Consider the following 54488-nt stretch of genomic DNA (forward strand, 5'->3'; position numbering starts at 1 on the left):
TCTGCGTAGAGCTGTATTGCAACCACATTTCTACTCAACCTTTAGGGTGTAACTGCAGAGTAGAAAAAAACTGCAGAGTAGAAGCTGTCGTTCTACCAGCTTGGGTAGGAAATTCTACTTTCTTTCTTTCTATTTTTCCTTTTTTTTTTTTTTTTTTTGCTTAGAGCAAACGTTAGAGAGTGGAGCACGGGGAAAAGACGACGACTCTTATACCCGCGAAGGAGAAGGCGCGCGTGGATTGGCCCGAAGCGGTAGAAGTACTCTCGTTCTACTAGCTTGGGTAGGAAATTATGCCTTTTTTTTTTTTCTTAGAATGTAGTGGTAATTCCGCGTACCGCCATGTTAAGCGCTGACTCCCTATTCAGGTTCAGGTTCAGGTTCGCCTAATCCCTTTTACAACAGGGCAGACATCCATAAAAAGAGTCACAGGCGAGTCTCCAAGCTCTCATAAGAGGAGCGAGGAATTTGAGTCAATGCTGGGGGTTCGTCTTGCGGAGGCGCCACTTGATGGCTCTGGCTTCGGTTGGCTCTAAAACTCTGCGATAGGAGCTTTCTTCTCACGTTTCGGTCTCTTGTGCACGCCGCACGCATGTACGCGGCGCACAAACTCACCCCGGCGATAAGAGTTCTAGTAGAACGCTGTGTCCCACGAAATGCAAATGGTTGTTTAGCCATATGATAAAAACAACGGGACCGGTACTCCGTCCGCTCAAGCAAGCAAACTTGACGCCAGAGGCGCGCGATCCAAGCAAAGTTTACGCACGCAACTCGTTTCGACGCGTGCGCAGTGTACGCGCGCTACTTTCTTGCACACGCAAAGCTACCAGTTTACGCTAGTTTACACTCTCGCAGCGTTCGCGGCGATGTTCGGGCGTTGGATTCACATCCTGAAGGGTCATTCACAGCGTCAAAATTCGTTTACCGTCCGTGTCACGTATTTCGTAGTGCTAGTATACATTTCGAGACTTATGAATGATGCTTATCCAGATAAAAGACACAACGTCCGCAGAATGCTATCTAATCTTTAAGCCAAACGATAAAACACTGGGCAAGAACAGCCGGGACAAGCCTGATCCATCTGATGCGCGCAAATTACGTTTGTGTATATCTGAATTTTGATTAGTGTGTATGTCTTGACTATATGGTTTTACTTTACGATTTGTTATTTGTTACAATCATGTCACTTTTCGACATCGCTTCTCTCTCAGGGCGACTTTTGAAGAAAGCAATAAACACAACAGTTAAGCCTTGTGACGACTTCTACGGGCACGTGTGCGGAACGTGGATCGAGAACTCAACAAATTTGCCGGGTGGCGCGAAATATCAGAATGCTCAAGAGTCGTTTTGGAAACAGCTAAAAGGTGAGACGCACTTTTATTTATTACATGAATGCCCCTGCGGTAATGTAGGAAAAGTGATATTCGTCTTCCATTTTGTGTTCCCGATCTTACGAGATGCTTCTCTTGAAGGACTGTTGGAAGATGTGCAAGATAGTCACAAGGAGAAGCCGAAGTATTTGAAGAAGGCTACTCAAGCGTACCAAATTTGCTTGAAGGGAGGTATGTTCTGATCTGAGGTGTATTCATAATCACATATGTGTCAGTTGCGTCACGTGGTTCATATTCGGTGATGCGCATGTGTAATAACAAAAGACGTTGGGCTAATTGGTATACATACGCCAATATGGAATGCGCACAAAAGACAAGGACAAACGATGGGGACAACTCCGGCGCAACTCACAACTCAGTTTAATGCTCAGTTGCGTGTTTGTTCTTGGTCACATTAAACTGAGTTGTGAGTTGCGCCATCATTCGTCCTTGTCTTTTGTGCATATTCCATAACGGCTCATGTGTACTGGGTCACCATATGATCCATGCAGATTCGTACGTATTTTAGTATTACCTTTGTAATACTGTATTTTGACTACTTTTTCAAGCATTTAGTATGTTCAGAAGCGAAATGGCACTGACAAGCTGGTGGTGCATGACTGTGAAGTGATACCCGAGACCGAGTAACACCCGAGTAAAGCAATACCTGTCTCGGATATTACTTCACAGTAATTTAGTATCTTACTAGTTATTTTTCTAGTTGGTATTTTGTACTTTATCTATTATTTCTGTATTTCTTACTCGATACTTTAATTATTTTGTCAATTGCCTTCTGCACTGCTGCGAGCCTTCTCGCAGACTTTTACAGTTTTTTCTTTCTTCTTCTTGTCCATTTTGTCTTTGAGTGATATAAGGACACGGTGCGGTAGCGTTCAGTTAGGTTGGGTCTTCGAGCAGTCTGCATTCTCATATTGCAGCATGGAGCCTACCAATAAGCAGTCGTTTCTACGTCCTTCGCGACATCTCAGTTTAAGTCCTGAAACGACAGTAAGACACCCACGGGTCTTATTTATCACCGATAGCGCTTAAATATCTTAAACATATCTTAAACATCTTTTGAAGTATGTGATAATCTATTTGAAATACTTTTGTTTTCAAGTATTTTAACTGTATGTCATGTATTTTATGACAGACGGCTCTCAGTATTTGGTATCTTATTTTAAATGCCATTTGTGCGGAATTTTGTACATGTCTGGATACAGCCAGGATATGTGAACAACATCCTTTAACCCACTCAGCATCCTCCTTCAGTTCTACTGCGTAGGCATAGCCTCCCTGCACTATGTCGACGCAAACTGTGAAGTCGAAAAAGAATCCTCATTGCTCAAGCATTGTCCCTTCCAGTGGTTGTATCGCGTCTTTGTGTATAGTCATCATCATACAATGATGCTATAGAACTGCAGGGACTCATATTTTACACATTCTTTGTTTTCGGAAACTGTCTAGAAATCGCTGTTAAGGTGGTGTTAAAAATATGCGAATTACATTCGGACGGAGTGATAGAGATAGTTAAACTTGCTTTTATATACATAATATTGTTTTTTTTAATTACGTGTTAGCGCCGCGAAGCAACTGTGGCTATGAGCGGCGTACAGGCGTGGACAGGTGGAGAGAGGACAGCAGGGAGGAGTGGGTTAATATGCGTCCTGGGCCGACATTTGTTTGGGAAGCTTTCGGAAAACCAAGGGGAAACTTCAGGCACACAGCCAGTGACAGAATTCTAACCCGTGTGACCTCCCAGCGTGGAAAGCGATAATCCTAACCACTATGCCACGGGAGCTGGTCATAATGTTAAAACATATTACGCTTTCTTTTTCCCTTTAACCCTCGCATTATTGCATGCAGCCGTAGGAGAAGCCCAAAAAGACGAGCTTAAAGAATTGCTATCGGGCATGGGCATTGAGGAATGGCCCATTACATCCGAGGACGATATTTCCCAACCTTGGGACGATCTGTTCGTCAAAGCTCACAACCAGTTCGGATTGACGGCGGTAATGAAAATACAAGTGGAACCTGACCGAAAGAATTCAACATTACATGCTATTACGGTAAGTTAAAAAAATGGCGTTCGCATGCATGTAACGTTGCAAGCAACCTTCTGTTTCTCTCTCTCTCTCTCTCTCTCTCTCTTGTGTCTTTCCTGCTACACCTGCTGTCATCTTAAAAGAGTTTGAAATGTAATTTGCTTACTTATGCCCAACGAATTTGCGCTGTACGCAATTAGTGTCCTTCATTGCATTAGATACGACAGGAGAAAATAAAAAGAAGAATGGAGAAACGACAAAAACTAAAGCTCTCGAGGGCGTCCCACTGTTTGGTGGCAACTGCCTGACGCGTCATTCAGGCAGTCCGTGCGAATCTCCAGCATTTTGTAACACCGGTGCCACAAGATTTCGAGCGTCTTACAACTGCACCGTTGACTTTTATATCTATTCATAGTACACAGATCATAAAAGGTATTTTCGGATACAAAATAAATGGTCAATATTACAAATTTAGAATGCACGGATTTTTTGGAAACAAGAGACTTAATTCGCCATTCGTTCTGCGAGATGTAAAAAAGATCGAATTTTAAAAATGAAATACCGCCGTTGCAATGCTTTACTTACCTAGGCTCAAAGATTCACGTTGCTTCATTACGTCTCAATACGCTCTATTTATTTGCTATGAGGGTGCGAAGATCAATGTCTGTATTCTTCGTGCATCTGTTGCAGCTAAGAGCACCAAGTTTCGGGTTTGGCGACTACATTTGGCACCTTTCCCGGGAGGAGCAACGACAGCTGTGGACAAAATACAGGGAATACATAAGGAACTTCATGAAAAAGTATGAGCCATCTCTCGAGGAAAATCAAATCAACACGACAGTGGAGGACATTGTCAAATTCGAGAAGCTACTTTTTCAGGTACGTTTGCTGATATCGGTCCCTGATATTCCTTCTTAGTATTGCAACAGAACCGCAATCTCAGCAGTATCGATAGCAAATAATGGCGTAGCTTAGAACATTAGACAAAAATTTATCAAAGGGGCAGGGATGTGACATTTAACGTGGCTCCAAGCCATGTTTCATTCGTCAAGCAAGCAACCACTCATCAGCCACGTCACCAGGTGTGTATTGTCATCACGTAAAGAGAACTACCTATGGATGTAGCCCGTCTCCGAAAGAGAGAGAGAGAGATGTATTGTATTACAAACCCTAGAATGGGACATGCGCAATGTTTGCATACATCAAGCTTAGAAAAATAGCACTGCTCTCGCCTTCAAACCGAAGAGCAGGCACTAACTGCTTCGTCTCCTTCCCCGGCGAACTTTAAACAACCTGAAAGAAAAATGTATTGGGATCAAAGTGGAGGACTAACCAGAAGCGCTGCCTCCCTATAACGGCGCAAACGACGATACTGACTACGCCTGCTCACGCCGTCTGCATCGACAGTCGATGTGGCGACGACATGACGTCAGCAATGGACCTTTTGCACAACGCTTCTGCGCATGCCCAGTGACCCTGACGGCGCCGAAGAAGGTTCCCTACATATTCAATAGATGGCGCCAATATGGCGCCGGCTGTAGGGTGCCTCGATGCCTGTGCTATACTTGCGCCCTCTTTGCAAAGGGGGCGCAAGTATCGAGGCACCCTAGCCGGCTGTGCTTTGGCACGCGCCGATCGTGTTTCGCTGGACAGCCGCTAGGATACGAGGCGAATGTGAAAAAGGTCCATTCCCTGGGGGTGATCATGCGACTCGTGGTCACCACATGCTTGTCATGTAGACGGGAATTTCCCGGCGTCCTTTCCTCTTTGCTTCTTTCGTCTCAGCCATGTGTTGTCAGCTCACGGGCTTGAACCTGCTTCCTCTGCGCCAGTCTACATCACCAGCACGGTGATCACGAGTCACACGACCACCCCCACGGGATTGCTCACGTCACGAGGTTGACTCCTCGAAAAAAAGAAAAGGCACCAGCGGTGGGATTGCAACGGCACCCTCTGATTGCCGGTCAGAGATGCAATAGTGTTTGTGGGAAGGTCGTATTGATCATGTGTGTGTGTACAATGTTTCATTTCTGATGCATTACTTTACATGTATCATGTCTTTTCTTCCCCCGCTCAGGCATTTGCTCCTTACTGGAACGACGTAGACGGCCCCAAGGTAAAGAAGCCTGTGAGTATTACTCAATGTCACTATAATATAACGCGACAGGCCTATAGAGTAAGAATGACAAAGAAAGAACGGCGTTTTATTTTAGAATGACAAGCCAAAAACAATCAACCACAAAAAAAGCACTTGTATTTTAAACAGGCTCAGGTCTGCAGCTGAGCAAGTGGTTGATGATGATGATGGTAGAAGAAAAATTATGAAGATGTAAGCCTGCTCACCGCGGGACAAGCTATCCCATATCTAGCGAGTGGTGTTCCCCAATATTATGTGCACGTGCGTACTATGCGCAAAGCGCTACATGCAAAATTCCATCAAGGGGAACCAGAGTATTGTCAGAAACGTCACCGTTTCCGTTTGGACAGGTGTGTGCTAATGTAAAACACCCCTAGTTACCCAGCATGCGCTACACTTACGACTGTTCGCTTTCACGGTGTGTTCGGGGAATTTCTTGTGCGTTATTAGAACTTGATTATAGGGCTTACTGTGAATGTGCAGTGCACTGCTAAGCAGGCTTATCCATCCATGGAACGAAAGTACAAGGCATACAAAAATTAACATCTGTACGCTGTTTTCGTATTATACCACCACCACCATCACCATTACCACCACCATTACCACCAGAAGTGGGGCAGAGTATCGCCCCTGGTGATGAAACTCCCGAGTCATCATCTCGTAATAAAGTTGTCGTTCTTATTCGTATTATATCACCACAGGGAAAAAAGAAGAAGTCTTCTGTTAAGCAAAAACGGAGCGTGCGGTCTGACCCTCCAAAAACGGTTGGAGAACTTCAAGGGAAAATCCCACAAGTAAGCATATGACCCACTTTATTCCTGGCTCGAACTGAATGTGTCCGTCGTAGAAAAATGCAGAGTAAGCATTATTTCATAACTTCATCTGTATTCGATGAGTGGTGAAAAGAGTAAGTACTTGCAGAGACTGAATATACAGACACAACGAATATAAATTGTGGTGTGCGGAACAATAAATGGTGTGCGTAAAGTTTGCAAACTTCGCACTAGAATTTTCCCATTCAAAATCCCATTCTCCGCGTTGTACACGTTTTCTTTCTTTTCTCCTTATTTTTTTTCTGGTCATGGCAACAGCTTGAGCATAATGTACACAAAAAGTATGACTCATTATTGGTAGGCTTCCGCCACGTGCAGGAAAGAGGTCATCTGTATCATTTTGTATCGGATCCTGTATCACTACTTTCTAAATGGGCGACTAATTATGTAAGTATCAAAAAGCGAAAGCCAGAATAGCGTCTCCCTAACCCAGGCCCCGGTTCTCATTTTAAACGGCATTTAACACGGCTCGCTACCTTTCAACTTTCTTTGATAACCTAATGTTATAATTCACTACGACACACGTTTTTCCTCAATGCAGGTGCCATGGCTAGAAATTTTGACAAAGATATTTACCACTGCCAATGTGACCGTGAGCAAAAAGAGCAACCTGGTACTTGATGATTCCTTGTACTACAGTAGATTTCACGAAGTCTTGAACACCACGAAACGGTACGCTTCCTCAAGTATACAGTGTTTCCTATCGTTATATTTCAGCATTGGTTTGAATCTGTTGTAGTGTAGCACATCTAACAGAAGGTCTACATAGCGGCGAGGCTCTATACTATGGCCTTCGCCTTCTTAATTTCGTGTTCTTGAACGTTGGCTACATTGGGTGTTTCACCTAAAGTGATAAAACATTTTAACCGGCGACGTGCTCTCTGGAAGAATGTGGGACTTTCAGCAATAAACCCCTACCTAAGAAACGTCATCATGGCGTTGGTAGACAGAATGAAACCGAAACAGATCGGAAGGAGGGGAGAGCTGGGTTCTACGAATGGCCACTTGTTCGCTGCCCCCTATTGAAAGAAGAGTCGGACCGAAGGTCGCCTCCCTTTCAGGGATCATCGTAATCCCCTCAAACCGTGGTTTTCGGGCGCGACCTTGTTCGTTCCATAGCTTCGTGCATAGTTCAACTCTGCCAAACCGTTGGCGCTGTCGAACACTATGACGTCATTTGTTTAAAAACAGGGAGAGGTCTATTACGTTCTGGAAACTTTTGCCGCCATGTACGAAGGCTTTAGACAATTTTTAAATGAAGAAAATTTGTGTTTTCAATTGATCTTTGAAAATTGCCTAGTGAACCCCGCTTTTTATTTTTTACAGAAATATGAAATCCTCCACGTATAACCACAGACCGAAGAAAAACTATTATCCGAGAAAGACTTCATGTTTCTGTAAAAAAAAAAAAAGGAGGTTCGATTGGCAATTTTCACAGTTCAATAGACAAAGTTAAAGTACCCGCAATTAAAAAATGTCCAAAGCCTTCCTCAATGGCGGCAAAAGTTTCGAGATGGTAACTGCCGAAAGTCCCACAATCCTCCGTCGAGTACGTGACCGGTTAGAATTTTTATCGCTTTAGCTGGAACACCCTGTATACAAGAGTCATTACAATATTGGAAATGTGAATGGGACGAACGCTGTCTCTGTATGTACCACTCGAATAAGCGCTGCAATAGCGCTACTTGCAGAATGGTATTGTTTACGATCGTTTTGAATGTCAGTTATTATACTTTATGTATCATTAATATTTCAAACTCTTCGGTGGTGGCAGTCTGGCCGAATGAAGCTTTCTGGCAGGTGTCGCCATGATGTTGACTCTTCTTGTTCTTTTTCTCTTCAGCTCCGTCATAAGCAACTATTTTGGCTGGCGAACACTTCAAGAAATTGCTCCTCTCCTGAACGCTGACTACGAAAATTATACGCTCGAATTTCAAGCGGTGGCGAAACAGAGCTCAGTGGGAGGACAACGGTGGAAGAAGTGCATTAATATGTTGGCTGGACGAAATGGAATTGCAAAGCATCTTATGGGACGCCTCCACGTAGATAAATATCTCTCAAAGGACGCAAAGCAAACGGTAATAATGTGAAGAATTAGTTTAGAGAGCTGAAGATCAGTTGATATGTCTATATTGGAAACCCACGCTGTTTCACAAGTGATTATTTGTATCGTTGCCAAAAGCGATATGTTTTGGGATCTCAAAACATCGCATACGTCTAATAGGTACGTTTCGCAAAACCGAAGTAGCTCTACACTCTTAGAAATGAACTTCACTGCATACCACGCTTCTAGCCAACCATCATCTCGAATGATATCGTTATCAGCAGTGATCTGTTGACAACGGGAGGCGTACGTCTTTTTTGTGACGCTTATGCTGATCATAATTGTCACAGAAAAGGCGTACGCCTCCAGTTTTCAACAAATCAGGGCAGATAACGATATCATTCGAGATTATGGTTGGCTAGGAGCGTGCTGTACGGTGAAGTTCATTTTTAAGAGTGTATGTAGCAAGTCACCATTCACGAGGAACTCTGCCAGGAAATAAGCATCTGTCTCTGATTGCTATGGCGAGGTTGAGACAGAGGAGAGAGAGGATGGATCTGTGAATCTTCAGAGTATTTCAACCCGCATGGCCATACGCAGAGAATAACTTCCTATTACCGACGGGCAGAATAAATAGAAAATAAAGTCATGAAAGCGCGGATACAGCTCCATAAAACGATATGAGGCAGTATTAATGTAATCAACAAATCTATTTGAAGGAAGGAGTTGCCTCAGGACAGAAGCCGCCGATATTTCCAACAGAGACTGTTCTTCTTCTGGGCACCGTCCTCATCATTTGCATGGTATTTAAAGGGTTAGGTGTGACGTGTTTAAAGGTTCATGCGAATTGTGGGTCAACAGCCCGGAGGGAAGAAAGGTTCCGTACGGGGTTTTACGGCCGGAGTGAATGGCTGCTTTGTTAGAGTGTGGAGGGGATTATGTGAACGTAGTGTATCAATCTATTTGAAGATTTGTGTTGACAGTAACACCCGTTGACCAAAATACTAATCGTTCGTTGCGTAAGAACACCAAGCGTTTGCAGCTTTCCACAGTTTTATACCTGGTTTAATGGTGTTCTTTTTCTTTTCTCTCTCTCTTTTATAGGTTGTAGCAGCATCAAAGAAAATACTGGAATCTTATGAAAAAGAAATTGATGGAAACGGTTGGTTGAGTTCCGATACAAAACGGGAAGTACTGAAAAAGGTGCGTACTATTTTCAGACCCTGAGTGTACACTGCACATACACTGGTATTACAAAATTATCAATACACAACTTTTATGTCGCTTACAGGTGAACAAGATGGTACCCAAAATCGCTTACGAAGACCAATTGAAAGACAACAAATACATGGAAAAGCTGTACGAATCGGTATGGAGATTATGCTACTTCAACGGCTGACATTGGTTCAAAAGTGAGAGAAGTAGAAGTAGCAGAAAAACAACAGAATGCAGCATATTGACATTGTTGGTTTCGAAATAGTAAATGATGGGAATCGAAATGAGTAAACTGGATGGCAACGTCATTGAGACACCTACGCGCTTCACCTTTGAAGATTAGCTGGATCGTGCACTTTTTTTTTTCTTTCTCTGTTTTTTTTTTCTTTTCTTTTTTTTTTTGTTAACTACATAAACTATGGGGTCCCCGCCCCTGTCGATGACGGGACTGATTGTGGAGAAGTAACTGTAGCTAGTTATTACCAGCTATAGGTAGTTGTTATCGAAGGCCTACTGCTGCGGCATCTCAGTTTGTTTATCAAATTACGTATAATCTGTTTCCTAGACTGGCGACATCAAGCAAGGCATGAAGCTGACTGAAATCATCAAAAGATTTAGACATAACAACGTGGTAACCAACCTGAAGTTGTTAGATCAATCATACGAAAGGTCCAAGGATTTGTAAGTACACTTGACATGCACCGTCGGTGAATGGTTCTAGATTGACGGCACTGTACCGAAATATGCCTACAATGTGTATATCAGAAATCACCCTCCGCAATCGCAATGTCAAGTGCCAATTAACATTAGGGATAAACTGTCTCGTTAAAAGTGCAGTAAAAGATACCCCCATAGTTTTATTTTTTCCACAAGAAATAACGAGCGTTCTTGTAGAAAAATAATGACCGTAGCTGACCTGTAGCGCGCGAGAGAGACGCCTATGGTCTGTAAGCACACCCTCTAGACACCCGTCAACGCATTCAGAAGGCCCGAACTCTCTCATGTGCACTTGCTATGCTGCTCTTACGTCACTAAGTTTCTCTTACGTCATGGCAGCACCTCGGTGTTTCAGTGTTTTTGTAAATTGAATCGTGCAGACAATGTCCAGAACTTGCTACATAATCGCTCCTGATCTCGTGTAATAGTATCTAGTAACATAAGCGAAATACTTCTTTCAATATAACTTCTACTCATTTTTCAAGATACTTTGAAGCTACTTCTCGGTGTGTGACAGGGAGGTTGAGCGAAACAGTCTCTTTTGTAGCGGCAATGAGTTTAAAGAATATTAAATACTGTATATTAAATACTTCCCAAGACAGGGTATTTACTACTCCACTCTGTTACGATTTTTGCGTGGTGCTCAGTCACTTAACTTAAATACTTTTTGTGAGTATCTTGTAGAAGCCTGGTTGAGCGTCCGCACAGTACCAGGACTTAGCAGACGACACCGTCTTTTCCTGTCGTCTGCTACGCAAAGCAACAGAAAGCAGTGGCGTTTTGTGCATTTTCCGCTGGAGTAATCTCCGGAATGTCGTCCCTGTCTATACACAGATATATTGATCCTAAATGTCATATTCCTGGGTAGTGACTAAGTGGTCCACGAAACCATCACCCCATAAAAGCACACTGTCATGAAAACAACTAATTTTTCCCTTTGCCGTTACCGCTTTTGCTTCAATATATCCAATGCCTGATACAAATTACCTCTTACAGTGACTACGTGCATCCAGCCATCGTGGATGGGTACTACATCTACACGGACAATGCCTTTTGTAAGTATAAACCACGACCTACTAGATTGTAACGACCATGTCGTGGGCACCCCTTCCCAGCGCCGCATTTTTGGAAGCTAGCGGTGGCGCTTCTCATCGTCCCAGTTATTGCTTCCTCAACTTCTACAATACTTTGCGCTTCAGCTTACCTTAGTATTTCTGTACAAGCGGTGGACGTTCCACAGATGTTTTATTCTGAGGTTGATTATCATCATCATTCTACGCGTTTTCATGGGAGCTATCGTTGTCGTCTGCTACGGTAGTCGTACATACGCTTCTGCGCGTTCAGAATTCAAATTTCCATCGTCCAATCGTGGCGTGCCGATGAGTAGCGCCCCTGGCGGATCGTGCGGACGGGCTCCTCATAGGGGTTGCTGATTGTGACATGGTCGTTATAATCTAGTAGGTCGTCGTATAAACATGACATAAAGATGTGAACGAAACAATAAATTCCACCAGTTCCACCTCATGCGTTGCACAAAAATGTGCATGGTAAATGCAAACCTCTTGCTTTTAAGACATGCGATAGCATTTGGTTCAGCTAACATAGTTTTATTTGTTCATTTATTTTTAACCTAGGAATGGTTACGAGACAAAAGTTGCGCTGAACAAATAAGATGGTCTCGTTTCGAGTATATTCAAATCTTTACGTGTTCATCCTTTCTCAACACGGTGTTACCGGTTTTCTGTTCTACCATCTTTCACCGCTATGATCCACAGCGAACATTACTCTTGATGTTAATAGTGACTCCCTCACCATCCTTAATGAGCATACCGCACAATGTCGTTTAATTTCAGATTACCTATCCGGAGCCCTCCAGTTTCCATTCTACGCCGATGACGTTCCAAAGTAAGTACAGCAGTTACGCACAACGGGAATGCAGTACGGCTCAAATTTTCCTATTCAGGAAACTGAATGGTACGACGAAAAATGGAGACGTTGGCAACGCGCTACCGGTGATATTAGTAGTCTGGTATTTGACCGTCATGGTCAAATACCATACCTGAAGGGCTATTATATTCCTGTGTCCTTTAGTGTCACCTTCAGTGACTGACACTTGCACTTCTGAATGGCGAACATATGAATAGTGAATAGCGAACTTGCGAGTAGAGTACCTGAGTACGGTAGTTTTCAGGGGGGATTTATGTTAGGAGTAGCAGAACAAATCGGGGGACCAGTTAAAATTCTCCCCTTTTTCTCCTTACAAACAAAGAAACAGATAAACCAGTGTACTGATGTTCCTTCCATGAGGGTTAGGAAAGGTCCTCCTGTACAAGCAGCTAGAAAATTTGGGGGGGTTAGCCAGTCTATAGACGATCTTGAAAGCCGCTGTTTCACAGCGTAGCATATGCCGATAATAATCTCTTCCATACAGGGAAGTGCTTATGGGACTTCTGGGTTGGAACATGGCATCAAAAATACAAAGTGGATTAGACCTTATGGGTGCGTACTCGATCAGTTGCTTCGAATTATTGATGACTATATGCGACAAATATCGCTGCGAAGCAAATGAAGGCCGACAATTATCTGTTTGCAGGTGGTACGTTTGAAGCAGATGGTCTCATTCGCAGGGAAAGTTTCTGGTCAAATAAATCGACCAAAGCGCACAACAACAAGATGACCTGCTTTTCGAACCAGTACGGGAATATTACCGATGCCCAGCGAGGCACATCCGTAAGTGCATAAACGATTCTGGAGCTCGCTAATCTTCCGCGGAAGCGTGAAATTTTTAATTGTAATATCTCTGCTTCATTCTTCCGAAAAAAGAAGTGTAAAATGGTAGTATTTCCCTGTGGTGGCCAGTAGTTAACTATAGTTAAACTACTAGTTAAACTACCTGATAGTAGTTAAAAAGTAGTTAACTACTTGCAGAAATGTAGTGGCAAATACTAGTTGAACTACAATTTCGAGTAGTTTACTACAGTAGTTAGGTTACCGCCGGCGCCAACTACTTCCGATTTAGCCGCAAGCTTTACGGCACGACTGTGCTTCCGACTTTTACCTTGAGCTACTTGTTTGATGAGAACGGAGGTGCAGAGCAATTGTCCCGTGCATGTGTACTAAATCTTCACTTTTATCACTCCTTGTGATTCATATTTAGGTCTCCAAGAACACTATAGAATGGGATTGGTGTTGATGGACAACGTTAAGTAGTTAGAGATGTAGTTAAAATACGTTGCAGTAGTTAAGGAAGTAGTTTTAACTACCTCCCCTGAAAAGTAGGTGAACTACTAGTTAAACTACTCCATCACGAAGTAGTTAGTAGTTATAGTTAAACTACTGTAGAAGGCCATTACTGGTATTTCCTCATGTTATCACCTTATCCGTACGTCACCTTCGTTGCTCATGACCACAAGGGGTGTAACTGCCCTCGTTATCACCTTTATGGTATAGGGTGATAAAAATCTTCAGGTCTTGTTACTGTATGCAATTAACACAAATGTTGCGTCTCTTCACGCGTCCTCGATGGTTCGCGGGTTCGAACCGGGTCGAGGTCTGTGGCAAATTGGCGTAAGGGCACAATTTGCTCAGACACCGCCGTCTTGGACGCCGCGAGAGACGTTAAATGTGTTGTGCCGTGCGTCGAGATGTCGGCGCACGTGACAGAATCCTCAGGATAGCAAAATTTATCCACAGACCCTACCACCATGGCGTCGCTCATAACCGTAGTTGCCTCGCGACGCAAGGCCCAGACTTAACATTATCACAAGCGGCATAGTTACCTGCTGCATGTGGTAATGTTACACACTTCCGTGGGACGTAACTTCGAAGCCACAACCTGGGGTGTACTCATTACAATCTCCTAGGCACAACATATGTTAGGGGGCCAGTTATTCCTCAAAAGATGTAACGACTCTTCTGAAATGGTGCACCATCTTCCGGAGGTATTCTGTCAACCGCTGGAGTGCACCACGAGCACAAAAGCCGCAGTTTCTTTCTTACACGGTTTTGAATGGGTTGCGGAATCGTTTATTTTATTTCACTTATTCTTTTGCGTTGTTACCATGGTGGTGGCACGATTTCGGCGTACCGGGAGCACAGTTTTGCGATCTCATGACAGTGTCGCGGAACCCTGTAAAGCGACGGAAGAATCTACACTGTGATTGGCAAAAAAAGAAAAAGTCAGAGAACATTTTTTTAAATGGGGAAATATGTAATTACTAGGCAAAAGACAATAAGCAATTTAAAAAAGCTCCATGGGAGCAGCGCGCGCCCTGCAGTGTGCGCCCTGCAGTGTGCGCCGGGAAATGCGGTGTAAAACGACAGTGGCAGCGCACACACTGTAGCACGGGCGGCGCTACGATGCTGAGGTGCTCACGCGCTGATAATTCGCGCCCCGAATGTGAAGACGTTACAGATATAGTGAGCTAGCATACTAGCATACTAGATAGCATACTAGCATACTACAGCGCGTTCCTGGCAGCGCGTGATAACCGCATAGCATCGTAGCGCCACCGGTCTCCTCAGCAGCCTGTGGCATCGTGTATGGGACGGCGGAAGACCACTGATCCCCCATCGCCTTACTTTTAACTACCGCAGGACTACGCACTCACGAATAACTTAATAAGGAATAGCAAGCCGTCCATTCTGGCTGACCTTTCCTGTGAAAATAACTAGATCCCCCCGTAGTGCCCCACCCGTCCTTGTGCATCGGCGCTACGATGCTAGGAGGTTTCAGGCAAAGTCAGACAGGGTGGTCCGGTCGTGCTCTCAGATTTTTTCCGTTCCAATATATATTGAAGCCTTATGCTAAGGAAGTACATTGACGAAGGAAATAGCTGAAGGTATATTATAGTTGTTTTAAAAAATGATCTTCAAGAATGGCCATTCCGAACAGGGCGGTTCCTCACAAGCCTCGCCTCATCTTAACCATTGAGACTATATGGAGTTTATGTTCTTTTCTTTTTTCTTTTTTTTTTCACATTTATTGCCTATATGCTGCCGTACGGTTCTCTCTATGTTCGAGGTTCTAGGTGCTGCAGGTTTCCTCATTTGCAAAAAAAAAAAAAGGAAGATTCGCTTTTTTGGCGCATAACTGCTTTTCGTAAAAACCAGACAGTTGATATGAGTGACATCGTTCTCTTTGCCTTTAAACGCTCTTTCCATTCGTATAAAACACGTTGTTGGAAAATCTCGGACGTACTTCCTAACGCCCGTTTAGTGATGGGCGGTAAGGCAAAAAAAGAAAAAGCAAGCAACTTCGGCAACGTATTTTTCTTTATTCGCCCAATCGTGACGTGGTTAATATTCCTCACACATTTTGTTCATAACAAGCTCACATATCGTAGTGAAATCGTCTCTTTTTTTCTTTTTAATGGGGGGACTTTGCGATTTTTTTATCTAGACACCTGCAAAACCTCGAACCTCAAAGACACAGCTAAACAGTACAGCAGCACATAGACAATTAGTGCGGAAACAACAATTGCCTTAATGCCAATTAGCCTTAATACACGAATATACCAGGCATGAAAATTGCGAGGGAGCACAGTGTCGAAATGTGCTGAAAGTCTTGAAGATTATTTTTTAAAACAACTATAAGATATTTTCAGTTATTTCCTCCGCCAATCTACTCCGCAAGAACTAGGCTTCGATATATAATGAAAAGAAAAAAATCTGAGCAGACAACCTGACCACCCTGCCTCACTGATTGAAATCACCCTGCTACGGCGCTCACGCTGTGCCAGGAACGACGACGGCGGCGGCGATCACGGAGACGCAGGGGCATACAGATGTCTTCCCCGACAACTCCCAACCTGCACCACGACTGCCACGGTGGCGCTGCGTGTTCTTCAAAAAAAGAAAAAGAAACTAGCGCAGAGAGCGTTAGGAACGCCACAGAACGAGGGGTCGTGAAGTTAGTATGAGCGAATTAACTTGCAACTTAGTATGACTCATAATGTGAATCATCCTTTTGTCTTTTCTTCTCACAGAACCGTCCCAGCGTTCGAAACGATGCGCTAGATAACGCAGGCTTGCAAGCAGCCTATAGGGTACGTACATAAATAGCGTGCCGCTAGGGTGAACACAACACTTTTACTATGCGGGTTCTACAGTGTGCACACGTATTTATTTATTTATTTATTTATTTGTAATTGGTGTAAATTAGCAGGACGCTTTACAGAATCGTTCATTTAGCAGTGGAGGCATGAATCACGAGATAATGCTCAATACCGCTTTAGCAGTCCATGATAAAGACTGTCGGTGGTTTCGTGGATACAAGACTAACAGCTGTTACGGTTCCCTTGTCGTCGAACCACTATTTGCATGCATATATTCTATTATTTATATTACGAGGAATAAGTTAACAGGTCCATCTCGCCCGCAAATGTAAAGTCTGCTATTTGCTTCGGCGGGCGCACGCTTCGATCGGTCGCTCGTATACTGATGATGTTGCGAAAACAATCACGTCTGCACGTTTTTAAACGAAACACGCGGACCGGATTCCCGTCACTCCGGAGTCTGCCGAGCCGTATGACCCCTCTCAATTCCATGATAACATACATTATCCAATGTCGGAAAAATACCTCTATGACAGCAGTGTCTGTTATACCGGAGTATACAGACCTGAATATACAAGATTCCACCATTAGAGTACGCAATTTTTTGGCACATTCTTTACTCTCTCACTTCGTTTTTTCTGCAAACGTATTTCAGGCAATGCAAGAGACAGGCCAGAAAGCTTCATCGAAGACGACGTCTCAGTTTCCAAGTTTGGCGGAATACACTGGAGACAAGCTCTTCTTTCTTTCTGCTGGCATTGTAAGATGATACCACAATTTATGGCTAACGAATGCCTGGTGGAAGTTTTCTGTGTCTAGTTTAGTTTCTGAAAAAGGTGTCTTTCGCTGTCCTGGCAGCAACCTGCTCGCGAGGACCGGTGTGTACCTAAGAGCCTTCGAAAAACCAAGGGAAAACCGTAGAGATCCCAAATGCGTGTCTCAATGGCCGTCTATCAGATGACGCAAAAACGGTGCAGCAGTAGTATAGAGGGTAACCCAAATGGTTACATAAAAACAAACAAGAGTCAAGTGCGTAAATACACACTATACCGAAAAGTGACGCGCAGCTGGGTGAAAGAGAACTCGAATGTGAAACGCGGGTTGCAGAAACGACAAACGAATGTTTCGTACAGTTCATCGACCTTCTTTATTACTAATCAGGTCCATCCATATTCTCAACCTTCTCTTCCTGTTCATATTGCAATCAAAACAATAAGCACCGTGTTCTCGCAGGCCGTATTCTTAAACGGTCCTCTTCTTGACACCCCACCTCGACTCAGAGAAAGGGGAAAGAAGCACCCCTTTACTTCCACCGGGCTTCAAGGGAACATCTGCACAACCATGGGGTACAAGAGAAGAGTGCAGTTCAAGTAAATTTTCGAAGGGCCAAGCCCATCTCAAGTGCACGGTTGTCTCGAGGATACGCTACGATAGTTTGCCTCCGCCAAGGGGAAGGTTTGGATAAATCACGTGACGAAGTGCGTGCCCAATCACGAGGCAGCAATAAGGCGGTGTTCCTAACCAGCATGGTTATCCGCGTGGGCACACAAGAAGAAGAAACCACCTGAAGCTTCGTGACCTTGACCTGTTTGTCCTTGTTCCCTTAATTCGGAGATGGACCAATGAGAGCGTTCCAGGACCAATAGGGGAGAGTGGGAACAAGGGGCTGCACAGATGGCTGAACTACTTGCATAGCATATACGGTCATTAGTATTGTGACAGGCCAGCCAAACTGCCACTCTGCTGGGGCGGGCAACACGTGTGCCTCCAGAAACCGAATGACCGTTGACATGAAAGTGGATCAGCAGTAATCGTGTTTAGCTTGTTGCTGCTGAACAGCAACGCCATGCCCTTTTACAACTTTTCTCCAAGAATATGAACTGTTTACCGCTTCTTCCTTGATGCTGAATTGCAGAACCTTCTCATTCTTTCTCTTTACTTAGGGGATGTGCCTGTACATGCGTGATCTGAAACTCCGTTTTCCGGATCGAACAAAGCAATACAGCTCAGCACAGGAGAGGTGAGATTTATCTATCTTCTTGGTTTCGGGTCCAGTTACAAGTCAAAGATGACTTAGTTCCAAGTTTTGATATTTTGTTTTTCCACGCATTGATATTGAATGTCAGTTACAGAATGTGAAAACAATTTATGCGCTGTTTGAGCACAAACACAGCAGAAATCAACAGTGGTCTCATTCTGCACACTGCATGAGACGCATGTTTACGCATTTTATATAACGCATTTTATGCATGCGTTCTATGAGTTGCAATGCCCTTCGTAACTTTCCACGTTCGATCCTGCATGTCAAATGTAGGGCTGTATTACGCTTACGCATGCATGATCTTGTTGACGCTGCTACGATTTGATCTGTGTGCGCGCACTTTTACAGATGTAAAGTATGCTCGATCATGTTTCAGGATCAACTTCCCGCTTGGGAACATGAAGGAATTCAGCGACGCCTTTGGCTGCAAAAGTAGTGACTACATGAATTTCCCCGCCCAAAATAAGTCGTGTTCTTACTGGTGATATCGCACAACTTTCAAGCAAGAGGTAATAAAGAATTGACAACAAAAATCCGAGCTGTTGCAATGTCTTCCGCATTTGATGCATATGAGACTACCACTATGACGAAGTATGCACGTAGGGAAATACAGGGTGTCTTTTCTTAGGCGATACAGATTTTTGTCATAGAAAAACTATCGCATAGAAAAACTATCGCAAAAACTATCGCATATCAGTGTTAGAGAAGATCCGAAGATGCGCATTGAACGAAATAAAGAAAAAAATGGTGTTCCTTCACGATTTTTTTGCGGACGATCTACCGAACGGATTTTTGTTCTGAAAACGGCTACGATATCAGGTCACCGAAAGGAACGTATGTTCTCATTGGGACAACTTCGTATCTCTTATAATTAAAAAGTTATTTAACAATTTTTAGGTAATTAGTGACTTGGCGGTTGAGTAACAGATGGCCAAGAACGTCCGCCGGCCCAGAGATTATAGAAGTGAAAACAGCATGTCTATAGCTTTTGTAGTGGCCTGTGTAGTTTTTTAATGAAAAATTTGTATCACCTAAAAAAAGACACCCTGTATACATTTGAAGGGAAGTATTTAAAATCCACCACTAAATGGCCTTGGATTGTTTGAATTCCCAGCTGCCGCGGAACGAGAAATCATTTTCGCTTTCCAACTCTGACATGCTTGCATGTCTCCGCTCCGCGTCTTCCAGACGGCTAGCATTTTCCAAAATGCGTGCTATCATTGGCAGAGAGTGACGTTTTCTCGTCTTAAAGTGCTTCTACGGACTAAATCTCGTGTCTTCAAAATCCTACCAAACCTATATGTTACTGGAATCTTCTTGTCTTACTTGACCTTCCTGCAAAATATTTTGGCTCTACGTGACGCGAGAGCTACAGAAAATGAATTTTTAGTTTTGAGAACTGTGAGGTCATGTTAGGCTCCGACGGAGCGCCAGCCTCTCATCCGGCAACATCATTGCCTTTCGCGTCTTCCGGGGAGCGCACTTGTTGCTCTTCGTTAGCGGTGTCCCACGTGACATATCATCCGACCGCTCCGAGCTTCGAGAAAACACAAAGGAGGGAGAAGACATATCTCCCATTTTCCGCTCAAGATTTCGATCAGCCTCACATGACTTCTCCACCACGTCACGCTCCCCGCACGCCGGCGTCGTTGCTAGGAGACGAGTGCCCTCTCCAGGGCATGACATCATTACAATTTGTGGGCTTATGATTACGTCACTCACTCCTCGCGTCGTTCCATTCCGCGACGCCTCGTGACACCCCTTGCATCCCGCCAATGGACAACCGACATTCTCCCCCATCTATGCTTAGCGATCCAACGCTCCCTTTCTTCATGCCACATAACACCTCTCGCCAAGATGCTGCCTTAATTCATTGAATGCGACTCGATGTGGCGTTACTGTTTGAGACAAGTTGACTCTCCCAGATGCTGTCACTGTGGTGCTCTAGGGGATCTGGAGCACATCCTTCTTCATTGCCCACATTGTCAACCTTCCTGAACCGCACTCTCCGGGTCTCTTAGTCAGCTCTCTCTCGCCCCTCCTCTACGTATACGTATCGAAATTCATTGGTCCTTGGCCGAATACAGCCCACCAACACTCTGCACTCAAAGCTGTTTTGACGTTTTCGGACACAATAGGACTTCCATCCTGATTGGAAAGAGCTCATTATTCCATTCCCCACATCAGCAGCAACAATGGGGTAGAGTATCACCCCTGCCAATGAAACTTATTTACTTATAGTTAATAGATTACTTAGTTTACAGTGAAACAATATAGTGATGCACACTTTTAGCATTGAACCTGTTAGATTGGGCTTGGCCAGCTGATCTGCCATTTCAGTAATCCGTACAACGAGAAACAAGAGCGTAAATATTAAAGGAACAGCTGGCGCTTCCGACAGTTGACATTAAACGTTTGCATTGTTGTAAGGCCAAGCAGCAGCCAGGAAAATCAGTGTAAGGGACGGTCCCGACGTTTCACCCGCTTGATGGATTTTGTAATGCTGTTTGGTCTATCACTCCTTGTTATAGTCGCTGCAGTATGGACAATTCCTTACGCTGTTGGTACGTATAAGCTTTGGAGTTCCACGTACTGAAGTATAGTATCAAACGTGAGAAGTTGGTAGTTTGACCATATTTGTAGTCTTAAAAGCAGCCGTCTGGTCCCAAGACAGAAGTTAGAGGGAAAATACTGTCGTGTTATTTCGCGTGATCTTTAAGATCGCTACGCAGGGTTCTGCAACTTAATTTTATAGCAAACAACCTCTTCCCCCACGACACAACGTTGAGCAGCTCCTGACGCCGATTCGCCTCCTTTCTTAGTATTGTGTTTCAATTGCAATGTATTTTTCTTATTGTTACCCCTATGTAGATACCTTTAATGTTTAAATGTCGATTACACTGCACTTCTCTCTCTCGCTCCAATTTGACCCCCGTACATGGCGTCCAAACTAATCTGCATCGGAGCCTTAAAAAAAGAAAAAAACACACGGTGCGTCATAAGCGAATGAAAACTGTAGAATATTGTCAGAAGTCACGTGTCCTAACATCTCTATTTTTCTTTTACAAATCAATCAATTAATCGCGTGTTCTAATAGCCTGTATATTTTCGTGGTTGTTGATTAATTATTTAGGTGCAGCTAATTAGCTTCATGAACGAACTTTTTAATCATTCGTCTTAGGGCCGACATGTGAACTGCAAAGTTACACAGCGTGTCGAAAAACACCCATCGCAATAAACCATTTCAGAAAAAAATCCCATAACGCTTAGCGTTGCTTTGAACTATTTGAACTTGCTGATAATTAAGGAGAAGAAGGTATCCAAGGCTGTTTCGGTTCCTCCTCCTCTCGGCCGATTATCCACATGGTGTCAAGGTCAGCGAAAACGAAACGTGAACGACAGTTTCCCTTCTTCATACCAGTGATGTCCCGGGATTCAACGCCGGCAGAAGGAGCAGTGGGATTTTCTGAAATGCTCTATTGTTTTGCTACAGCGTGCGCCTTCCGTTGGAGTTTTTTCCGTCTTCCTTTTCCTGGTATGAAATAACGCGCGCGAAATCTGCAAGCGATATTCAAGTCCGGGATCAGCCGAAGGTCGCTCCTCAGCAGATAACTGATGTAATGGTACTTGGGTACGCTCCATAGTTCTGAAATCGAGGCGCGCGCATAGGTGCGATCTAGAGTCACTAAATAAGCTTCGCTTCAGAGTATGGACACTGAGGTCCAAGGAAGAGCAGGAGCGCCATCTTGTTTCCGCACCACACCGGTACCATCCCCAGTTGAGGATCAAAGACGGCTAACGTAATGCTCCCTGTGGGATAGAGAAGCGTGTATGATTGTTGCGCGATAATCCATGTATTGTCAACCAGAGCGTCCCGAAGATGTCAAGGTGAGCTCAAGGCCGTCAACTGCTGCTTATAAACGAAAGGAACATTTCACCAGCGCACGATAGATGACATCGTGCGCTAAAGTGCGCAGTGCGGGTGCGCGTGGGTATCGCGAAACAAGATGGCGCATGCTCGCTCTTGGAACTCAGTGTCGATACTCTGAAGCGTAGCTTATTTAGTGACTCTAGTGCGATCGGCTTGTGTCACGTGGTACAATTTCGAATTGCGCGCGGGTTCTTTCTTAAAGGAACTCCACGGAAGGCGTACGCCGTAGGAAATTGCGATTGGTGTTTCTCCGACACGCTCTACAAGTCCCCTATTCATATCTCAGCCCTTCGACGAATAATTCAAAAGTTAGCTAATCATTCAATGAGCCACCATGCAAAACACAATATATTAGAACACGTGATTCCTCACAATATTCTGCGGTTTTCAGTCGCTTATGGTACACTGTGTTTTTTTACACCCCTGTGCCCGTTAACTTAGACATCATATATAATGCCAAAGTGAAGCTGATGCTCAAAGGCTTCAGTGTAGACCTCTCCCTGCTTGTAAACAAATGACGTCATAGTGTTCGACAGCGCCACCAATTTGGTAGAGTTGAACTATACGCTCAAAGCTAGGGGCGAACAAGGTCGCGCCAGAAAGCCATGGTCTTGATAAGATTACGATGGTCTCCGAAGAGGACGCGACCTTCGGTCCTATTTTTCTTTCACTAGAAGGCAGCGAACAAGGGGTAATTCGTGGAACCTCACCCTCCCCTTCCGATTTGTTTCGGTCTTAGTCTATCTACCAACGTAATTATGACCTTTCTCGGGTAGGGATCTATTAACAATGGGAACTGTCGTGTCTCTCTGTGTGTCCTGCTATTTGTCCATCTGAAAATAGAAACCGAAAGTAACCCCACTGCAAATGGGCACAAGCCAGCTTGTCTTCTTCTACATTTATCGTCTAGAATGCATCAACACTGGAGTTGGAAGTTCAGAAACACATCACTGCAAGACGGACGCTTGCAAGAAAATCGGTGAGATATTGTCCAGTGCCGCATCATACACGTACACCGATCTCTTGACGACAATGCTCTACAACCTACAACGACGTCATTGTGAGCTTCCGTCGCTATATATACATAGCTAGGCTAAGGCGTGAGGTTCCTTTACTGCGGCGTCAACCATCGGTTACCCGTCAGCATACGGAGGTAGCGCCGTACAGCCGCGCCCAATCGACGCAAAGTAGGCGCACGCAGACCGTTAGGTGACATTGCGTTCGGCGCGTGCGCAGCGTACAACTATTATTTCCTTGCGCGCGCAAAGCTAGGAGCTAACTCTCATGGCGATCACGTCGATGTTGCGTTGGATCTAAATAATCTACAACGTCAAAACTTAACATCGTTTACATCGTTTGCGATCTATATTTCGTAGGTGCTAGTGTACATTTTAAGAATGAGTCTCACGAGTATTATTCCAAATAAAATGAACAAAGTCGAGTCTTTACACAAAACGCTTAAACAATGGGCGAGAGCAAGCTTGATCCATCTGATACGTCAGTTACCTGAATTTCGATTAGTGTGGATTTCGACCTTGCGCGTTTACTTTATATTTCCTACTATTACGTTACACGTTGTTTTTCCCATTGTTCCCCTCAGAGCGGCTCTTCAAAGAAGCAATAAACAAAGAAGTCGAGCCTTGTGCCGACTTCTACGGGCACGTGTGCGGAACGTGGATTGAGAACTCAACCCATCTGCCGGGTGGTGTGAAATATCAGAATACTGAAGATTCGTTTTGGAAACAGCTAAATGGTAAGACGCGTCCATAAGGCAATTACAAAAGTCATCTTCGTCTTCCATTTTGTGTTCCAAATTTTACGGGCGCTTCTTTTGAAGGACTGCTCGAAGACGTGGATGCGAACGAGAAGCCGAAGTACTTCAAGAAGGCTACTCGAGCATACGAAATTTGCATGTGTGAAGGTATGTTCTCCATGTCGCATACCTCCATGTATATTGTGGATCTGTGGGAGCAATGATAAACACATTTCCGCTAGTTAAGTCACATGAATTATATTCGGTGTCGTTCATTTGTACCGAGCTACTTATGATACATTATGTGTGAACAATGTGCTGTAACCTATTCGGCACAGTCCTCGATTTCTACACGACGATGCATAGGCAGTGGAAAGAGAATCCACATCTGTCAAGCATTCTCCCTTCAAGCGGTCATATCGCTTCTTTGTGTTTGTCATCATTACGCAAAGGTGCTGGAAGTGTAGGAACTCAACAGCAGCTGCTTTTGACAGAAGTGCACATTTATACTGAATGTGTTTTGATTCATTCTTCGTTTTCGGATGTTGCCTAAAAATCGCTGTTAAAGTTGAGTTTAAAAGATGCGAAATACACTTGCTAGATGTGAGATGAACAGTTAATAGTGTAGTGTTAGAATATCTTGCACCTCCTTCTTCCCCTGACCTTCCTATTACAGATGTGGAGAGTGACCACAAAGACGAGCTTAACAACATGCTGTCGAGTATGGGCATCCAGAAGTGGCCTATCACATCTGAGGAAGATACCTCCCCATCTTGGAATGATCTGTTCGTCAAAGTTCACAACCAGTTGGGGTTGACGGCGGTGATGAATATAAAAGTGGAACCCGACAAAAAGAATTCAACATTACACGCCATTACAGTAAGATAAAAAATTATTTTCTCTTCTTGTTTTCTTTTCTGTTTTATATATCTCACTTCTTTTCTGTCTCTCTTGCTACATCTGGTGCTATCTTAAAATAGTTTGAAACGAAACTTGGTTACTTCTACACAAAAAATTTGCAGTGTATTAAATTAGTTCAATTCCTCACGGTACATACGATCTGAAGAGAAAAAAAGCGGAAATCAGAAAACAAAAGCTCTATACCCACCGCTTTTTCTTTTATTTATTTATTTATTTATTTTTGTTTTGTTTTTTTGTTTTTTGCAAATTCCTCGCCACATCATTCAAGCACTGCGTGCGAATCCGCAGCATTTTGTAACAGCCTTGCACACATGATTTCGAATGCATTAAGACTGCACTGTTTACCTGTATCTGCATAGTACACCAACAGTAAAAACGGGTGTTTTTAGACAGAAAATATGTGCTCAACACGACAAATTTTGAGTATACGGATTTGTGGAAATAAGAGCAACCAGTCACTTTGCCATTCGTTCTGCAAGATATGAAAACATAAAAGTGGCATGAACTTTCGTATGTGCAAAAATCTTCAGATGTATCACTTAACCAACAATCGTATTCCTAAAAATAAATATCGCTGGTTCATTTGCTGACGTATAAGCTCAAACATTACGCGGTCACGTGGCCCCACTACGTCTTGATGCGCTCTTTTCATTAAGTTGATAAGATGAGTGTCTCTATTCTTCGGGCATCTGTTGCAGCTAAGACCTCCGAGTTTCGGGTTTGGCGACTACACTTGGCATGAGCAACGACAGTTTTGGACAAAATACAGGGAATACATAAAGAACTTCATGAAAAAGTATGAGCCATCTCTCACAGACGAAGAAGAAATCAGCTCCACAGTGGAGGACATTATCAGGTTTGAGAAGGGACTTTTTAAGGTACGTTTGCCGATATCGGTCCTTGATATTCCTTCTTACATATTGCAACAAAACTGTATTCCCATCAGTATCCATATAAAAAAGATGGCGCAACTTAGAACGTCATACTAGCATATATTAAAAGGGCGCCGACGTCACATATAACATGCCTCGAAACCATGTCCCAGCTGTCAAGCTGGAGCTTCCACCAGGAGCCCCAGCTTCCATCAGATTCCATCAGGGAAACTTCATCAGGTGTTCCATCAGGAGCCACCACGCAAATTATTTCGCTGCGCTGTGTATGGTCAGTGCGTCGTCAAATTTACAGAAACACGTGACAAGGTACCCTTTCGACAGACGACCCCTCGAGTGACGTCGGCAGATTCCGACGCCTTTCTTCGTTTTTGCTTTATTCTTAGTTCACGTGCTTGTACCCACTTCCGTTGCCCCTGGTCTACATCACGAGTCGCATGATCACGCTAGGGGATTGCTGACGTCACAAAGTATCCTCCTCCTTTCCTCGTTTCGTTACACGGTTGAGGGAGGGCCCTAGAGGGAAATGTCGTCTCGGAATCGAGGTTTAGAAGAAGCCGAAGCAGCACACCACCTTGCCAGTATTGGTCCAATATTAGGTCAGGATGTTGTGGTGGTTCAGTGGTTAGCGTGCTGGCCATGTCACGTCGAGACTGGGAGGTACCCGGGTTCGAATCCCGGTGCCGGCTGTGCTGCCTGGGGTTTTTCCTGGGTTTTCCTCAGACGCTTTCAGACATATGTCGGCACAGTTCCCTTAGAAGTCGGCCCAGGACGCACATTCCCCCAGGGCGTGAGTCGTGACGTTGCCCACATACGTGAGGCCGACAACGGCAAGCCCTATCACCACCACCACCACCACCACGTTGGTAGTGTATTCGTCGTTTTATTTGCGCGCAGCCTGTGACGCGATGCTCGTCATCTACACGTTCTTTCATAGACTTTTTTTTTTCATAAAAAGTACATGTTTTTAAATGTGTGCAGCACAGAGACCTCGCGCTCGTTGTATATTTTGCAGGAGTTCGTTTTATGTGTTTCAGAACACACCGTAAGAGAAATATATCGGAGTCCACTACACAGCTACTAAGTGCATATTGATAATTGCAGCCAGCCCCTACATACGCTCGATACTATCACGTTAGCGTTATAGTGCGTTGAACATAGTCTTCTGGAATACGAATTGGGAGTCGGGGGTTTCGTCTATATTTCGATATTTTCGAAGCTCGTTGAAGAGCGCGAGACAGCCCAAACTATATACCTGCAGCTTTACCTCGTAGCATGTACGGCGTGTTTGCCACAGATAAAGGTGCCTCCTCCTTTACTTTCCCGATGGTGTCTAATCCATTCCCTTTGTAGACGTGCAATAAGCTTTATAACTAGCATAGGCAAACTGCGCTATCGTTGTCGTATTAATATATACTTTTTGTATGTATCCACTTTGGCTTATTCTGATGTGTGAAGCTCCATGCATTATCCTTTTTCTTCTACCTCCCAGGCATCTTCTCCTTTCTGGATTGATCCGGAGCCAGAGAAGTCTGTGAGTATTACTGGTGTCGCTTATAATAAAACGCGAAAGCCGAAAGAAAGAACGGCGATTTACGTTACGATCACAAGGTTCAAAGGAATCAAGGGCAAAGAGTTACTAATATTCACACAGTATGCTACTGAGTTTGAGAAGCGAGTAGTGGTCAACAATATCATGTGTACCTATGGGTTATGTATGCGCATGTAACCTGCGCAAAGCGCTGTCTGGAGAATTCCATCAAACGAGCCAAGCATGCAATCCACTTGCGCCTGTTCGCTTTCGCGGTGTGTCCATGATCTCGTGGTTCAGAGCACGCATTATACTGCTAAGCAGAATTTCCATCTACATGGAACGCAGGTGTAAGGCATAGAAAATTAACCCTCGCGAATTGTTTTCCTATTATATCTGGACAGGGAAACACCAAAGGATATTCTGTTATGTCAGAATTGAGAGTGCTGTCTGCCCATCCCACAACGATTGGACAACTTCAAGAGCAAATCCCACAAGTAAGCACATAATCCCCTTTATTCCTGGCTCAAACGTGTCTTTCGCAGCAAATGCGGAAGTTTATAAACTTTCCACACGAATTTTTTCATTCGACATTCGATTATCTACACTGAACACGTCTGTTGTGGTAACAGCTTATACTTAGGGTTTCGCATTTTCAGCATTTGCCGAAAAATGCTGGGAAACACCCGCCGAGTTACTTTGAGAATCTGGCATATTCCGGAAACCTCCGAATTGCATACGGTGCCACATGCCGAAAATGCCGGTACCCGATTGCATGCTTGTTTTCTTTTTTTTCTTCTTCTTCTTCTTCTTTTTCTTCCTCCAGGGCATCCCGCTTTTGTTTTTCCGTTTGTCGTTTTCGTTTCTGGGTGGAATGCAGAAAAGACCGAACCTCAGAGCTGCCAGTCCCTAGTTCACGGAAACCCTTCCTCTTTAACATTTTTGTCAGATGGTTATGGGGGTTCCAGTACACCTGGGGTACTGGATTCCTGGGGCATTGGGTTCCAGCACGTGGGGGTGCTGGGGTACTGAAGCAATATGAATTATTTGCGTTCTGTTCTCCTACTGAGCTGCCCTCCTTCCACGCGTTGTTCGTGTATAGCTCCCGGGATTATAGTCTACCGGAAGTATAGCTATAGAAAACCGGAATTGCTTCTCAATTTACGTGATATTTGAGACGTCGGTGTCTTTCGACCTTTTCCCAGTAAATAAATACACTAGACACGTCAAATACGTCATGCCTACCTTTAGCCAAATACTTCTTTTTACCTAGACGTACTGATACAGTACAACAGTAAATGATTTTGTAAATGTGTTAACAGAATACGTCCAATAGACTTTTTTAGGCCGCATAATAAAATTGATGGTGAATTATTTGTTTCGCTTCTCACTTCATGCACCGTAGTATTCTAGGTAGAATGATGTTCATGTGAAATGACGTGTGCGTCTTGTGCGTGTGCCGCTATTTGTGCTCCTATCGTGTCTACCGCCTCCTTGGGATAGGAGGGCTGTCGCTATTATTTAGATACGTAAGATAATATAACTTAACATGGTAACCCTGGTAACCCACGGTAACATAGTTTGGTAACCCTCGATGTAGGTGCCATGGCTATCCATCTTCGAACAGATATTTGCCGCTGCCAATGTAACCGTGAGCAACGAGAGTAGTCTAGCACTTGAAGATTCCATCTACTACTTGGCATTCTACAATGTCTTGAACTCCACGAAGAGGTACACCACTCTCTTTCCTCGTATAGAGAAGTTCCATCGAACAAATTTATTCTGTATTTCTCCGTGCGTGTTACAATGCAATATGTCAGCAGAGTTACAAACAGAAAAATAATGTGAGCATTTGCGGCTATTGCCTTCTTAATTAATGTTCTCACATTTTAGCTTTAGAGCAAGTAGTACAAATGTGAAAGGTGTGAATGCGGGCGAACGCTGTCCCTGTATGCCTAGCCATCGTTCTGCATTAGCGCTACTTGCAGACTTCTTTTTTCTTCTCTCTTTTTTTGTCACTTTTCATTTTTACCCTCACTCATTACAATTGTATGTATCATTAATTTCAAGGCTCTTCATTAGTGGCAGAATGAATTTTTCTGGTAGGGGACATGATTTGCCTTGTAAAAGAAAATAAGGAGATGTTGGTCCCGAGCCTCCCGGGACTGGCTACTCCAGGACGCGTTATTCAGAAAAGAAGAGAGGGAAACTATACAAATCAATTCACTTTCGAATGGGACATGATATTGTTTTTCTCTGTTCTCTTTCCTCTAGCTCCGTCGTAAGCAACTATTTTGGTTGGCGAAGCCTTCAGGAAGTTGCTCCTCTCCTAAACGCCGACTACGAAAATTATACGCTCAATTTTAGTGGAGAGACGAAACAGAATTCAGTGAAAGGACAGCGGTGGAAGAGGTGCATTGATATGTTGGCTGGACGAAACGGAATTGCAAAGCACCTTATGGGGCGCCTTCACGTAGATGAATATCTCTCAGGGGAAGCAAAGGGCAAGGTGAGAATTTGAAACACTAAAGATCACTTTATAAGAACATACGCTGAAACCCCACGGTTTCGTAAGTGATCATTTATGTAGTCTCCAGAAGCGATGTGTTTTGGGCTGTTTAAAAGTCATCACGTTTTACGTTTCATGATAGCTGATGATGATGGTGGTGGTGATAAATTAGAGTTCGATGGCATAAAACCATATATGGTTATGATGCACCAAACAACCACACACACACACCATAAATGGGGTGACTATATGGGGGTTAGTCACCGCCGATGTGGCGATACACTACCCCATTGCTCTTGTGGACGGGATCAGAAACGGATGATGATAATGGAAAGGTGTCCTATTAGAGTTTGTGCATTGGTCCAGTGCTGGAGAGGAACAGCAGGTGCACTGGTGATCGTGAATGGGAAAATTTGCCACCTGGATTCTGACCCATCACCTCAATGCCCATTACAGGAATGAATGCAATCTAAATGGCAAAGGTCAGCTAGACGGAGGTCAGCTCGCTTATCCAAAAAAAAGAAAAGGATAAAAAATACGGAAAGAAGGGAAGGAAAAGAAAAAGGAAAAGAAAAGGAGGAACAGAAATACACAAAAATAAAACTGAAAAATCACACACACGGTCCCACAAGGCGTCGACGAGGTTCTAAGCGTGGAGAAAGAGCAGGATCGCAGTGGTGGCGGCCCACTGGGTCGACTGAAGAACGAGACTCAGTAAGGGTAACCAGTGTTATAGTGCCGCAGCCAAGTGGGGATACACGACGACAGAGGGCGTCACGGTGCAGAAGGTGTTGCCGGCAGTGTAGGATGCGTCTGATTACTGCTTATATGTCACTCCAATAGAGGAATATGTGCGACATCCCGGTGTTCCGCAAACTTTGGTCCCAAGCTGTAACAACAGAATTACGTGTTTGTTGTTTTCCGCAACCGCTTGATTGTTGCTTTGACGGCAACTATTTGATGGCACGCTTATATGTTCCAAGCATTTCATCCGCTTTCCGTCCATAGGTTGTCACAGCGTATGGTGAAATAAAGGCGTCCTATAAAGATCAACTTGCAGCAAACAAATGGCTTAGCCGCGATACAAGAGGGAACGTGACGGCAAAAGCAAGTACTGATATTTCTTATCTTCATTTTGAATACATTATCAGTGGTAATTACCAGTACACAATTTTATACGATTTACAGGTGAAGAAGATGCAACTTAAAATCGCGTACGAAGAAAAACTCAAACAGGACGAGTATATGGAAAAGCTGTACGAATTGGTATGGAGATAGTATGCCATTTGAACGACGATTATTTCTGGTTGGTTGATTGGTAAAAAAAAAGAAAAATATGGAACTAATACAACTAGATTACTAAATGACTCATACTGCCACATAACTGAGAAATTCCAACATTGAGCGACTAGGTACATTATCGTAAGTAGGGGAAGTAGGAGTATAAGGAAAGCAACAAAATGCTTACTTTTCAGAAACCTCCTGAAACGAGGATGGTGTTTACAATTTGCGTTTCGAACCAGGTTACAGGCTACTGTGTTGATGTTGATGTTGGGAGGGGATGAAAGGGAAAGATACAGGATACGAATTACAGGGTACTACAAAGCAGGCTACGTTATTGTTGGATAGCTGCATGTAACGCTGCATTATGGTGCAAAATTAACTGCGTCATTGTACTGTTTTGGTAAAGGCACAAGGTAGGAGGTCCCCGTACCTGCCGAATATATGTCTGATTGTGAAGAAGCAACTGTAGGCTGGACGCTCTCCAGACACCTAGTTATTACTCTCTGGCTAGCTGTCCTCTAAGGCTTACAGGTGCGGTATTTCGTTTTGTTTATCTAACTGCATTATCCTTATCCTAGACCGGCGATATCGAGCAAGGAACAAAGCTGATAGAAGTCATCAAAGGATTTAGACATAACAATGTGATAACCAACCTGAAGTTGTTAAATGAGCCGTACAACAGGAAGAAAGACTTGTAAGTCCACTTGGCATGTACTATCAGTCTATGGCTCTAGATTCAGAGCACTGTACCGAAATATACTTATATTGTACAGCAATATGTATATAATAAGAAATCACCCTCTGCGGTCGCACCGGGCAGTGTCAAGCGTCAACCAGCGCGGGGACAGTAGAATATTTTGTTACTGAATCAGATGCCTCCTCTTTTTTTTTCGTTTTACTTTCTCTTTTTCTTATCTTTTTTTCTTTGTCTACTGTGGGTTGCACAAGAAAGAGGGAAAGAGCTAGCGTTCTGGCACAGTAATGACCGTATTTGACGCGTAGCGCGCAAGAGAGAGTCTTTGATTGCACACCCTCTAGAAACTCCTCAACTCTTTCAGAGAGCCTGTAAGAGAATAAGAGAGGTTGACTTGATGGGAGTGCAGATCGGGTGGCTTTCTCATGGGCGCTCGCCACGCTGCCCTTACGTCACGCTGTGCTCCTCACGTGACCTCAGCAGAACCTGGCACCCCTCCAACGTGTCACCACACTGCACAAGGCGTATAGTTACACATTGCTTAAATTGGTTTCTGCAGTGATAAGACGCCATTCACAATATGTTGTATTATCCCTCCTAATACCGCGTGCGTGTAATCACATGAGGGACATCCCAACGGAACATTAAAGCGTATAAGAAAAGTAATAAAAACTGCTCACAAGGCAGGAGTTCCGCTGCGTGAAATGTTAAAACTTCGCAAGGTGCTGGAATGTTGGGATTGTATTTAGCAGACGGCACCGTCTTTTTCTGTTTGTGTGTGTGTCTGTTTTCGTTTCTGCTACGGAATATTTCGTGGCACGATATTCCCCATGCTTTGCAGTGCACGAAGAGACATCATGGTGAGCGCTAGGGCTTACGTGGCGACAGAGCGCTGCAATGCTTTTTTCATCTTCCGGTAGAATATTCAAGGTCAATGTGACTCAGATAGACTGATCATGCTTCCGGATAGCAACTTATAGTTCAGGAAACCATCACTCACGGATCATTCTTAGGCATATGAGCACACTGTCATCAAAACAATTACATTTTCTCTTTAGCATTACCGCTTTTGCCTCAATATCTCCAATGCCTATATGACATGTTATATGAGCAGTGACAAGGCACAACCCAATTACTTCTTACAGTGACTACGTGGACCCAGCCATTGTAGATGGGAAGTACATCTGCGAGGACAATGCCTTTTGTAAGCGTAACTACATCTCAGAAATACGAAAGAAACAATAAGTTCCACCTCTTCCACCTCATGCACCAAAATATGAGTGATATAATGAAAACCTTTTGACTTTAAGGCAAGTGATAGTCATCTTCACGATAAGATACATGATAGTTTTGGTTCATTTATTATTTCTTCAAGTACATCGAAATTTCTCGATTTATTTTGAACCTAGTGCTTATTAGCGGAGAGGAGGTTCACTGAACTGATAATACAGTCTTTCTTCGGGTGTATCCAAATCTTCGCGTGGTAATCTTTTTACTTTTTTAGCATTTCATGTCACTGAATTTGCATTCTTACTGTCCACCGCTGTGCTATGTTTCGCAGAAAATGTTAGTTGTGATGCTATGAGTAACTCTCTCAAATTCTTTTTCGTGTGTTGTCGCTTAATTTCAGACCAGCTATCGGGAGCACTCCAGTTTCCATTCTACGCCGATGACGTACCACAGTAAGTACGACAGTCACACACAACGGGACTGCAGGACAGTTCACATTTTCGTATTCAGAAAACTGAATAGCGCGATGAAAAATCGAGACGTTCGCAACGCAAGCGATGATATTAGCGGTATACGCAGAATGCCGTGGTCGAATTCAACGAAGAAAATCTTAACGAACAAAATGGAGGATGTGAAATTGGAGTTGGCCGTCGGCTGCCGTCTTTATCTCTAAAGGGCGTAGTAGGGAAGGGAAGGTGCCATGTAATATTCAGTGAATGAATTGGATTCGACTGGAAATAAAAATAGAGTGAATAGAACAAGGTGGAGGAGAATAAGAAGGATACGACTACAGACGACGCCTAAAAGCGTGGTTTGTACACCGGTGATAGGTGCAAGCTGGTGTAGCTGTCCGAGTGAAACGAGGCTCCTACGGACCTGTCGGCATTGTGGGACCACACACTACTACTAATACTGTGTTCGTCTTCTTGCGGAGTACTTGCACTCCACCCGTCTAGTGACGGGTCTCTGGAAATGCTGCCCCAGTGCCCAATGTGCAATAGGGCACTGTACCGCCTCAGCGGCGGTGAATCGCCCACCTCATCATCATCCAATGTATGTGTGTGTGTGGGAATACTCAGCATTATTACCAGCACTACTACCGCTCATCAGCAGGACTACTGAGAGAATGTAGTTCAAACGTCACGTAGTTCAAGCCATAATGCTAAGTGTGAAATAAAAGGTTATATGTGTGTTCTGTTTTCTCCAATGGAGGGGGAGGGAGGAAGGTTCGCGCCACATCCAGGCGAAAAATATAGATGGTTGCCAGTCTATAGACAAACTCCCAAGCCGCTTTTTCATAGTATTGTAAACGTTGATAATAATCCATTCCACACAGGGAAGTGCTTATGGGACTTCTGGGTTGCAACGTGGCATCAAAAATGCAAAGTGGATTAGACTATAAGGGTATGTATTCGGTCATTTGCTTTTAATTGCTGATATCTATACAACAAATATTGCTGCGAAACAAGTGGTGACCAGTGCTTATTTGTTGAAGCCGAGCCATTTCAGGAAGTAACATCCTACATAGGATGGAACACTGAGAACCATCACTGAGCCAGGGAATTAGTCACCTACATCTGTCATCTTACGACATGATGCGTACTTTAAGGTGCATACTTAATTTGTTTGCATTTTTGTTTGCGTGGCAGAAATAAATCATTTGGAAGAAGAGTGTCCATATGAAATGAATATATAATTTTATTTGTAACTGGATAGTACTTCGGAAGGAACGAGTTATTCTTGTGAGCATTTAATACTGTACTCAAATACTTTTCAATGCTGAGTATTTAGTAATCTACCTTGTTACTTCTTTTGCCCTGCACTCAATGGCTTAACTTAAATATAGGCTTACTTTTTCGAGCATCTTGTACAAGCCTCCAATTTTGGAGTCTTGGTTGGTCCATACACTTACAGTACTATCTTTCTATTAATACTGTATTGCTTGCAGGTGGTTTCTTTGAAGCGGATGGTTTCATGCGCGAAGAGAGTTTCTGGTCAACGGAGTCAACCAACGCGCACAAGGAAAAGTTAGCCTGCTTTTCGAAGCAGTATCAGAATATTACCGATGGCTACCGAGTCAAATCCGTGAGTGCATCAACGATCCTACAAATCGGTAATTTGCGAGTTGCCAATGGGGCTAGACCGAACTTAATGGAATTTGCGTGCGAACATTCTGCAAATCCAGAGTGTAAAATGTAATTGCAAGACCTCTGCATCCTGAATGGCGCACCATCGTATCGTTATCAACCTCTGAAGAGCGCCACGAGCACAAAAACCGTGGTTATTTACTTTCATACATTTTTTCCCCTTACAAAAGCGCTGTTAGGGCCAGCACATATCATACTCTGCAGACTAATTTTATAATCCATACTCAAGCTCTACGCTTCTGCATTTGGTTGCACGTTCGGAACCACTGACCGTACATAACGAAAAGGAAAAAAAGTCCGTACCTTTGGCGATTGTGGCAAAACGCATTTTAATGTGGTAGCTTTATGGGGGCCACCGCTGGCAGTAAGATTTTGGCGAAACTTCTTTTCTGAAATGCTGTGGAATTTGCATTGAAAACCTTTCAATGGTTTGTGAAATCATCTATTTTTTTCTGTTTTTTTATTGCTTCCATGGTGGTTACACAATTTGGGGGCACCGCAAACACATCTGACGATCACGTGACCCTATAATGTCACGAAAGGACCTCCACGGTGATTAGTCTTATATAAACCCCTTTTTAAAAACGGGAAAATAGGGAACTCCTAGGGAAAATCTAATTTTCGAAAGCGTTGCTAAGGGACCACCGAGTGCGAATGGGTGCGAATGACACGTTGCGTGAATCACCCTTTTTGTCTCTTTCCTCACAGGTAACAAGTATCACCGTTCGAAACGATGAGCTAGATAATGCAGGCCTGCAAGCAGCCTACTGGGTACGTGCATAAATGACCCCCGATTAGGGTCACCACAAAGCTTCTACCATGCTGGTTCTACGGTGTACACACGTATTTTTTGTAATCGCTCTAAATGGGTAGTTTTACCGAATCGTATTACGGAATCGTTCATTTAGCAGTGATGGCATGAGAACCACGAGATAATGCACAATATCCCATTAGCGGTTCATGGTAAAAACTGTCGGTGGTTTCGTGGATACATGTCTAACAGCAGTTCGGGTTTTCTTGTCGTCGAACCAGTATTTGCATGCATATATTCTATTATTTATATTACGAGGAACAAGTTAACAGGTCCACTTCATGTGCAAATTTAAAGTCTGTTATTTGCTTAGGTGGCCGCACGCTTCGATCTGTCGCTCGTATACTGATGACATTTGCACGTTTTTCAACGAAACAGGCAAAATATTCGAGTTAGCGAAACACGAGAATCGGATCCCCCGTCTCTCTGGGCTATGACCCACTCTCAAGGTGGGCATAACATAAATTATACGCTTGCGGAGAAATACCTCTGCGACGGTAGTTTCTGTTGTCCCGGGGTATAGACCAGACTAGTAGACCCCATCATAAGAGCACAAAAAGTTTTGACGCGCTCTTTACCTTTCTGACTTCTTGTTTTTCTTTTTTTTGCAACATATTTTAGGCAATGCAAAAGACAGCCCAGTCAGCTTGCTCGAAGACGACGTCTCAGTTTCCAGGTTTTGCGGGGTACAGCGGAGACAAGCTCTTCTTTCTTTCTGCGGGCATTGTAAGAAGATACTGCAATTTGTGGCTAAAGAATGCCTGGTGGAAGTATGCTGTGCCTATCTTAGTTTCTGGAAATGTGTCTTTCGTTATTATCCTTGCAACAATATGCTCGCGAGGGCCGGTGCGTCTTTCACGCTGTTCGCAAAACCAAGGAAAAACTATACATATCCTAACTGCATGTCTCAGTGGTCGTCTATCCGATGGCGCAAAAACGGTGCAGCAGTAGTAGCGGGTAACGCATACTCTGCCACGTCAAATCTAGTTCTCCTTATGCAGGGAGCGACACATGGAAACAAATAAGGGTCAAGTGCGCAAATACACATTATACCGAAAAGTGACGGGCAGTTGGTGGTGATAGAGAGCTCGGCAGTGAAACGCGGGTTGCAGAAACGCCAAACGAATGTTCAATAGAGTTCATTCGCCCTCTTCGGGCTAAGCAAGTGATGCATACCATAGGCGCCGACTGCGGGGGGGCTCGGGGGCCCTTGCCCCCCCGGAACATGAACTAGGGGGGGCGCCGCCTCCCCCGGGAAGTCCCGCTAAGAGACTGACACCAACCTTTGGGGCTCGGCGCGCCCGGGTCAAAAGAGCGAAGAGGCACCAACCCCAAAAATGCATCTTGCAATTTGTAAAATATGTATCCGCCCACCATACTCATCACAGTAGAAAGTAAGACAAGAAAGAAAAACACAACACATATCCTGAATTTCGCCCAAAGCAATCAGATCGATGAAACGAAGCAGTCGAAAAGGTACCAGCAGCTGCCAGTGAGGTGTAACAGTAGAATCTTCGGAACGCATATCCGTTGGGGGCGGGTTGAACTCCCGCTGCTCCATTTCATTGACCATATTCATAATATGGCGCGCATTTCGGGTCAAACACCGAGGATTCAATGCGTTTTGTTCCTTTTGCAGTCAGTTTTCAAAGGCGTAATGCCTTCAGTTGTGCACATGTTCACTGTTTACGTTCTCTCTGTTTTTTATTTTTTTATTTTTTCTGTTCTTCCTTCCTCTTATTTCTATACCAGTTCTGCATACATCATAAGATCCCGCGAGAGTGTGTGATTCTTCAGCTTTAGTTTTGTGTTCTTCATTTTTCTTTTTGTTTCCTTTTGCTTTCTTTTTTCTTTGCCTTTTTTGTCTACCCCATTTCACTCTTTTTTGTGGAATAACACACCGACATCCATCTGGCTTACCTTTCTTTTTTTTTTCTTAATAAACATACCCCCCCCCCCCACCGCCACAGTACTTATTTCGCGGTGCGCCCTTGCCCCCCCCCCCCCCCCCCTGGGAAAATGAAAACTCTCCGCCTCTGATGCATACTCAATCATCTTTTTTTTTTCTGTTCATATTACAATGATCCCATAAGCATCATGTTCTCTCAGGCCGTGTTCTTAAATGATCCTCGTCTCGACACCTCACCTCGACTCTAGAGAAAGGGTGAAAGAAGCACCCCTTTACTTCCATTGGGCTTCAAGGGAACGCCTGCACAACAGGAGTACTCGAGGAAATTGCAAGGGTTCCTTTCGCTTGGATGTGGTACTGAGTTGAGGTCAATTTTCGGAGGGCCAAGCCGATCTCGAGTGGACGGTTGTCTCGAGAGTCTTCTAGGAATTCGCTACAACAGTTGGCCTCCAAACAGAGGAAAGGGCAAATGTTGGATAAATCACGTGATGAAGTGGCTGTCCAATCATGAGGCAGCAATAAGGCTGTGTTCGTAGACAGGCGTGGTTATCCGCGTGGGCGCACAGAAGAAACCACGTGAAGCCTCGTGACCTTGAGCTCTTTGTCCTTGCTGCCTTAATTCGGAGAGGGACAAGTGAGGGCGCTCCAGGATCAATAGGGGAGAGTGGGAAAGATGAAGGCCTGCGCAGACGGCTGAACTTCTTTCATAGCATATGGGACCATTTGTATTGTGACAGGTCAGCCAAGCTGCCACTCTTTTGGGGAGGGTAAAATGTATGATCATTGACATGGAACTGGATCAGCAGTGATATAGTGCTTAGCTTGTTGCAGGGTGAAGAGGAATACCGTGCAATTCTACGCATTTACTCCATCAGTATTAGCTGTTTCCCGTTTCTTTCTTGGTGGCTAATTGTCGAGCCTTCATCATTCCTCTTTACTTAGGGGATGTGCCTGTACATGCGCGACCTGAGTCACCGTTTTCCGGAACGAAGTTGGCAATACAGCTCAGCACAGGATAGGTGAGTTTCATCGATCTTGTTGGTTCCAGGTCTATTTTGATAGCACTTCTTCGTTTATATACTTACAAGTAAGAAGATCTAGTTCCAAGTTTGAATATTTTCTTCTTCGATGCATTGATATTGAATGTCTAAAAGCGATAAAACCCCGGTGCAGGGGACACAAAGAGTACCACCAAACAGCCCGGTTTTTATCGGTTTTTATCGCATTGAATGTCAGCTGCAAGATTTGGAAACAATGTACGCGACGTTTAAGCACAAAAAAGCCCAGAGATCAACAGCATTCTGCACACTGCATGGGACACTTTTATGCATGTGCTCTATGAGTTGCAATGCCCTTCACAACGTTTCCACATACAATCCTGCGTGTCAAATGTTGGGCTGTTTTACCGTTACACATGTATGATTTCTTGTTGCCGCTACGATTTGATCTGTGCATGCGCGTGTGTACGTGCTTTTACAGATGTAAAGTATGCTCGATCATGTTTCAGGATCAACTTTCCGCTTGGAAACATGAAAGAATTCAGCGACGCTTTCAAGTGCAATGAGAGCGACTACATGAATTTCCTTGCCAAAAATAAGTCGTGTTCTTACTGGTGAGATAGCGCAACTTTCAAGCTCTCTTTCAAGTAATAAAACAAATGTCAACAAGCTGTTACAATGTCTTTCATAACTTATAATATGGAAAACTACGTAGAGCACATCGCTATCGCTATCACGAAGCATGGACGTTTGAAAATATACACTTTATATATACATTATTTGAATCAACAGTCTGTGAACCGCTACTGGATATCACGGGTAATGCTGGAGAAGTCACCGAAGGAACTTCCGGTTTGCGACTCTGTGCTGTCTCAGTTAAGTTGTTGAAAATTGTCTCTAGAGTGAAATTGCGCACTACGACCTCCTGAAATAGAAATCGACGTCGTACACCAGCTATCTTTTCAAAGACTTCACTCCAGAGACCTCTTTGGGAGAATCACAAACAGAAAAATTTCAAAAAGTGCCCTTCCAGACCCTGTGACCACAACACGATACAACACAACAATGAATGCCGACACAACAAAACTGAGTGCAAACCAGACAAGATGTGTATTGTCATCAAGTAGAGATCCTACCAATGCAGATAGGTCCCTTTACACGTACTTCCAGGGGCGGATCTAGGATTTTTCCGAGGGGGGGGGGGGTCCGCTATGGACAAGTGCCAGGTGCATGCTGGGATTGGTCCATTGAGCCCTATGTTTAAATCTGGAATTCAAGGGGGTCCGGACCCCTGGACCCCCCCCCCCCCCCGGATCCGCGCCTGCGTACTTAACCCTTAGCGTAGCGTACATGATGAAAAACAGCTCAATGTGACGTTGCATTGCTGTGCGTACACGCCAGACGATGCGAACAATCCAGAACTGAGGAACAGACGCTTCGACGACTAGAACGCGATCTTCCATCCACCTTGAACATGGCGAAACATGGCGACGTGTGGAAGACAACGATTGGCGAGGCAACTCCAGGGCTCCATACAGACTCTCCTCATGTGTCCCAAGTGCGCAGACCAGCGCGAATGGCTTGATGGCACAGAACGCTGAGCGACTTGAATTTTTCCCGCTAAGCTTTTGCTGTACGTAGGCCACGGTAAGCCATGCTTCCACATTTGGAAGTTGATCACCGGAAGAAGTGCCATGTCTGTTCTCGTGTCGTTCACCTCGCGGGAGGATATCAAGTTTTCTTCATGATCAACTTATACAGCTTCAGCATTTGGTCTGTCAGAAATTCTTGATTGTATTCCCCATAATTAACGCATCAATAGATGCGATTTGCTACGATTGTTCCTCGACTTTTCCGGCGGAAATAAAGCAAGATGAATTACGTGTTGTGTTATAGGATGCCAGCGTATACTCTTAGCGATCCGTAGCACCTTGTAGCAAAACTTCATTATACTGCTTCATTATACTGTATTGTTCCAAGGCGATGAATTCTGATTGTGAAAAGGCATTTTACGTTCATTCTCTTCAGATACGTTTGATGAAAAGCGGTAAAAGTGTCGGCGCTGACATTTAAAAACGGATGCAACGCCGACATAGGCCCTGTTGTATGAAGACTGTTGTTTGTTAGTCGTAGCCTACCTGCGAGGAAGATGTGCAATGATGAAAGGAGCTGGCTAGTCATGGTCTTCATTCACTCTGCGTTATCCTGTGAGTCATGCAATTATTTTACATGATGTGGAAATCGTAGGTGATCGTGGGTGTCGTTTGTGATTCAATACAAATTTTAATGTCTCATCCGGCCCTGTGGGTACAGCGCTGTACGAGTTGCCGAACGGCTAGCGCTTGAGTGGTGGTGGTGGTGGTGGTGGCACTGCTTGTTGTAGTCACGACCTACTAGATTATAACGACCATATCATAGGCACCCCTTTCCAGCGCCGCATTTATAGAAGCTAGCGCTGGCGCTACTCATCGGCCCGGTTATTGCTTCCTCAACTTGTACAATACTTTGTACTTCAGCTTACCTTGGTACTTTTGCACAGGCGGTGGATATCTCAAGGAAGTTGTTTCAATGTAAAGTTCGTTATCATCATCATTCTACGCGTTTTCATAAGAGCTGTTGCTGTCGTCTGCTACGGTAGTCGTACGTCCCACTTCTGCGCGTTCAAAATTCAAATTTCCATTGTCCAATCACGATGCAGATCTCGCTGGCCGATGAGTATCGCCCCTAGCGGATCATAGGGGTTTCCCATTATGACATGGTCTTTAGAATCTAGTAGGTCATGGTTGAAGTCCGCCACGCTCAGCCCGGCAACGAGCGTTTGAGTAGATCTGCATCAGCTTAAAAAAAAATGGCCTATCAGGCTAAAGTTTCAACATGACATTTTAGTGCCTCTTCAGCAAACAGTCGTGTACCCCGAGTTCGTTGAAAGCAGAAGCGCAGATGGCGAGAAAATGCTGAAAATAACGGACGACCTCGTTCTCACACTGGAACACAAACCTGCCTTTGAGGAGCAGTTCAGCGTGACCACTTTCAACGAGGATGGAACAGAAATCAACTACAGAGTAAGTGTCTACCCATCTACTGCTTTTCATGTCTGGATTGAACGCGTGTACTAATCGCATGCTCATTAGCTTGTACGTATGCCTCTGTAATAATGCCTGAAACACATCCGCTGTTCTCTGCTACACGTGCGTGAACGGAGTTTGAATACCACTTCCGTTCCGTTATTGCTTCACATAGCAAAGTTTGCTTCAGTACTAGAAGCGGCACTCGTGTCGTAATTACAAGGGAGGCAGGTCTCACCTGTATTCACAGATCGTAACACGAAAAGAATAAACCTCTACCCGACAAACGTCATCATGACGTTGGTAGACAGACCGAAACTAAAACAGATCGGAGGGGGAAAGCTGGGTTCCACGAATGAGCAACTGTTCGCTGAAAGAAAAGTAGGACCGAAGGTCGCGTCCTTTTCAGAGACCATCGTAATCCCCTCAAGACCATGGCTTTCGGGCGCGACCTTGTTCTCCACTAGCTTTGAACGTAGTTCAACTCTACCAAACTCGTGGCGCTGTCGAACATTATGACGTCATTTGTTTACAAACAGGTAGAGGTCTATTGGGAAACGAAAAGTGTCTCAAACCGAAAGGTTTTTCGTTGCGTTTTTCGTTTCGGTTCAAAGAAAACTGTTCACTTCCGGTTCAGCTCAGGAGTAAAAATATAAGGGTTCGAAACCGGGTCAGACCGGTTCAGTTTCACATGGTGTAAGGAGAATTGATTGCTGGGAAAATAATCCCCTTTATTCTTTCCAACGGAGAGAGAAACAAAGAGAGAGGTTACATGGTCCTACCATGTGATAAAAGACAATAATAAGTAGGCCACCTTGCGATCTGACACATTGTTGTAATGTGAGGGTTCTGGAGTTTCCTCCACACCGGTGGATACCATGTATTGTGCACTTAAGGTCTTGCGTTACGCACCGTTTGAGGGCCAAATAGTTATATTTTCCAATTGAACCGAAGACATATTTTCGGTTTCCCTACGGAGTATAGTATTATTTTTTTCGGTTTTCGTTCCGTTCCAGTTCACCCAAAAATAGTGTTTCTTTATTTTATTTTTTATTTTTTTGTTCAAGTGTTCAGTTCGCTCCGGAACCCTGGTACTGAAACCGAAACCAAAAATCCGAGCTCTCTCTAACCACTACTCCACCATTACTCCGCTACAGCAAATGCACGAGCAAGCCAAAGTTAGTTAGTTTGTTTGTTTGTTTATTTGTTTGTTTGTTTGTAATGGAAAAAGAGGAGAAAGCCAAAGTATATTCTGTACAACTACAACCATGCGCTGGGACCGATACATACATTGAATTGTAAGTGCCACGTGCACGTAGCTGTTTAAGCTTGTTTCTACGTACTTGTTAGTCTGTAACAAGAAAAGTCATCTACCTGTAACTTATTTTCCCCGATCATCACCGCTCATTTGTCTGGTGGTGTTGTTTTAAGGAACGGGGACGCGACTACAACGGTGACTTTTACGTAGATCGGGCACAACAAGCATCTGTGAGAGTATCACAGGATGACGGCTTGGAAGTCGTGAGTAAGCCTATGGGTCAAGCCTCAGAATTTCGATTACAGTTATAAATTTTGTAAATTAAAATGTTCCCGCCTTCGAACGGTTTAGCACGGCATCATAGGCGAAGCTGTTCGCATCGAGCCCATATGGGTGAGGGAAAGGTCAGATAGAGGTCAAGTGGCGCATCTGCTGACTCGTGAGAAGTTAAAAGACATGCCACATCACCTTAACTACGGTAAGTTCTCGCACGTTGTCTTTGTGTGTGTGTGTGTGTGTGTGTGTGTGTGTGTGTGTGTGTGTGTGTATCATAAAAATGTAGTGCTGACACGGAGCAACGCTTAAATATAAGTTCATTTAATTTCACGTTTTTCTGTTGTTTTTTTTTTTTTTTGCTTAAAAACAAAACTGAAATGAAATTATAATGTAGCCTGTGGGATATCGACAGCTTCCATAGTGCTTTCTTTTTCTTTTTCTTTTTTTTTTTTTAAGAAGGCAGTTCGTAGACATTATACCGTTGCATCAATTTACCACACGTTTTCTTATGGCTGTCCTCAGCGATTTACGATGCAAGGTATTCATAAATAGATTTTACAAATTTCTAGCTGACTCGTCTTTGCTGAAGGCGACGATTGACGAACCACGTACCTCCGCAAGACATCTCGGTGAGTTTTCTACTTATTCTTCAGCTTCTTCCTTCTTCTTTGAAATTTGAAATTTGTTTAATTTTCAGTTTAGTGAACTCAGGGTCTCTGGAGCAACAGGCGTCAGCCTGACGCGGGTCCATAGCCCGTTATGTTCGTGTTCTTGCTGCTGTATTTCCACTTCGGCTAGATGGCCTTATTATTTTCCATCGCGTCCCTTCAACAATGCAATAAGATTCTGCTCTTCAGTAAATGCACTAAACTGTTCCCAAATTCGTGACCAAACTGAATGTGCAACTTGTTGCACAAAGACAGCATATGATCTAAATGTGACTGAATAACTGAAGTGAAACTGGGAATATCGCAAAGACCTCGGCGTTCATGCTTCATCCAAACAAAGGAAAAGCAGATACGACGTAGGAGGTTGTTATACGCAAGTTCCGAAGCTCTCTTAAGACATTTCTGCAGGGACAAGCATGCAACGACAACAATAAGTGAATGAATAGTGATGATGACATGGACAACCTTCAAACTATTATTTAAATTTAGTAAATTCGAAATTGTCAGTTGAAACTATCTTAGTTAACTACACCTGAGCAAAACGACAAATAAAAGCTTCAGAGCGAGGACCGAAGACATACATTGTCCAGAAAGGGGAGATACATTTAATGGCTGAAAAAAAAAAAGAAAGGGAACGGTTAGCCACACACGAGGCTTGCTATTCCCAAAAATAAAAAAGGAAAAATAGAAGCAGAGCAGAGCGCAGAGCGTTGCTGGACTGGATTTGTCCATGGACCGAGTAATTTTGTCAGAATTTTTATTCATCAGCTCTCAAGAATTATTAGGAATAACGCAGCTGTTTATGGATATATTTTTTTCTTCTCTAGAGAAAAGAAGTAACGACATAATAAACCCAGAAATTCATCTAGTCATCGACTCAATACTCTTTAGAGCTTTTCATAACAGCACGACGAAAATATTTCAGTATTATGGCGTCGTTCTCAACGCGGTAGGTATTTTCCATAAATAAATCACTGTCTCTTATATACCGTTGTAAGACGGGCCAACTTAGTGTCATTTTCGTGAAGTACACTCGTCCTAGACGGATGTCACTTTCACTATACATGCTTGCTATGCACGGCTTAGCCGTTTACGTACGATGTCACTAAAACATGATGGCAATGACGATAATTGAGATGGAACGGTGGCAAGATTTCTAGGTGTGCGCCACAATTCTGTCACAAGAATGTCTTTTTTTTTTTTCATTTAGAAACACTTTCTGCAAATATTCTTTCAATGTTAAACAAATTGATGTGCCTCAATATGTGCCACACAACGAATACGGCCGCGGCCGGATAGGCAGCCTGCGAAGTTTTCACAGGCTGTTAACAAGAGTAACAAGAGTCTCTTTCATCTCCATGTTACACTGTACTTAAATCAAATAAGCGCGCTGTTGGTAGACACAGTGTGACTGACAGTGTGTGAGGAGTGACTGACTGAGTGTCTTTGTCACTCACTGTTTCTATTGAGTTATCCTTTTTTTTTTTTTTTCCTAAGTGATCTGGAGTAGCCGGCTCTCGTAATGAGTGCCTATTTCTCCTTTTTTTTTTTCTTATCAACTCAACTGAACTCAAGTGCACTGTTGAAAACACTCGTTTATCGTGATTCACAGGGCCTTTTGCATTGCCTCAATATTTTAACCTGTACCTTAAGTTGGCCTGCTGGTCGAGGTGACGCGCTCGTTCTGTCGAAGTGAAGTGAAAGTGAGTTTGGGAACTCACTAAATCGTTAGTAAACTTTCTCCGGAGCGTCACTGAAAGATGCCGTGTCACTCTTCCAAAAGTCACACTAAATCAGTCTGTGTGAGAGGGGTATTCGTCACTTACTACAGTTGGGAACCGTAAAGAACTGCGTGTCACACGTCATCTTGCGTACTTTAGTTGAACATGATATAGTAAGCAAACGAATAAAATTACAGTTCCTCTTTCTCCTTTTTTTTTTTTTTTCTTTTTCAACTCAACTGAACTGAACTCAAATTCCAGGTCAACCTGAGGCTCGACACCATCACGTCACTTAAGGTGGAAGCGAAGATCACGGGATTCACTATCCATAATGGAGTAATACGCTGTCACGTATTATGTGTGATGTATATGAAGAGCAGAAGTATACTGTCTGTGACGCCGTTCGCGCGTTGCACTAATCTTAACCTCCTCATACTTCCAGTCTGTTGAGCCTTACTTCGACATCCAATTTTATGGGAACACGTATTACATCGACGACATGGGAACGCTGGAAAGATTAAACGACTACTACCAGAAATATAGGAGAGATACTTACTATAGTGCCGACATCCTTTTCCTAATCACTGGGCAAGTAACAACTTTGAGCCTTGTCTTTCATTTCAGTAGAAGTGCTCTTCCGAGTTCTATTCACCCGAAAGACATCTTCTAGCTATGTAACAGCGAAAGAAAGAAAAATGGTTTTGCAAGTAACAGCAATATAGGCAGGGTGTTGATTTTTAACGGATACAGATATCTTGTTAAAACATTTCGGCGTTTATTTTCAGGTGGATTACACGTGCAGGTGGATCTTTTGTCGAACAGAATATGTAACTTAAAGATGACTAATTACCGAAAATGCGTTAAGAGCTGTAAAAAACACAACTCAGACGCACACGGTTATTCCAAAATAAGACAACTGAAAAATATTTAGGAGAGAAGTGAGAGTGGCTGGATAGACAGACTGACACAATTCATCTACTCTTTCGCGGGTCCTTATACCTATACAAAGGAACGAGCATGAATGTTGGGACTAAACCTTCCCTCTGCATAATAATTTATCCTCGCGGGGCTTTTCTTCTTAAATCTATCACCAGCTGTAGCCTTCATAATGCTGCTTGGTCATGCAATCGGGTTCGTTTAATGCAGACCCACATACACAACCCAACCCCACCCTAACCCTTGAACCTTAACCTTAACCTTAACCTAACCTTAACTTAACCTTAACTTAACCTTAACTTAAACTTAACCTAACCTAGACCTAGAGCTGAGCTGAGCTTTTCGTTTATTAATCAGCTTTTGTCCCTATTTGCGCAGGGAGGACATCGGTTTCATATATGATGACATTTTAGACGAAGACTCTCAAGGTAAGACTACCACGTACAGCCATTTACAGTACCTTTACCACACCGTACTTTTCCCAGTGCAGACAGCACTACTTGAGCATGCCGTCAGGTCGGCATAAGAACTGGCAGGTAGCACAGGGACATCACAACACCCTTTTTTATGAAATCAGTCACTCGGTTTGGTCAGCTCAGCAGGTTGAAGGAACTGAGGCAGGAACCTTCATAGTCGAGAGGGACGACAAGAATGTATATTACGCTCCGCTGCGCTATATTACGCTGCGTTATATTATTACGGGTGCGGCGCATGGAAAGCACGGCGGCGCAACCAGGAGCGTCGATGACGATAAGGCCGCCACAAGGTAAACCGTCCCACAGTTCCCATGTTCTGGAGGATGCCAAGGTTACTGGCGTAAGGCAGATGAAAGCGTACCAAATCAGTCAATCTGAAAGGTTTCCAGACCAGTCGAGACCAAAAACTTAGGATTAGTTATGTAGAAGGCGTCTCAGACGCAACGTACACAACGTACTAGCATATCATAAAATCCTGTTGATCTATTATGTCATTGAAAGACCCCGTACTTACTCTACCATCCCTGACCTTCAACGAAAGAAAGAAGTCCCCACAAGTCCCCACAATCGTGGCCCGCACATCTCGTCTCAACACACCGACTAAGTCGCCATATGCTATACGCCGATGGTTCAGTGACATATGATAGTTGAAGCGCGGCTTTCTACGGGGGTGGATCGCGCTGCCGCTTGTGCACGTGTTTGGTGGTCGATCAGTAGTCTCGTGAGAAGCCGGCCGGTCTCGTTACATTTCTTCAGTAGTCCTTCATGCGATGTCTGAGAAAGAGGTACACCCGTCGATTGCGCAACGTATTATTATAAAGTTTCTTGCTCGTGAGGGTGTAAAACCAACCGAAATCCTGCACAGATTGACGGCACAGTTCGAGGATCAAACACTGTCAAGGCCGCGCGTGTTTGCCTGGCATAAGGAATGTGTGGAAGGCCGTGACGAAGTTGAAAACGAAAGCCATGATCGTCGCCCACGAACGAGCATTACGGAGCAGAACATTCAAGCCATTCATGATCTTCTGGAGGGCGACCGACGTTTGAAGGTTTTACCGAAATTTGCTCTAAGGGAGGCATAACCTATAGAAGCGCTCAATCCATAATCACAAAAGACCTAGGACACCGTAAAATGTCTACCCGATGGGTCCCACGTCTTTTGACTGCAAGAACAGAAGGTGTCAAGTCAGCACGTGTGTGAGCAACTATCAGCGCGGTTTGCACAAGAAAGGGACGCATGTTTAAAATGCATCGTCACCTGCGATGAAACTTGGGTACACCTCTACACGCCTGAGTCGAGACAAGCAATCATGGAGTGGAGAAAGAAAGTTGAAGCAGCCCCTGTCAAAGCCAAGACTCGGCTGTCAGCTGGCAAGGTCCTTGCAAGTGTTTTTTTGGGACCAGCGCGGCATTTTTGCATATTGATTTCTTGCACGATCGTCGCACCATCAACGCTGTATATTACCTGCACATTAACGTGCACCACGTATTAGCATTTCATAAAATTGCGCTGTTCCGTCCATTGTGCCTTTGTGTAGTGGGCCGCCGCACCCCATGTGGCGAATTTCCCCATTCATTATCATTAATTTATCTGTTGCTTTAACTTTGGCGAAACCGCTAGGAGAATTTTACCGTGAAATATGGGACAGAATGCTTTTATCAGCCAACCTATTGAACGACAAGACCTTCGAGGTGTCGTCGCCCTTTTTTGGACCGGCGCGTACGCCATGCTCTATACGCAGTTGCACGAGTTTGCATTTCACTATTACACTTTTAGTGCCACCCACCTTCCCCGAAAACAGCGCATTCGCGTCCTCATTGCCTGCGTGAATTCATTCAAACTCTTCCAACGACTTTCCAGGAATCGCATACATCGGCGGTGCCTGTGGAAACAAAAGAGTTGGAGTCTGCGAAGACAGAGCAGGGTCGTTCGATGTGGTTCGGACATTGGCGCACGAAATGGGACACAGGTAACCGCAACTCCTCTGTGCAATGTTTTTCTTCCTAGATACGCCACTGATGGTGGCGGTCATGAAAGCGGCTGCGGGAGAGGACACGTGGTTAGGAGAACCAATAGGAATGGCCGACAATGTCGCTTCTCTGACGTCAACGCTTGTTCGGAGAAGTGTGTTCGAGAGCTCGTATCACGCAAACTAATGTACCTGGAGAAATAATTATTTCTGCTTCAATACTCGTTGCGTGCTGTATGGCGCGTACATGATGTAATAACAAATATCAAGGTGTCAGAACCCCACTAAATTTTCCTGTAGTTGCTGGTCAAGACATCTTCTACTCCTTTCTTCAGCCCTTGTTCTCTCTTGGTGAAGTGTTCGTCCTGAAGTATTTGCTCTTATCCTTTCCCCTTAGCTTAGGACGCACATGTTCGAGAGCTCGTGTCACGCCCGACTACAGAACCTAGAAAAATAATTATTTCTGCCTCAATACTCGTTGGGTGCAGTACGGGACGTATATGATGTAAAAACAGATATCAAGATGTCACAAACTTTCTAAATTTCCCGAGTTGCTTTTCAACACATCTTGTATTCCTTTCTTCAGACGCTGTTCTCTCTCGCGATGTGTTCTTCCTGAAGTACTTGCTGTTGCTGAGGTACTTGCTCTTATCCTTTCACCCTGATGCAGCCTAGGATGCACACACGATGGATCTGACCCTGACAAGGAGATTCCTAACCACCCCAGTGCGACATCCTGTGAATGGAAGTCCGGTTTTCTTATGAGCTACGTTCAAGAAGACCTCAGCCAGTATAAATTCTCCAGCTGCTGCGCGAAGCAGATGCTTCACGTATCGAAGTAAGTGGTTCCACTGCTAATGTTAATATGTCACAAATGCAGGTGAGCTGGTGAAGGGCCTCCATGCTGAAGAGCCCTATAGTGGGGACACAGGCTCAGGCAGGCATTTGCAGTATATGTATAGTTCCATTGCCAACCTTTCACAGTGTTCTCAGTTTAAATTCAGTTCGAACGGATATAAAAATTGGCTACAAGATCGCTGTCCGTCCAGTTTAGTGGCCAGCAACAGTGGCATTATGTCGGTATAAATGCGCTGAACGGACAAAGGTTGATTCGCAGAAAAGCTGTAATCACTGCACTGTGCGTTCCGTCTTTGCCAGCAAGCTCGAAGTATAGAGACGATACTTGTTTTGCATTCGTTCAGCAATTCTTTAAACTGTGATTGTGTTTCTTCACAGACTCGACCAATACAAATGCCTCAAAGACAGCAACGGAGCATCAACAACACTCGCACCTCCCAAAATGCTTCCAGGAAGTAACACCAGCCTTGACGAGCAATGCCGCCAGGGAGTCTCGTATGAATTCCAATATGACACGGTAAATACCAGTACATAAATAGCAGTACACGGTAAAGAAGTGCAATAGTCCACAATTGTTCATATTATACCAACGTTTTTTTTTTTCACGAATGTTTCTATAAGGAGAAGGCCTATCACCGTGAATATGATATTTACCTATTGAAATTGGTGGCTTTCCGTCGCGGGGCTCATGGTCATGATCGATCTAAGGGTTATTTACGGCGCTGAAATCTCTGTTCTCAATATTCTATTTTACAGTACCACTCCCTAAGCGGTTGCTTGCTGGTGTGCGTCAGGCCGGCATCTCAGGAGCGGAGTCGCCCTTACTATCGACGAATTCGCTCTCTAGATGGCACGCCGTGCAAATCAAACACGTCTATGGTAAGCATATCATTAGCGTGTCGCCTTAGCTCCTGGCGTCAACCGCCAACATTCTACGAAAAGAGCATTCCTAAAAATCCACCCTGACTTCGCTAAGCGCATCAGCGATGCGCACTCAGACATTTGCGACTTACGTAATGAGTGTCAGGAAGGCGACTGAAGAAGACTGTGTCATACTTTGTCATTATATACGCTCTTGAAGTTGGTGCGCACTCAACAAAAAATGTGCACCGAAGTGTCTCCCCCCCCCCCCAAAAAAAAAAAATGCGACAGAGTGTCAGTAATATCTCGCTGTGCAACAACAACTTTTTTTTTATGTTCTGTGTTAGCGCCGCGAAGAGTCTGTGGCTATGAGCAGCGCACAGACATAGGAACTCATGTTGCAAGGCAACGCAAGGACAATGCAAGTGAGTCCAAGGACTGCAAAACAGACTGACTCAGAAGGGGTTAATATACGCGTCCTGAGCTGGCTTCAGTGGAACAATGACGACGTCCGTCTGGAAAGTCAGCCGAAATCCCAGTTACTGGCGAGCTATCTGCGTGCCCGTGTGCCGGCATTTTGCTCGAAGTGGGGGAATCGTGCGCCCTGGGGCGACTTCACAGAAAACTATGCCGACATTTGCTGTACAGCGTCAGAGGAAAGTTTCAGACAGAAAAGCTGGTGCCGGAACTCGAAACTCCGGACATCTCCCAGTCTCGGCGAGGAAGGCAACCATTTTAATCACTGTGTCACAGGAACTTGTCCAAAATACCGAGGAAAACGTCAGAAAGTATAGTCTGTTCTGTGGCTTGGTATGCGTATGGCCTTTGTCTTCAGCATGCCCTTGGACGACAAACGCTATTGCATATTCAGAAACAATTAGTAAATTCGGTTGTACTGTTCGTTGTCTGAACGAAAAATCAAGCTATCAATCGATATACGTATATGGCTAAACCCCATCTCATCATCGTCATCATCTATTTTTGTTGTTGTTGTTGTTGTATGTGGTTAACATAAGGGCCAACCACTCAAGAGTACTGGCAGCCCCCAGCTGGCAACCCCAACAGTACTGGCAGTACTGTTCGGGACGCGGTTAGCTAAACTCGCCTGACAGTACTTCGCCGTTCCATATTATACCCCTGTTGCGCTTGAAAGTGTCGGGCCAATATTGTATTTGACAGTGATGTCCAGTAGTTAACTACATGTAGTTAAACTACTAGTTAAACCACCTGATTGTAGTTAAAAATAGTTATCAACTACTTGCAGAAATGTAGTGGCAACTACTAGTTGTCGTATTGCCAACTGTAGGATGGAACAAACGAAAGCTTGCCCACAACTACTACTATTAAACTACTACTACTACTACTACTACTACTACTACTACTAGTTAAACTACTATTTCGAGTAGTTAACTACAGTAGTCAGGTTACTGCAGGCGCCAACTACTTCCGATTTTGCCGCAAGCTTTACGGCACGATTGTGCTTGTGACTTTTACCTCGAGCTACTTGTTTGATGAGAACGGAGGTGCAGAGCAATTGTGCCGTGTATGTGTACTAAGTCTTCACTTTTTTCATTGCTTGCGATTGATATTTAGGTGTCCAAGAACACTATAGAATGGGATTGGTGTTGATCAATCAATGGTGTCAATCTCTTTAAATACTTATTTTATCCACTTGCGAGTGCTAGACTTCTCCCATTTTTGCCTGTTAGTTTAGTTACAGATGTAGTTAAAATACATTGCAGTAGTTAAAGAAGTAGTTTTAACTACCTCCCCTGAAAAGTGATTGAACTACTAGTTAAACTACTTCATTGCAAAGTAGTTAGTAGTTATATAGTTAAACTACTGTAGAAGTAGTTTGTGGCCATCACTGGTATTTGAAGGTGGACCATGTGCTGCACGTGCTTATTACTCGAAAGAAGTCCCTCACAGTACATGCCTTGTTTTTGTTTTCAGGTGTGCATCGGAGGAGAATGCGTCACACGTCCAGATTATCCATACATCCCGGAGGTGATACCACCGTTCCGATCAACAACAACAACGCGACCGACGACAACTATTAGGACAACTAGTACAACCATAGCAACCACAACCACGGCGACCACAACTACGACTACAAAGAAGAACTGGTTCCACAGAGCTAAAGATTGGTTTAAGAGAAAGTTTGGAAAAGGTGGCACGAACAAACCGTTGACGCCAAAGCAGAGGGAATTCGCCCTCAACCCATGGTTCTGGTGGAAGAGGTATCAGGAGAGGGCAAAGGCTAAGAAGCAGCAGCACTTACCCTGAGTCAGACAGCGTTTGCGTTGTTCACAAGAACTGGAAATATATATTGTTCGTCGATCACGCATGCGGTGTATCATACGAGGAAATCCGAAGCTATAGGTGGTTCTATTTATTACGTGGCTACACATGATACTCGAATGTCTAAAATATTACGAGTTAATATGTGTATGGTGTATCCACGTTATTATCTAAAAACTAATCATGTTCAACCTAAAGTTCGGGTCGATTTCAAATTCCTGTACAGGTACCGCACACACATGAAAAAGAAGGCAAAAAGAGAGCGAGCCACTAAATAACTTTAACGTTAGTGAAGAAATATTGTAAACAGTGTAAAGCGGGCTTCACGTAACACTTTAAATGTAATGAGGTGAGGCCGACCTGCAGAAAGGAGCCGCACACCGTAAGAACAATGGCTGTAACGTGAAGTGGGCTTCATCTAACTGCGCTACGTTATGTCTACGGTGTCCTTACTTTTGAAATTCAGCAGCTTCTTGGGGAACTCGTTTCTTTTAAAATTAACTTTGAAACTTCAGGTAGGTTCTACGTTCTCGTCATTAACTTAAATTGTATAATTTCTGCTTGCTTATTTTAACGCGTTAGCATTATCGTCCTCACAACGCAAGAATCGCGGCGAGGTCTGTCCGTAGCCACGGCGCGGCGCGCATGCGCGGTGAGTGGAGAGGGAAGGAGAGGGTGCGTGGAGAGTGCGACGCGGCACTCGCCACTCTGCAGTGCAGCTGTGGTGGTAGACAGGTTCAGAAGTACCTGCGTGGGCGCGCCATGGGTTATGAAAGCTGAGCAAAGGAGCGGCGGCGAAAGAAGTCTGCGAGACGGCGGCGCCGAGCTGAATCGGAGTTACGCGCGCGAAAGGCTGGTTTGGCTGCGAATGTTGTCTTGCGTTAGTGTCGTGTGAAGGGTTCTGTAGCGTTGTGAAGGGGAGTTCCCAAAGGGTTTTCAAGTTTTAATGCTAGGACATTTCCTGATATCTCATTTGCGTGTGTCATGTGTGTGTGCGAGTGATTATGTCTCATCTTTCATCTCATCGTCTCATCT

General features: G+C 44.1%; 4 protein-coding genes and 2 long non-coding RNA genes across 6 annotated transcripts; all 6 read left to right on the top strand.

Moving 5' to 3' along the window:
- Positions 1 to 1177: 1177 nt before the first annotated feature.
- LOC135400648 (neprilysin-1-like) lies at positions 1178 to 6355 on the top strand. The gene is made up of 6 exons (XM_064632478.1): positions 1178 to 1361; positions 1470 to 1559; positions 3234 to 3436; positions 4103 to 4291; positions 5490 to 5540; positions 6251 to 6355. The coding sequence occupies exons 1-6, from the start codon at positions 1178 to 1180 to the stop codon at positions 6353 to 6355; spliced, it is 822 nt and encodes a 273-aa protein (XP_064488548.1).
- A 3764-nt stretch (positions 6356 to 10119) lies between these two features.
- Positions 10120 to 13112, top strand: LOC135400114 (neprilysin-11-like). Its single transcript, XM_064631847.1, has 5 exons — positions 10120 to 10322; positions 11355 to 11413; positions 12212 to 12263; positions 12790 to 12857; positions 12952 to 13112. The coding sequence occupies exons 1-5, from the start codon at positions 10228 to 10230 to the stop codon at positions 13098 to 13100; spliced, it is 423 nt and encodes a 140-aa protein (XP_064487917.1). The 5' UTR covers positions 10120 to 10227; the 3' UTR covers positions 13101 to 13112.
- A 3972-nt stretch (positions 13113 to 17084) lies between these two features.
- Positions 17085 to 18907, top strand: LOC135400115 (uncharacterized). The gene is made up of 3 exons (XR_010424526.1): positions 17085 to 17174; positions 18358 to 18434; positions 18832 to 18907. It is a non-coding gene; the product is annotated as an uncharacterized LOC135400115 (long non-coding RNA).
- A 2036-nt stretch (positions 18908 to 20943) lies between these two features.
- LOC135400649 (neprilysin-21-like) lies at positions 20944 to 36505 on the top strand. Its single transcript, XM_064632479.1, has 17 exons — positions 20944 to 21019; positions 23297 to 23365; positions 23987 to 24139; positions 24224 to 24307; positions 24816 to 25018; positions 25759 to 25938; positions 27443 to 27484; positions 29082 to 29212; positions 29756 to 29990; positions 31179 to 31256; positions 31853 to 31968; positions 33114 to 33172; positions 33599 to 33650; positions 34535 to 34602; positions 35147 to 35283; positions 36054 to 36116; positions 36470 to 36505. The coding sequence occupies exons 1-17, from the start codon at positions 20944 to 20946 to the stop codon at positions 36503 to 36505; spliced, it is 1782 nt and encodes a 593-aa protein (XP_064488549.1).
- Positions 36506 to 36823: 318 nt separating this feature from the next.
- LOC135400116 (uncharacterized) lies at positions 36824 to 39722 on the top strand. The gene is made up of 3 exons (XR_010424528.1): positions 36824 to 36882; positions 39008 to 39084; positions 39573 to 39722. It is a non-coding gene; the product is annotated as an uncharacterized LOC135400116 (long non-coding RNA).
- A 1485-nt stretch (positions 39723 to 41207) lies between these two features.
- Positions 41208 to 53742, top strand: LOC135400650 (venom metalloproteinase antarease-like TtrivMP_A). Its single transcript, XM_064632480.1, has 14 exons — positions 41208 to 41270; positions 41950 to 42125; positions 43560 to 43649; positions 43738 to 43864; positions 44232 to 44291; positions 45158 to 45279; positions 46313 to 46387; positions 46494 to 46639; positions 47366 to 47415; positions 49325 to 49433; positions 50104 to 50271; positions 50670 to 50808; positions 51048 to 51170; positions 53106 to 53742. The coding sequence occupies exons 1-14, from the start codon at positions 41213 to 41215 to the stop codon at positions 53436 to 53438; spliced, it is 1776 nt and encodes a 591-aa protein (XP_064488550.1). The 5' UTR covers positions 41208 to 41212; the 3' UTR covers positions 53439 to 53742.
- The last annotated feature ends 746 nt before the right edge of the window (positions 53743 to 54488 follow it).

This window comes from Ornithodoros turicata, chromosome 7, assembly GCF_037126465.1.
Source record: "Ornithodoros turicata isolate Travis chromosome 7, ASM3712646v1, whole genome shotgun sequence".
In the NCBI taxonomy this organism is placed as follows: domain Eukaryota; kingdom Metazoa; phylum Arthropoda; class Arachnida; order Ixodida; family Argasidae; genus Ornithodoros; species Ornithodoros turicata.

Excerpts from the sequence above, each read along its gene's own strand:
- LOC135400649 (XM_064632479.1), top strand. The coding sequence starts at position 20,944 with ATGGATTTTGTAATGCTGTTTGGTCTATCACTCCTTGTTATAGTCGCT. Across the intron at positions 33,651-34,534 it reads TACGCCGATGACGTACCACA|GGAAGTGCTTATGGGACTTC; the intron begins GTAAGTACGACA and ends CATTCCACACAG. Across the intron at positions 34,603-35,146 it reads AAGTGGATTAGACTATAAGG|GTGGTTTCTTTGAAGCGGAT; the intron begins GTATGTATTCGG and ends TATTGCTTGCAG.
- LOC135400114 (XM_064631847.1), top strand. The coding sequence starts at position 10,228 with ATGAAGCTGACTGAAATCATCAAAAGATTTAGACATAACAACGTGGTA. Across the intron at positions 11,414-12,211 it reads CTACACGGACAATGCCTTTT|ATTACCTATCCGGAGCCCTC; the intron begins GTAAGTATAAAC and ends GTTTAATTTCAG. Across the intron at positions 12,858-12,951 it reads AAGTGGATTAGACCTTATGG|GTGGTACGTTTGAAGCAGAT; the intron begins GTGCGTACTCGA and ends ATCTGTTTGCAG.
- LOC135400648 (XM_064632478.1), top strand. The coding sequence starts at position 1,178 with ATGTCACTTTTCGACATCGCTTCTCTCTCAGGGCGACTTTTGAAGAAA. Across the intron at positions 3,437-4,102 it reads CAACATTACATGCTATTACG|CTAAGAGCACCAAGTTTCGG; the intron begins GTAAGTTAAAAA and ends CATCTGTTGCAG. Across the intron at positions 4,292-5,489 it reads TCGAGAAGCTACTTTTTCAG|GCATTTGCTCCTTACTGGAA; the intron begins GTACGTTTGCTG and ends TCCCCCGCTCAG.
- LOC135400650 (XM_064632480.1), top strand. The coding sequence starts at position 41,213 with ATGTGCAATGATGAAAGGAGCTGGCTAGTCATGGTCTTCATTCACTCT. Across the intron at positions 45,280-46,312 it reads ATGGCGTCGTTCTCAACGCG|GTCAACCTGAGGCTCGACAC; the intron begins GTAGGTATTTTC and ends CTCAAATTCCAG. Across the intron at positions 46,388-46,493 it reads GATTCACTATCCATAATGGA|TCTGTTGAGCCTTACTTCGA; the intron begins GTAATACGCTGT and ends TCATACTTCCAG.